At 36.1% G+C, this 63639-nt stretch overlaps 2 protein-coding genes across 2 annotated transcripts; both read right to left on the reverse strand.

Moving 5' to 3' along the window:
• Window positions 1-22352: 22352 nt before the first annotated feature.
• Window positions 22353-24444, reverse strand: LOC149837112 (putative galacturonosyltransferase-like 4). The gene has a single exon (XM_090007968.1). The coding sequence runs from the start codon at window positions 24442-24444 to the stop codon at window positions 23410-23412; it is 1035 nt and encodes a 344-aa protein (XP_089864094.1). The 3' UTR covers window positions 22353-23409.
• A 5423-nt stretch (window positions 24445-29867) lies between these two features.
• GSH2 (glutathione synthetase 2) lies at window positions 29868-54876 on the reverse strand. Its single transcript, XM_090005825.1, has 12 exons — window positions 54555-54876; window positions 53546-53715; window positions 52818-52893; window positions 52506-52636; window positions 32112-32234; window positions 31938-32018; window positions 31737-31817; window positions 31499-31568; window positions 31245-31366; window positions 30786-30925; window positions 30499-30691; window positions 29868-30218 (listed from the first exon to the last, which is right to left on the reverse strand). The coding sequence occupies exons 1-12, from the start codon at window positions 54750-54752 to the stop codon at window positions 30095-30097; spliced, it is 1509 nt and encodes a 502-aa protein (XP_089861951.1). The 5' UTR covers window positions 54753-54876; the 3' UTR covers window positions 29868-30094.
• Between the last annotated feature and the right edge of the window lie 8763 nt (window positions 54877-63639).

Here is a 63639-nt window from a genome sequence, read left to right on the forward strand (position 1 = left end):
GTTAACTTAATTCATACATGTACATGTTTTTGACTTGGTATATAATTGTTATATATATGATTGTGGTATATTTGTTCTATTGTATATGCAATACTTAGATAGAAAGTAAGAATTGAACTTCATGCAGATATGCGTTTATATGTCATGTTATGTTTTATTCTTTGAGATGTAAATTATATTTAGTTTTTTGCTAATAACTCTTTTCATAAAGATACCATAGAGTACATGGGGCGTATGATCAAATTCTATGAACGCATGAAGGAGGTTTTAAAGGATGCCAAAAAAAAAGGTTGATGAGGAGGCAACGAAAAAAAATGAATCACAACATAACATAAATGGTACAAAGACCAATAAAAAGACAAAGGTTGAGCAGACATAAGTTAGTGAGGTGTTAGCTGGTGAGGTCTCAATAGCTAAGCTATGGACAATTATAAGGAATTTAGTTTGAATAGTCAAAGTAAATTTGTATGAATTATCAAACTTTAAGGATAAAAATTATGAGTTTAAATTTTGAGTGTTCTTTAAATATTTTATGATTTGTAAATTATGTTTTTTAAGAGAAGAATGTTCTTTAAACAATTATTGAGGTTCTGCAAATTTTGTATGTTTAACTTCATTTTATATGTGAATTGTGTGAATATTGCTAATTTGAATCATGTAATTATAAATAGGTAAAATGTGCAATTGTAAACAAGTGAAACGGTAAACAAGTAAATTATATAAATGATATAAATAAGTGAATCATATAATTGTAAATAGGTGAATTATGCAAATGCTATTGATTTAAATTGAGCGGTTAAAACTATAAATTTATGAAGATGAGAAAGTTCACAAAAAAATATAGAATTTTTTTTTCAATATTTGCAAGGATAAATAAGTTCGCATAAAATATAGGTAAACAATTATCAATATTTATGAGAATGAGAAAGTCACATAAAATATAGGCAAACAATGACCAATATTTGTGATGATATGAAAGTCCATAAAAAGAATTTGCAAACAGTTGACTAATACATTTGCAAATTCCTCTTATATATATGAGTTATCTCCTACAAAGAGTTGCGATGATAAAAAAAATTGCAACAAAAATATGTGATTTTTCTTCATGTACATGTTTTAGAAGAATTTGCATATTCAAGAAAAAACACAAATTTAAGAGTAAATTCATATATATAGTTGAAGATCTGCATATATAAGAGGAAAAACACATAAAGGCTCAAACATAATCTTATAAAAAGTAGCTAGCTTTCTTGGGTATTTAAAATAAGAGAACTTTTTGGTAAGTGGTTGGAGGGTTTGCTTGGAGGATAAGAAATTCTACTTATAAATATGGGTTAGAAGAAGAGGGGAGACATGCCTTTTGAAGAGGCTTGAAGCATTAGGAAGAGAGAGAGAGAGAGAGAGAGAGAGAGAGAGAGAGAGAGAGAGAGAGAGAGAGAGAGAGAGAGAGAGAGAGAGAGGCTTTAGTCTTTGAGAGTGTGAGTTCTACCGGTTTGGTAGAAGTCCAAGTATCCACTTAATTGTTATGCATCTCCTCTTGTAAATCTCTTGATGTAGTAAAAGTTACTCTTCTTTTGTTGGTTTATGGCCGAACCATATAAATCTTGTGCATCATGTGGTTGGTTTTTGTCATTTTTATTTTTTTTGTGCATATTTGATATTAATCCAATCAAAAGACATAGAACAATAGCTATTTCCTTGCAAAATACTTTAATTGAAATGTTATTGATAATTATCTTGCTTCAATCCATATTATCAATATAAGAAGGGGATCTAATTCCCCCATCTTCTCTTGTCATAAAGAACCGAAAAGTACCAATGCACCATGTAATGACCCTCACTCACTTGACTTGTGGTGCTTTTTAATACCCAGACAATTGCATTCAAATGCCTGTCCATTTGTTTAATTGGATTAGTTGCCTAATTTTCACATTTCATTAACTATTATTTGGCAATTCCTAATCAACAAGCACAACATTTGACAAAAGTGTGATTATTTATAAGATTATTGTTTTTTTTCCTATATGCATAGAAATTGTTGGTTATGAATCATTATCTCTGACTGAGATGCCATTACAGCCTCATTGCTAAGCTCTAATATTGTGAGCACAATGCTAATATCCAGTGTTGTGAGAGACGTAGGCCTTAGTACCTGAAGAGTACGCCTCAGAGGCGAGGCGCACGCTCAAAGTACTGAGGCGTTGCTGTGATGCGCCCCTCATCAACCTCCGACCAGTTGTGACCACCGACCACCGAAGTTGCTGTGCTGCAGCTGCTGCTCAGTCTTCTCTGACCACCGGACGACCGACATATCCCTCGCTTCCGTACCAGCTGGGCGCATGGTCCTTCTCTTACTGCCTCCCCTCCCACCACTTCACTTCCATACCAGTACCTGAGGCGTATGCCTCAGAGGCAAACCGCAGGCTCAACGCCTCGCTTCGCCTCATCGCATTTAACAACCTTGCTAATATCTTCTTAATTAAAGATAAAGAATTATGCACTATACTAACCTTTGATTGGGTAAAGGTCTGAAGAAATGGATAGATGGGTAGGTTGCATTATAAAAAAAGATAGAACAAAAAAGAAATGGGAAGTTTCACTTATGAGCTAACCTTTTTTCCCTAATTTTAAATATGAGCCACAAGTTTCTGAAATTCCAATATGAGCCAAAAAATTTCCAAAAACCATCAAATAAGGGCCTGTATTTATTATTTGTCAACTTATGTTAAATCATAAGTCAAATTACAACAGTGACCTTCATCATTAAAAGTTCACACTGTTTACACTTTTTACGAGGTTAAGTACTTTTCAGTTTCAAAGGACAATGCCAGAAACCAAAAGGACTTACATTTTCTAATATTGTGGTGTTGACCTGGGTCCTTATTTGACTGAAGTAGGTTATATGTTCCCCTCGAAACACGCAGGTGCGTGTTCTCGAGTCTGAATGAGCGTCACGTATATAAGCACGTGGGGCTCGTTTCCCTGTGTGTGTCTGCATCACTTAGCATCGAAGTCTGATGTGTTTGCAAAGACTTAAGTATCCTTTCCTGCCATTAGCGCCATGAAACGACGTTTCGAGTAATATACCAAAATGTCATCTAGCCAGAAAATGGAGGATAACCTTTTGTTTTCGCCCTAAGCAGTAAACACCTCTGCTTGAAGAGTCTCAACCTCAAAATATGTCGCCCTCTCCATTCCAGATCACCCTTACACCTCCGAAGGAGCACCCTTTGCCGTCGTCTGCTGCCGCAGAAGCACCTTTTGCCATCGTCTGTTACCGAAGCATCTTTTATCGTCGCCTGCTGCCGGACCACCTTTTACCGTCGTTTGTTGTCGGACCACCCTTTGTCGTGCAGCTGAGGATCTATCAGATATTAAATCAACAAGAGCACATTCAAAACTATACTCTGCAGCTGGTAGCTCCATGTTCTTCTGCAGAAGTTCTGACAACAATTTTGTATCAGGGGTCAGATCCCACATATCATTTGCAAGCAAACGATTTCATTTGTAATGGTTGTACATACTCATCGAAGAGAAATAATTGAAGATCTTTACAAAGAATGGGTTGACCCTGTCAAAGGAAAGGTGGTTGGAAGTATGACAAAGCATGATAAGGTGGTTGGAAGCATGATAAGGTATCACTCGTGAGGAGTGTAATAAATTGGAGTTTATTAACTTAGTATACAAACTTTGTAAACTTTGTTCAACATTCAATGCCATTCAATTATTTGTAATGATCTTCGAGTTATTATTTACCATGCCAATAAAAGTAACGATTTATAGTATTAGCAAGTTTTGACGTGATTCATACGATAAATATTGTAATAATTGACACTAGCAAACACATAATATTTATTTATAATAATTCATATTTCAAATAATGTGCATCGATTTTAATAAAAATCATTAAATGAGCAACGATTTGAATACACAAATCGATGTATATATCGAATAGTATACTACAAATCGATAGGACAATTCAGCATAATCGCTTATTCATATTACAATATGATAAACGTAAGCATAATAGCTTACAAATCGATATTAGCAAACAAAACAATATCTCTCAAATCGATAGTATATTACTACAACCGCGATTTGCATTATACTATTCCAATATTTTCTATACAAAGGAAAATCGTTGTAGCCGACATAGACGTCATTGCATAAATCTCATAAATTGTCAACCGGAATATTGGTCTCACAAGGAATATCGATTTTTGACAACAAGCGAGATGTGAAACAATGTTTCTTTTATAAATGAATGACACATATTTTGGTAACAAAGCCAAATCGACACGATTTATGATTTATGATTTATGATTTATGGTTTATGATTTATGATTTATGATTTATGATTTATGATTTATGATTTATGATTTATGATTTATGATTTATACATTTAACACAATAACGATTTATGATATATAAAGTTACCAAGATTTGTAAGTTTGCTAAATCGTACAATGAGGTTTACTGTTGAAGCCCAAATGTTACAACGATATGTACTTATGAAGGGTGTGATTTCTACATCGATTTGTAAGTTTGAAGCAGTGATTTGTACGTTTAAAGTAGGAACAATTTATACATTTGATGCAATAGCGATTTATACTAACCCTAAATGAGCAACAATTTGAACATGCAAATGGCCACCTCATGTCGCTACAATTGTTATTCCTCACGCATAGGTTTCAATTACATACTACAAATATCTAACCCTAAACCTAAACCCTATACCCTCATCGTAAACCCTAAACCTAAACACTAAACCCTAAACCCTAAACCCTAAATATCTTACTAAACCCTAATGGCAAACACTAAACCCTTAATATATTACTAAACCCTAAACCCTAAACACTAACCCTAAACCATAACCCCTAAACCCTAAACCCTAAACCCTAAACCCTAAAACCTAAAACCTAAACCTAAACCCTAAACCCTAAACCCTAAACCCCAATCCCTACAACATAAACCCTAAACCCTGAATCCTAAACTCTAAACCCTAAACCCTAAACCCTAAACCTGAAACCCTAGATCCTAAACCCCAAACCCTAAACATCGTGTCGATTTGTTCTTTAGTAAGTCTAAACATCATGTTGATTTGTTTATTGTTTTTCCTTTCCGCCTTTTATGAATCGGTATCAAGTAAATCGCTATACAACATATCATTCACGTAGAAAATGCTCGTAAAAGCAAATCATGATAGTTATAAAGTAATAAATTGATTTGTACTTTACTAAGTCTAAACGTCGTGGCGATTTGTTACTATACCTTAACCTAAACCCTAAACCCTAAACCTAAATCCTAGACCTTAAACCTAAACCCTAAACCTAAACCCTAAACCTAAACCCTAAACCCTTAATATCTTACTAAACACTAACGCTAAACCCTAAACCCTTAATAAATTACTAAACCTTAAAACCTAAACCATAACTCTAAACCTCGAAACCCTAAACCCTAAACATCATGTTGATTTGTTCTTTAGTAAGTCTAAACATTGTGTCGATTTGTTTACAACTATTTTCTTTTCGCCTTTTATGAATTAGTCATTAGGTACATCATGATACGACATATCGTTCACGTAGAAAATGCTCATAAAAGCAAATCACGATAGGATTTCGTTCACATAGACAAAGCTCGTAAACGCAAATTGTGATAGGATAAATCATTTTTTATTTAGGTCTGTTGATGTACAGATCTTGATAGAACACTTCTTCTATAAAACAGTGATAACAATTTTCAACTTTAACTTAATGTTTTTTGTTGTATGATAGAACACTTCTTCTATATAAGAGTGATAGTGATTTGCAACTTTTTAATAGTTATCAAGTTATAAATCGATTTGTACTTTACTAAGTCCAAACGTCATGTCAATTTGTGTACACATGCGTAAAACCCTATTCTATGTAAAACCCTAATATAGATCTGTGTAAAACCCTATTCTATGTAAAACCCGACCTGACCCGACCCATTGACCATGTCTAAAACCCTAATCTATTTATCCGCTTTTCTACGGCAGCGCAACTTCTTTTTATTTTTTCTCCTCCGCCTTCTTCTTCTACTTCTTCTTCTTCTCCGTCTTCTTCTTCTCCCTTGTATTTTTCTTTCTTTTTTGTTCTTCTGTGTTCCTTCTGTCTGTGCTTGATAGATGGTTTTTATACTGATAGCGTAGATGTTTCACGTCGTGAGGAAAGATCTGTATAATCTTCGATGATGATTATGGTTGTTATCTTCTATGTATACATCGATATATTCATGACACATACGACTATGGCGTATTTGTCGTGAAATATATCGAAGCTTATGCAGAATATAATGACCATAATCATCTTCAATTGTTGTCACCATACCGAAGCAAGAACAGATATTCTGCATGATAAACAGGGGGTGATGTTGGTGTTCATCTATTTGATCTATTCCTACTGTCGGACCCTCCATTGTTCGCAAACCGTAATTCGTAGTTAGAAAAATATCTGCCTACCTTCGATATACTTCATGACAAATATATGAGTGCGCTTATTTTCTGCTGCAAAGCGATTCTATGTGTTGATCGAATATATATCTCTCTAGAGCTCTTGCTAGCTGGAATATGAACTATGTGTCAGGCGTGATAACATTGGAGGATCTATGAAAACAAAGAATGTGCAACACTTTGAAAGCAAAGAATGTTCAGCTGAGGATATTTTCATGAGAAGCAAAGAATGTGCAGCACTCATATATTTTGTAATGAATGCGGTTGTAATGTATCGTTGAAGTTAACTCGATTTATAGTTTATTATTCCTAAACATCGTGTTGATTTGTTTATTGTATTTTCCTTTCTGCCTTTTATGAATCAGTCATTGTATAAATCGCGATAGGACATGTTCACATATACAAAGCTCATAAAATTAATTCGCAAAAGGACAATCGGTATCAAGTAAATCGCTATATCAATTATCGTACAGTGATATCGATTAGCTACTAAGTCAGGATTTGTAGTTTACTAAGTATAAACATTATATCGATTTGTTTATTGTTTTTCTTTTCCTTCTTTTATGAGTCAGTCAATGTGTAAATCGTGATAGGACATATCGTTCACATAGACGTTGCTCGTAAAAGCAAATCGAGATTTGTTTAGTTTTCTTTCCGCCATTTATGAATTAAGCATTTTGTAAATTGTGATGGAACGTATCGTTCGCTTAGACAAAACTCATAAAGGCGAATCGCGATAGTTCATAGTCTTTATACATACAAATTGTTTATACATTTAAAGCAATAAAGATTTATATATTTAATGATTTATGATTTATACATTTAAAGTAGCAATGATTTATGATTTATACAATGAGGATTGAGAATGATGAAGAAAGGGATTTACAAATTGTGTCATATCTTACTAAACCCTAACACTAAGCCCTAAACCCTAAACCTAAATCCTAAACATTATACTTAAACCCTAAACCCTAAACGAGGTATAAATTTAAAGGCTAGATGAGACAACGATTTGCCCGTGCAATTGTATCACAATTTGTACTCATGTCAATTGTGATTTCCATCTAGTTGTGCCAGACATAGACGTCATTGTGTAGGTCGCGATAGGACAATACATGGTATAACATCTTAAAAATTGATACTAGAAAATACCTAATATCTTACACATCGATATACATATCACATAATATATTAATCATCGATATGACAATTCAGCATAATATTCTTAATATCAATTTAAGATATTGTTTTGATTCGTAATATTGATTTTTATCATGATTCTGTATATCAATTTAAGATATTGTTTTGATTATTAATATCGATTTAAGATATTGTTTTGATTTTAAATATCGATGTTTAAGATATCAATAGGAATTTTCAAATCGATTTAAGATATTGTTCTGAATCTTAATATTGATTTCTATGCTGATTCTTAGTTTGAATTTAAGATATTGTTTTATTCTTAATATCGATTTATAAGCTATCAACAATAATTTCCATATAGATTTGTATGATATTTGAATATTTGATTACGTTATACTATGACAATATTTTTGCAACAAAGACAGATCTTTGTAGTTGACAACGACATCATTATAAAATCTTTTATTATAAGACGTGAACCACAAAAAATGTGAACCGACAAAAAAATCTTTGGCGGGTCCCATAAACATTAAACTCCTCAGCTATAAAAGGAGTTCTTCGCAATATTTCCCCCTAAACCTTTCACAAAAATTCTAACGCTTCATTTTCTTTCGCCGGAGCACCCTTTGTCGTCTCAGTAAGTTTTTGTGTTATGCAAGTTACCAATGACTTATATTCCTAAGAAAAGAAACGATTCATCGTCAGCGAGGAAAACTCTTGACATAATCGTCCAAGAGTATGCTTTGTATGAGCAAGTAGAAGCATACTACAGAATAATGAAAATTGAGAATGATAAGAAAAATGAGAAATTGTTGGTAAAGTATAGATCAAAGCCTAATCTGTCAGATATTGAAGATGATAAACCAATGATGAAAAAGAAGAAGAAAGATGACAAAGACAAGCAAAATAAAAGGAAGGAGGAAGATATTGAAAAAAAACAAAGGAAACCAAGGCAAAGAAAGGAGGAGGTGGAGGATAGGGGAAAGCAAATAAATAATAAGAAGAAGGAGAAAGAGAAGCGAAGGCAAAAAGAGGAGGAGGAGGAGAAAAAAAAGCAAATAAAGAATAAGGAGGAGGAGAAGCGAAGGCAAAAGAAGGAGGAGGATGAGAAGAGGGAAAGGCAGTTGAAGAAGAAGAAAGAGGAGGAAATGAAACTGATGAAGCAGGATTTTTTTGAAAAGCAAAGGAGGATAAGGCAAATGAAGGAGGCAGAGGAGTGGGAAAGGCAAAAAAAGAATAAGGAGGAAAGGGAAAGGCAAATAAAGAATAAGGAGGAGTGGGAATGACAATTGAAGAAGAAGAAAGAGGAGGAAGAGATGAAAAGCCAAATGATGAAGATGAAAGAAGAAAGGCAAAGGAAGAAGCATCAAGATGAGGAAGAGAAAGAAAGGCAAAGGAAGAAGAAGGAGAAGGCGGACGAAGAAGAGAAGGAAAGACAAAGGAAAGAGAAGGAGGACGAGGAAGAGAGGGAAAGACAAAGGAAGGAGAAAGAGAACGAGGAAGAGAAGGAAAGACAAAGAAAGGAGAAGGAAGATGAGAAAGAGAAGAAAAGACAAAGGAAGGAGAAGGACGATGAGGAAGAGAATAAAAAAGAAAGGAAAAAGCATACGATGGTCGCGAAGGACAAAAGGAAAGAAGAAGTACAAAAGCAAAGGAAGAAAGGGGATAAAGAGGAGAAAAGTGTAACTAAGGTACATTAATCGCTACTGTATGTCGCGGTGTACTGTTGTAGGTATTACTATATATAGCGATTACTCTATATAGCGATTACTATGTATAGCGATTATTATGTATAGCGATTACTTTGTATAGCGATTACTTTGTATAGTGATTATTATGTATAGCAATTACTCTGTATAGCGATTACTGCGATAGCGATTAATGTGATAGTGATTACTATGTATAGCGATTAACTGTGATTTGATATTTTGTGTTACAGGCAGGTCAGAAGAGAAGCAGAGCAGCAGGTGAAAAGCTGAGAGGGCGTTGTCAGTGGCCTGTATTCTACCATGGTTCAGAAAGCTGAGTGAATATCAGAAGGACCAATTACGAAAGATGTACTTCGACGGCCTTTTGAACCAACATTATTTTGAAAATTGCTGGAACACCATGACCCACTTGGTCAATAAGTGAAACCATAAGACGAACATGTTCCAATTTGGGGGTTTTGAGATGACCATGACCCTAGAAGATATGGCACGGATTACGGGTCTTAAGTGTCATAGAAGTGCTGTCCTAACATGGGATTCAAACTATAACCCAAGGGACAATTGCACGGCCCTTCTCGAAATGTCGATAGAGGAATGTCGTGAGTGTATTTCTGGTGGAGGCGATTCCTCATCGATGAAAGTTTATTTTTTTTTCGTAATAAATGAGAAGGTCGGTCCGCTGCATGTGCATCTAAAGCAGCTCACTAAGAGTTGTGTGGCTTCCTTCTTTATTTTTTTGGACTTACTTTATTTTTTTATTGTTCTCGTTCGAGGGTGAGTTACTTGTGGTTGCAGTTCCTTGGAGACTTAGATGAAGTTGGAAACTGGGCATGGGGTGCTGCTATGCTCGCACACTTGTACAATCAACTTTACCGTGCGAGTAGGGGTACGAAAACCATTGGGGGGTTTTGGCCATTTGTTCAAGTATTTGTTTATTACATATTTAGTACTTGTGGACTAAGCTCGTTGAAGGTTGTAGTCTTACTAATATATTATTTTTTGTAGGCCTGGACTTGGAAGCATATTGTTGCCTTGCATCCTCAATGTGGCTCTGCGGTTTGTGGTTTTCCTATGATCGGCGAGTGGGCTTCAATAAATGTCAAGTGCGAAAATGCTTAATTCATTTTAGATGGGCTAAAATTAAATAAGGTAAATTGGTTAAAATCGTTGTAATGTTTAGCATTCTTAAGTAATCATCGCTTTATGATTTTGTCTTCCTTAGTATAAATCAGTATCTCCTTTGCATCTAACTTTCATTAGCATAAATCGTTATATGGTTTAGCATTCTTAAGTAATCACCGCTTTAGGATTTTATCTTCCTTATTAAAAATTGTTATCGCATTTGCATCTAACTTTCATTAGTGTAAATTGTTATATGGTTTAGCATTCTTAAGTAATCACCGCTTTAGGATTTTGTTTTCCTTATTAAAAACCGTTATCACATTTGCATTTAACTTTCATTAGCGTAAATCATTGTAATGTTTAGCATTCTTAAGTAATCATCGCTTTAAGATTTTGTCTTCTTTAGTACAAATCATCATCGCCTTTGCATCTAATTTTCATTACCGTAAATCATTGTAATGTTTAGCATTCTCAAGTAATCATCGCATTCAGCATTTCATTTTCTTTAGTATAAATCGTTATCGCATTTGTATCTAACTTTCATTACCGTAAATCGTTGTAATGTTTAGCATTCTTAAGTAATCATCGCTTTATGATTTTGTTTTCCTTAGTACAAATCGTTATCTCCTTTGCATCTAACTTTCATTAGCGTAAATTGTTATATGGTTTAACATTCTTAAGTAATCACTGCTTTAGGATTTTGTTTTTCTTATTAAAAATCGTTATCACATTTGCATCTAACTTTCATTTACGTAAATCGTTGTAATGTTTAGCATTCTTAAGTAATCATTGCTTTAGGATTTTGTCTTCCTTAGTATAAATTGTCATCACCTTTGCATCTAATTTTCATTACCGTAAATCATTGTAATGTTTAGCATTCTCAAGTAATCATTGCATTCAGTATTTTATTTTCCTTATCGCATTTGCTCAAGCGGCACAGGTTGCCTTGGCAGCTGCACAGGCAGCCGCACAAGCAACAACTCGCGACCCACCTGTCAATGTTGTTCCAAACGTGGGCGGCGCTTTCTTCGAAAGGTTCCTGAAGTTGGATCCGCCAACTTTTTCAGGAAAGACAGACCCAGAGGCAGCGGAGAACTGGGTTGAGGAGGTGGAGCGGGCGTTCGACGTCCTATCTGTCCCTGAGGACAGAAAGACATCTTTTGGCACGTACCGTTTGAAGGGCGATGCCAAGAAGTGGTGGGACACCCTGCGAAGGGTGAAGTTCGCTGACTGGGACGAGATTCCCTGGGAGACGTTCAGAGAGGAGTTTCTGGATGCATACTTTCCCTCCTATGCCGAGGAACAGATGCAACGAGAGTTCCTCGATTTGACTCAGGGGACCATGAGTCTAGCGGACTACACTACAAGGTTCCGGAACCTCGAGAGGTACTGTCCGAACCTCTTCAAGAGTGAGAAAGCAAGGGCGGGGAAGTATGTGCACGGATTGAAGGATGGGTTGCGGACCCGCGTCTTGACGAGTCGACCTACTACTTTGGCCGATGCGATTGAGTCGGCTACCGTTCTGACTAAAGATTGGGAGAAGTCCAGGGCTACAATTAAGAAAGGGGGTGGCAATGGAGATGGTTTTTCGGGCACGGCAAGGAAGAATCCACCAACAGGCGGAAGGGTTCAAGGTGGCAAGAAACAACGGACCCATGATGGGCGACAACACAATCGATTCCAGCAGCAGAGGCAACAGGGAAGGGCCCTGCCAGTGTGTCGCAAGTGCGGCAAGAACCATCAACCTGGCTTTTGCCCTATGTTCAAGGGGGTCTGTTTTCAGTGTCAGCAACCTGGGCACATCGCTCCTTTCTGTCCGAACAAGCCTGCGGTTCCGGGAGGACAGCAACCACCACAACAGCGACAACAGAGGCAACAACAACAACAAGATCAGCGCAGAACCAATGGGCGAGTCTACGCGGCTACAACAGCTACTCAGGGCCATCAGTCTGATCTGATCGAAGGTATATTCTTAGTTGCTGAACACTTTGCACGTGTGATGTTTGATTCTGGTGCAACACACAGCTTTATTTTTTCTTCGTTTGCAAAGTTGCTTGATTTGGTACCTTCTAGCCTCGAAAGGGCTCTGGATGTGGTCACCCATGGGTGCATCCTCCTCCTGCGGGAAATATTTCCCAGCAGTTTGTGTGGTTATAGAAGGCCATGGTAGTCAAGTACTCCTACAAGCTGGCTTGGGACAGTCGATACCAAAATTGCATGAGACATTGAAAAAGAAGATGAATAGTGGTGGGGATATAAACGTGAATTGACACAAACGCTTCAGGAAACAATTGGATAGCTGAAACAAAGGAGGTGTTTGTGTCATAACATATGATTATAAAGAACGACAATATGACCCCAACTATTTCAAACAATATTGGCAACTCATGTGTGAAAATCGACAGATTGAGGAGAAGCAATCTGAAAGTGAGATCACTCTTGTCCCCAAGCGTGTCGTCCTCCAGCATAGACGTAATGTCCATCGTGTCCATTTGGCGGATACTACGATTCTATTTATTGCAGTACACGATAAGGAGCAAACATAGCTCCCAAAGGAGAAGATATCGTCTGACCAAAGATTAGCAATGCTGGAGAGTGAGAATAAGGAGTTACTGAAGGACGTGCAGAATTTGAGTAAACAAGTTGGGTCACTGGTTGAGATGATTACTAGTGGGTTTTATAAGATCAAGGGAACGAAGAGGCCACAGAATAAAAAGACTCCACCAAGTCTAAGAAAGAGACAAGTTCTATGTCCATCTGAGTCATTAAGCGCAAGTGAATAAACATATGTGATTTGTGTATCCCGATAATTCTATGTTGTAATTCTCACATTCTTTGTTGTAATTATATAATTCTTTTCTTAATAAGTGTAACACAGAAGTGCCACTGAAAATTCGATAAGACTACATAAACTTAGGTTTGTAATTATATAACTCTTTCATAATTTGTACTTACGTATAGCGATTACTGGCTTAGGATTTATTATATATCGGGATTCTTGTGATAGCGATTACTCTGTATAGCGCTTAATATGTATAGTGTTTAGGAAGTTACCACGATTTGTACTTATATTTGCTAAATCATATAGCGATTACTAGCATAAGGTTTATTACATTTAGCGTTTCTTTTGATAGTGATTACTTTATATGTCGATTACTCAATATAGCGATTATGAAGATACCATCATTTGTACTTACGTTTGCTAAATCGTATAGTGATTACTGGTTTAAGGTTTATTATTTATAGTGTTTCTTGTGATAGTGATTACTTAGTTTAGTGATTAATAGGTATAGCGATTATGCAGTTATCACGATTTGTACTTACGTTTGCTAAATCGTATAGCGATTACTAGTTTTGAGTTTATTATGTATACCAATTTCTTTAGTTGCAAGAAATATCACATAACATTAGTATAGAGTTTAGGATCTGACACGCTACTGATGTTATGCTATTAGTCATTCATTTACACGTACTAACATCATGTCGATCATACTAGCAAATGAAATGACGCCTTTTAATTAATGTGCAATGTAATTTATTTTTTGTTAATATTCTTTTTGCATGATTTTTGAAAACTGGCAGGATGTGAAACAACATGAACAATAAATGAATGAATCATTGCATTCCGCAAGGCACACAAGATGTTTCCTTTAATAGCATGGAACAAGCGACGTTTTATTTAAAGAAGAAAATGATCATTTCCTATAACTTGCTTCGTGAGCAACAAATAAAAAAACCGATGTTTCCTCTAACCTCCTTCGTTGCAAAAGTTGTATCGATGTTGAAGAAGGACGGTACGATTCAGTCGAATGTCCACAAATAAGGGTACCTTCGATTTCTATAACTTGTTTCATCTTTTTTACGTCATTTACAGATCGTTTACTGAATATAATGCTACAGTTATTTTACTGAATATTCAGCTAATTTCAGTGCAGTATCTACAAAACAAGGTGCTAGAAAACTCAACAAAGTGCTCGAAGAGAACATCGATCGGATGCGAGATGAATTTGCAGAAGGACACACTATCAATAATTTTATACATATGAAACCACTATCAGTTATACATTAACGTATGTCATGGGTATGTATATTAACAAATGCACATTTGTTGTAATCAAACTATACATGATTTCATCATATATATTCAAAGCAAGGGAAGAACCATGTCGGTCCCCATCGTCACCCCTTATTTTATGGTATATCGGTTATCTTATATGTTTATTTTGTCATTTTATTTACTAATGTACCTTTGTGTTTTAAACTTACTATTATTATTGTTTCATTCAACAGAGTATTGTTTGTTGAATGCCATATGCGGTTGAATTTCTAGACGAAATACAATACTGGAGTGACGATGACCAAATGACAGACTTTTGTTGAAGTGGAAATGTTTGTGACCATATCGATTTGTAAGATGTTAAATTTATTTAAGATCTTGTTTTGATTCTTAATATCGATTTTTAAGCTATCAATAGGAATTTGCATAGCGATTTAAGATATTGTTTTGATTCTTAATATCAATTTCTATGTTGATTCTAAATATTAATTTTTAAGATATTATTTAGATTAATAATATTGATTTAAGATATTGTTTTGATTCTTAATATTGATTTCTATGCTGATTCTAAATATCGATTTAAGATATTGTTCTGATTCTTAATATTGATTTCTATGCTAATTCTTAATATCAATTTAGGATATTGTTTTGATTCTCAATATCGATTTTTAAGATATCAATACGAATTTCTAAATCGATTTAAGATATTGCTCTAAATCTTAATATCAATTTTTATGCTGATTCTTAATATTGATTTAAGATATTGTTTTGATTCTTAATATCGATTTCTATGCTGATTCTTAATATCTATTTTTAAGCTATCAATAGGAATTTTCATATCGATTTAAGATGTTGTTTTGATTCTATGTTGATTCTAATATCGATTTAAGATATTGGTTTGAATATTAATATCGATTTATATGTTGATTATTAACATCAATTTTTATGGTATCAGTACGCATTTCTATATCCATTTTTTAAGATATTTTATAATCGATTTGCAGATATTGATTCCTACATTATGGCAATCAGAAAAGCATTGGGTCTTATACGTGTTTGATGTATGAGAACAAAAAATATGGTTATACAACTCCTTTGACTATGACATTGGTGTAAACCGTGACATTGTGCATTTGGTAAGTTTCTATCTTTAAGATTACCATATCTTGTACCATGGTCCGGAATTTACTTGCTTTTGCATAAACCACATGTTGGACTTTTCAAAGACATGTTGGGTGTTGACATTGGCCCGTGGAGGCTTCACGTTGCAGAGGATGCTCCTTTACAAAATAATGACGTCGATTATGACATCTTTGTAATGAAGTATATTGAAGCAATATACTATGGACGAGCACCAGAATTCACCGTTGTATGTTGTACACTTAAACATGTTTTATTAACCTATATTATTGATGACTACATTTTTATATTGGTCTTATTTTTTGTTTTTATTTTTTTTAGGATGATATACCTGGATTCTACAAAGAACTATGCAAAAAATTGAAGGATTTTTTAATTGAGGAAGATACAAAAACCCAGACTGCAAGATTATCTAGAAAGTTACGAAGGACGTGAGGCCCTCAGGAGTAAGAGGAAGTCATTTTAAATGTCTACCTATTCTCGTGGATAACGTGAAGAGGGTTACATTCTACTATTGAGAGAGAGATAGCAATTTTTGGTTCAACTTTAAATTTCCAATTTTTTTTGTACAGACATTTGTAACAAATTTTGTAAGACTGTGTACAAAATTCATATTGATCCATAAACCAAAATTATGAAACTGGCACACGTGTGTTGAATACGCAAATCGCCAGCTCAAGCGCCCAAATCGCAACAATATAAATTTTGCAACAATTTAAGATATTATATCGTTTTTTGTGAGATATTGTTTTGTTAATATTGATTTGTAATATATTATGTTGAATTGTCGTATATAGATTTATAAGATATTATGTGTTTTCTAGTGTCGATTTGTGAGATATTGTTTTGGTTGTTAATATCGATTTGTAATAAATTATGTTGAATTTTCGTATATCGATTTGTAAGATATTATGCTGAAATGTCATATACTGATTTATAATATATTATGTTGAATTATCGTATATCGATTTGTAAGATTATATGTGTTTTCTAGTATCGATTTGTGAGATATGATGTTTTTGTTAACATCAATTTATGTATAAGTGTAGCACACAAATGCTACTAAACAAATCGTTGTAATGATAGACGTTTGAAAATAAAAATCAAACAAGCATTTAACGTTATGTAGCATGAAAATGCCACTCATTTGCTTTTACGAGTTGTGTTCCTATCGTGATTTACATAATGATTGATAAAAGTCTAAAACGATTTGCACAAACATAGACTGTGCAATTTTACCGCGATTTGTACTCAAGCACAGTGTGATTTTTATTCAGATGTGGCTGACATAGACGTCATTGTGTAAATTGTTATATCATTGTGATTTACACAATGACATCTATCTTTTAGACAATGGGTTTTGTCTAATTGAATGGCACGTACCATCGCAATTTACACAATGACGTATGATGGCTACGTGCTATCGCAATTTGCTTTTACAGGCTATGTCTATGTCAACGATATTTCTTAATCGCTTTTACGGGTGATTGGGTTTAGGTTTAAGGGTTTTGGGTTTTACTTCAATGATACAAATCGCTAATCCCTTTTGCGATTTTCATCTTTAATCCCTTAACAACCTTTGTACATCGCATACATTGCTAATCCCTTTTGCAATTTTCATCACTAATCTCTTTACAAGCCTTTGTACACCGCATACATCGCTAATCTCTTTTGCGATTTTCATTCATGTAGGGTGAGCATCACAACGATTTTTTAATAGTACACATATCTAATTGCTTATTGAATTTTCATTTACGAAGGGCGAACATTACAAACCTTTGTTCACCGCATACATTGCTAATCCCTTTTGTGATTTTCATCCACGTAGGGTGAGCATCACAACAATTTATGAATAGTACATGTCTCTAATCGCTTATTGGATTTTCATTGACGAAGGGCAAACATTACAAACCTTTGTACACCACATACATTGCTAATCCCTTTTGTGATTTGTAAGATACTATGTGTTTTTTAGTATTGATTTATGACATATGGTTTTGTTTGTTAATATCGATTTGTAAGCTATTATGTTGAATTTTCGTATATCGATTTGTAATATATTATGCTCAATTATTGTATATCAATGTGTAAGATATTATATGTTTTCTAGTGTCAATTTTTATGATATTTGTAGTATGATTTCTATTGTAGAATTAAAACAAAGAATTATAGATTTACAACAAAGAATTATCGATTCACAACAAAGAATTATAGAATGCTAAACATTACAACGATTTGTAAGATATGAAAGTTAAATGCTACAACTATTTTGAAGCTGACGAATCCACACGTGATTCCTGTGTTGCGTTGCTCACTTTTGAATTGAACAGAGTCTGTCATGAAACAGAATATCAGATATTACATTAAGTTCAACAAAAAATGCTAACATCTTCCCAAAATTGTTACATACCAAAAGACTTGTCATACTCATGTCATCGCTCCACTCAAACAGGTCGGGTGGATTGCAGGTTCCAACATTATAGTGCGCGTCTGTATGATATTATTGCATGTTGAAAATTACACAAGTAAGATATTGATAGGTTGTACGTAATACAATTTACATGAAAAGCAATATATTGTATTACATACATGTTCATGCGAAGGGCTTGGTTGCTTAGGAGTTGGTTGTTTCTTAGACATTTTCTTGCCAACCAAATCCAGTGTACCCTTTGTCCTCCGATGACTGCGATCAAAGATAGGTTTCCTTTTGATACCCTTCGCTAGGTGGATATTTTTATCATAATCTACAACGTTTACTCCTGACTTGTCGAAGATGATGTTTACGCTTCGACGCAACTTCTCACAAGGGTCAGGGGAAGCGTGATTTTCACCTACATTGTTTGATCCCATTTTCTTAGATTGGTCTTCACGAGCTGCAACGGACTCATGGTAAATTAATTATACTTTTTCAAGTAATTTCATTGACATATTTCTCATGCATGCATAGGCTTCTTCGCTTTTTGATGCCAAATCCGCAACATGCATAAGTAACCTACATAGTTGTTGGTAACAAGAGGCTATCTGGCACTTCTTATCAACAATAGATGGACTCACATTATTTGTCTCTAGCAGTTCAATCTTTGCTTCTCTCGTCCATCTTCGCATTATATATGACTCAGGTATTTCTTGTATCTTCTCTTGATTAAGTGCCTTTAATGCATGACGATATAAAATGCCTTTGAATTCAAACATTTTACATGTACATTTATCTGTTCTGTTGTCAACATTATATGTAACATGTGCTTCTTGCCTTTTTGGATACTCTTCGTCATCCCATACAATATGGTCTTTGTGCATATTTTCACATTGCATACATCCTTCTATGTTGCAATTCATGACCTGTATAACCTCCTTATTAGTCCATTCAAATACAATTAGTGTATACAGATCTGCAGGTTGCGTCAATATTTTCATGCCCAAAGTTACAGGGCGGGTGTTGAAGCATTTCACATCTTGCTTAAGCTCATTCTGTCTAAGACCGTCTATAAATAATTCATACTGTTTCATGAAACAAAATATTGTTAAACATGAATATAATGTTTTTTTCAGTGTGGCATGCATAGATTCAGCTCTTTATGTGCTTATCATACCTGCACAAAAGTACTGTCTTCCATATGTCAATGCCCACTTCTCTTTGTCTGCATATAAATGTTGTAACCACACAGTCTTCAAGGTCGTACATATGATTTATTTGCTCTCAATCGAACGTAAAGGTGACCTCGTCTATGCTCTCAATTACACATTGTCTAAACTTTTTATCAAACCCTGTCTTCTGATTAAAAATGTTTCCTATGTTCTTTGCTGCATTTTGAAAGATATGCCACAAACATAGGCAATGATATGCATATGGCCATACATGAGACACTGCAACTGCAATTGCATGATCACCATCTATAAGTACAGCTCCAGGGTGTTTCCTATTCATTGCCTGTATAAATACTCTGAACAACCACTCAAAGGTTTTCTTGGTCTGGTCATACAAAAAAACGCCACCTAATATGCAACTCCATGAGTGATGGTTCACTCTGACAAACTGCGCAAATGGCCACTGTTCTGTATTAATCTTCATTGTCGTATAAAAAATAAGCACATCATTGAAGCATTCAAAATCCACTTCTGACTTTGAATCTACCCAAAACATATTCACAACATACCCATCTTCATCAAGTTGCATTGCACTAAAGAAACCAGGGTCAATGTTTGATTTTTTCTATAGGTAATCAACCAAAGAACATATTCCTTCATTTTTCATGTTTTCTGACCTCTTCCTTCTTAAGTGGTTTCTTAGATCCATAGGTGTGAATGGTACATTCTCGCGACTACTATCTACGTGCACGCAAAAATTGCATGTCTTCCTTGGTGCAATGCCAACGATATCAGCTATTTCAGCAATTGTAGCATGCACTTCAGTTACTTTACGATGTGACCTTAACATAGGAGTCATAAATGAAGCGGCTAATTCATGGTTATGATCATTGATTAAAGTACGAACTACATGTTTTCTATTAAAAAATCTTCTTAACACCATTCTCGTTGGACAACCGCATCTTGAATTTGGCTTGCTCCTTGTTGGATTTCCACTTGACTTCTTCCAACCTTGCTTAGAACAAACATATGCCTTTTTCACCATGACACTCTGTGCATTTTTTGCCCAAGAATACCTTCTAACACTGAAACCAAGTTTTAAGGCATAATCATTATAAAATTTGTATGCATCTTCCTCATTATTAAACTGCATTCCCTCTACGGGAACAAAGTCAAGTGTACTATCATGTAGACTTGAGGTGCATGAACCTTTGTCAAGTGCATTGTCATGATCGTCTACCTCATTATCGATTTGCATTTCGTCTGCTGGAATATTCAAGTCAAGAGTGAATCTAATGCCTGCACCCTTCTTATCATGTGCATCATTAGTGCACATATTCAATTCTTCAGGTGCATCGATAGTATGGATGTTCGTTGCTCCATGACTTCCAAAGATTGAGATACATCATCTTCACTGCAACTAGCTAATATGCTCAACACTGTCATGTGCAAAATATCAATTTATGTTAGCCAGCGCATATGTTTACTATAATTTATTCAAGATGCATATAACAACGACTACTGATTAGTTAAGCATAATAGCTTACAAATCGATATTAACAAGCAATATCATATCTAACAAATCGATACTCGAAAATACATAATATCTTACAAATCGATATACGATAATTCAGCATAATATATTACAAATTGATAGTAACAAACAAAACAATATCTCACAAATCGACAGTAGAAAATACATAATATCTTACAAATCGATATGCGACAATTCAGCATAATATATTACAAATCGATATTAACAAACAAAACAATATCTCATAAATCGATAATAGAAAACACATAATATCTTACAAATCGATATATGGCAATTCAATATAATATATTACAAATCGATATTAACAAACAAAACAATATCTCATAAATCGACAATAGAAAACACATAATATCTTACAAATCGATATATGGCAATTCAACATAATATATTACAAATCGATATTAACAAACAAAACAATATCTTACAAATCGTCATTATAAAACACATAATAGCTTACAAATTGATATACGGGAATTCAGCATAATATATTACAAATGAAACAATATCTCACAAATCGATATACAATTTACTACAATCGCAATTTGTGTTACATTGCATATACTAAGTGAATGGACGATACCAGATGGGGTAGAGGCCCTTGCTCGCATCTGTAACCAAGCATTCTTGTCAATAGGTCTCAGTGTCTTACAAATGTCTTCAAGTTTCTAACCGTTAAAACGATAAAATCTACCTGAAATAACAAAACAACGCCTTAGTGACACTCACGACAACATACGTTATTCAACAATAGCACGATGACATGGAAAGGTACTCACGACGCTTTAATGGCACTTGTTGAAATGTTAGTGCTTTATTGCTTTTTTTCATACTGCCTAACGAAAATGAAGAAGAGAAGACTGTAAAAAGAGATGGCCGACAAATCCCCTTTTGACGCCCACCAATGATTGAACCAATTGTTCGATTTATAGTTTTCTCCATGAGGTAGGAACGAACTAGGAAAAGTTTTCTATCTAACACAAGGCAGGAACGAGAAGGCGGCCATGTGTTGTAGCACAAGCTAAAAACAAAGGCGGAACATGCAAACCTATATACGAGGAGCGGGAGGACATTTTCGTACAATACATACGGGAGGACATTTCCGTCAAAAGCATATCTACCTTTTTTATATGTTATTTTATTATAAAGTCATCATGAGCAACATTGGCATATGAATTATCACGGGTCCCAAGATATTCTTCCGTACACACAGGAACACGCGAATTTGTGTTTGGGGGAGAACACACAACACCCTAAGTCTGCAGGAAAAGTTTGGCCCATATTTGAGAGAAAAGTAGAAAAGAAAAAAAAATAAGTGTACCAAAATGTATATATATATATATATATATATATATATATATATATATATATATTCTCTCATTAAAAATCAAACATATGACAATCACATCTCACACATTAAGATAAGATATTCTTTTTTTCTTCTCATGAAAGCCACTGCTTACTGCAACTGCAAAGTGCTGAAGCTGACAAACGTGTAACGCTTGTTCCAATCACGTAGGCGGCCATTTCTTGAACAAGGTAGATGACTGAAGACTTTCTCCAATCTACCCCTCCCCAGCACAGCATAATAGAGAGCACTATTTTTCTTTTATATTTTTTTATTTATTCTTCTTTTCACGTACAGACCAAGAAGTGATAATAGGTCTGTACATTTGGTAAAAATTTGAATAATGGTCACGTTGATGATATTTAAACTTAAGAAGTCTAGCATCGTCTTAACTAGCTGGTACAAATGTTGATGCTCATGGACTTTGGATGGGGTTCATATGATTCTCAAAAGTACCATTAATATCAAAATAATGTTGCATATATATGAAATAACATGTAGAAGCCACGGAGTGGCATAAATACCACCATTCATAAGTAGCAAGGAGAATGAAATGACTAATTGTGAATTTTGAGTTTCAGAATTCAGAAAGCTCATTGAAAGCTTGAGAATATTTGGAGGCTCATTATTTCTCATGCCAAGCAAGAAAGAGCACTAGAAGCAACAAACATAACAAAAGAATGACGCGGAGAGGAATATTATTTCATTTATTTTAGCTTTATTTACCAAGGAAAATAGGATATTATTATTTATTAATTAGGAGTTCAGAAAGTTTTGAATAGATATAACATACTCCAAACATGCAATCCAAAGAAATGAAAAGTTAGTAGCACCTTTATTATAATGAACAAGGGCTGGAGTAGTAGGCATGAGCAACCAATAAAGGAAAAAAAATATCATGGATTCTGTTGTATGATGCCGGTATATGTAAACACCAGTGTCACACTTCCAATACCATTTTCCCGAGAAATATATGCTTCACTTTTTGTTTTTCATACTTTTTTTTAACCTCTAATGGACTTAGGAAAAAACAACCAAACCAAACCCCAGCCTACATCATGTCCTTGATGTCAGCCATGGTTTTTGTCTATCATGTGCCATTCTCTATCTTCCCCTATGACGTTAACTTAAAGTTGGCCTCATCGTCTGATCTCCAAGAGCTGGAAGCCTCCCATTTTGCTCTTCATCCAATCATCATTGCTACTATCATCATCATCACCACCACCATCATCTGGTTGCTGTATCACATATGGATTGCCACGTTGATGACATGGTTTTCGATCATTCGTCGAACAGCAGCGATGAAGATCGAAAAAGATCATATGGTGCCCAGAGGCTGTCAACTGGACATGGCTTTCTAGAATCGAGCCTTAGCCATGGTTTTCCCTTGCCACTCCAGTGTAACAAGCTGACAGGGCCAGGATGGAAGTTCCTACAGTTCCCCCTAAAGTTATCCCCTCCAAGGCCATGTTGGTTCCATCTGTGCTCAACCCTTTGAACATCCCCAGCAAACACTATCAAGAAAGGAGGCAATGAGCCCAGCAGGTATATCCTTGTGTGCCTTTGAATCATCATCCAGTTCTCAATCTTCCTTGTGTAGGCACCTTCCCTCCACTTTTGAACATCAATGATCATCACCCCGGTGTTGAAATAACACGGCTTTCTGCCTTCAAACGTCCTAGCAAACCTTTGGTCTGACCAAAAGATGTCTGTGAAGTACTCGGTAAAATTTGCATGGCAATACTCTGGTGCACCCAGCACCTTGTCTCCTAGATCTACCTCCCATAGCTTGGCAATGTCATCCACCACAACAAGGTCGGAGTCCAAGTAGATAACCCGGAGAATATCGGGCCCCAACAAATCGGCAAGGTAGATGCGCGCGTAGTTGAGAGGTTGGTCTAGAGCCTGGCGGATCGAGGTCGAGATCTTTCCCCGGACTAGGCCCGGGTTGAAGCGGTAAAGTTTGAAATTCAAATATGGAAAGGTTGTCCTCATGCTTTGGTGCAACTCCTGCTCACGACGCGAAGAGAGGAAATGGAACACCAGGTTCTCGGGGCACGATGCATGCTGAAGCATGGAGAGCACGGCGGCAACAGAGCCTCTCAAGTAATTGGCATCAAGGGTCATGGCAATGTGGATCCTCTCCGACGAGCAATTGTTGCCATTCCGGAAGATTGGCGCCTCACGGAAGGCGGGGAGGGTGGCAATGACAGGCTTTAGGCGGGTGGCCTCGACCAAGGTGGTGGCACTGGAACTGAGCAAGAACAATGACAGGAGGCCTACAAGGGGCACAGAGGGATGGCTCCAAGGGACCATCCTGCCTTTGGAGGGTGCAATTAGAATCAGAAAGAATGTGGGAAAGCCATTGAAACAAAGTTAAAAGAGGGAATAGGATGGCTAGCAGATTGATATTGGTGGCAGCCTGTGAGGTTGGTGAGATTGTGAGGGACAGAGCAAAAAACGGAGGGCATACAATGAGAGGAAGGGTGTGTTTACTTATTTTGCCTTTTGGTTGAATTTTTGAGGAATGGGTCTTAGGGAGGCCAGGGGGGGAGGACTCCCCCAATAGAAGGGAAAGTCAGTTATTGTGGTGAAGGATTTTTGTGTAGCACAGTTACCCTCGCTTCATAACCATCATAACTACCTAAATCCTAGCCAGTCCATTCGGACAAAGGATCAATAATCCAAGAAGTGAGCCCCCCCACCCACAACAAGCTGGGGTTGGCCTTCCCAGGGGGCAGAATAATAGGTAGCATGCCTTTTTTTTTTTTGGTTTAGGTGGACTGCACCTAAATGGTGCTTTGATCAACATCAATAGACTTGGGTCCAGTTTGGATCAGAACCCTGGAACAGAGCCGAAACAGCTGAACTGAGTGCATCCAATCGAGTCCTAAGTTATCCGTAGTAGGCTCAGGGTAACAAGGATGACACCATGGTTCTTGTGGACTTGGTCTAACCCATTGATATTAGACTGAGCAGTGTGCATTTTGAACGCCCATATATAATAAGCATTCAGAAAAGGTTTGAGGGTAAATGTGATAATCTGTGAGGGGGCTGCTTATTAGGGTTTGGTGGGGCTTGGTGCTTCTTCCCCTGTTGGAGGAGCTCATTGAAATACTGTTGAAAGTGGGGGTCCTTATTTCTTCCTTCCCCTTTAAAAGGGCTGTCAAGAAATTTAAAATAAGGGTTTCTGCAAATTAGTTCCTGCCTTGTGGTGGATTCACAAAATCGTTCCTGCCTTATGAAATTGATCCCTCTTTTGCTTCACTTTTGCAAGGTGAGGCTTGGGGTCAAGTGTCCCACGTTTTAATGACAGCAGTTGAATATTAATAAAATGACCATTTTGCTTTCATTAAAGGACTTTTTTGCAAAACATTAATAAGTGATTCATTTTAGCTTATGGGGACAGAATAAACATTTTACATAACCCTCAAACCATGATTACTGTTTGTCTAAGCATAGTTTAACCGACACCCTTTCAACAGAAGGACCTCTTTGCACCAACATCAGATAAGTCTGGGACCATTTCGCATAATTGGATAAGGCAGGAATGTTTTTGCTGCTAATCTCCTAGACACCCTTCAGATTGCACCCATGGCAGAAGTGAGATGTACTCTTCTATTATGAGCAGTGAACAACTGCTTTGGAAAGGCCTCAACATCAGGCTGCCTGCCGGCAGACCGCATTTGTCCTGGCCCCTAATGTTTTCGAACACCGAACTGGCCCAAACAGGGCTTAGGCCTAGCCCAGCCTGTTGCCATGTCTATGGACGGCCAAGCTTGAGTGAAAAGATCAGGTGCAATATGATTGCACAAATATTTGTGCATTAAGCACCTGATCACCCTCCATCTTGGGGACAGGGCCTGTCAGGTGTGGAACCCAATACCTGATGGAGGGCGATGGAGTGATTAATGCACAAAATTTTGTGCAATCATATTGCACCCGATCAGGACTTCAAGCTTGACCAGGTGCAAACCGATCCAGTCAGCCCATTCAAAACCAGGCTGGTCTGCTCGTTTCCAGCATCCACTTTTGAAATCTTGTAAAAAGGCTTTTTTTCATATCCCTTATGTGGCTTTTCATTGACTGCTCAACAGGAGGTCCCTACTCAACTCATGAGCACAATCTAGGAGTAAAAATGGCAGAAAACGACCTTATTGTACAATAAAAATGATATGTTTTTTTAAAAACTTCACAATTTTGCTAAATCTATCAAATGACTAAAACTACAAATAGCCGACTTCATTATGACCTTTTTACCTTTCTCATATGCAAAACTTACGAAGTTCGTGTAATATATCGCTCCGCTCGTCAGGTATTGCAAACTCTCACTTAAAAAGAAGTTTACACATTTTTTTTTGCAAACCTCATAAAGCATGCAAAAAAATTGGTTATTTATATGGTCTTCTCTGTTAACCGTAAATCTTAAATAACTTAGTAAAATTGCATATTTCATACAAAAGTAGAAAAACCATGTGAACCACCTTTCTCTTTTCTTTAACCCTCACTTAAATATATGTTTGCATATTTTTTTGTGGTCTTCATGAATCACACAAAAATAAGTTTTGTAAACCTTCTTATGATAGTAAATTTGCAAATACCTAAGCAAAATCACATATATCAGGTACTTATAGAATGTAATTATCATGAAAAAAATGCATATTTTATGTTGCAAACATAAAAAATTTTGGGACATGGCATATTTGCATCTCTCTGCATAATTAGATATGCAATTTTATAAAATATGCAAATTTTTATACGAGCATAGTATAAAAGCAACACTAAGGTTTCACAAAATCTAGGTTTTGTGGTCTCTAACCAGTGAAAACTTATTGTCATTTTTCCAAGGTCAATCATCAGTGGTGAGAAGATCGATGATACTTTATCGGTGAAAAATCATTGACGATGAGTTTTTTCGGTAAAGACATCTTATGGTATGGGTGACATAGAAAATAAAATCCGCAACCCATTCTCATCATAGAGAACGTGGACCATGATGATGTAGAATCGACAATATAATGTATTTTCTCTCCATCAACACTGAGTTGAAGTATCTCACAATCAACGTTTGTTCACGTAGTATGGGTGAAAAAGGAAGCGGTGATATGCAACATTATTGAGGCCCAAAAGATAGAGGTACCTCTACATATACTATGTTTTCTCCTCATCAAAGAGGCAGTCATGAAAAGCAACATTCTTATAAAAGAATGAAATGAATGCAATGCATGGGCTACTTCATTTTGTGAAAGAATTGAATGGAGTCAATGTATTATTATTCATTCATTTTGTGAAAGAATAATATGAATGCGAGCACATTTATTTTGTGGAAGAATAAAATGAATTCAATATATGAGCATGCAATATATAAACAACCTTCATTTTGTGAAAGAATTGAATGATTGCAAAGTATGAGCAACTTCATTTTGTAAAAGAATAGAATGGATGTTATATATGAGCAGCTTCATTTTGTGAAAGAATAAAATAAATGCAAAATATGAAAGCCTATGTTTTCTAAAAAAATAATAAATAATAAAATAAAGTTCACATATATTTTATGCAAGGATGAGGAAGTCCATATAAAATATAGACAAAAAATGACTAATATTTGTGAGGATGAGGAAGTACGCATAAAATATTGGTCATCCTCACATATATTTTATATGGACTTATTTATCTCTTGCATATATTTTTTGCGGACTTTCTCATCCTCACAAATATTGATCATTTTTGCCTATATGTTATGCGAACTTCGTGAGCTTCATAAAAATAATCATGTGAATATATCTTTTAGTCAGAGGGTGTTATACAACTTCATTCAATTCATTCAAACTAAATATGGTCATACATATATTCATTTTATTCATTTCAGTCATTCAAAAATGAACCTACACATACATATATTCATTTATTAAAAAATGAATATGTTACAAACAATCACACTACATAGCTCATCATTAGAAGGTTTGACGGACTACGTCACACAAGGTCATTAATTGATGAAATAGGGAATGACTCAATATCAGGGGATTCATTCTTTGGCTTCTTATTGTCAATCGGATTACTAATTTTGCTCTCAAACCCTCTCTTCTCTTGAACAAATGATTTAGGTGAAAGCCCTTCCTCTGCAAGGACTCATTTCCAATCATGAATAACTCAAGTTTTAAGGTCTGACTGGCATTAAAAAGCCAAAAATCAAACCTCTGATGTGAAACTATATCTAATTGGAAATAAGCCTTTAGAGAAAGTGGTTTTGCCTCAATCATTTGCTTGAGAGAAGAGAGGGTTTGCGGACAAAATTATTAACCAAACTGACATTAAGAAGCCAAAGAATGAACCATATTATCTAAAATATTGTCCACCTTAGCCATGGCATCCTCCTCTTGTTGTTCCAAAATCTTCTCCACCGTTGCTTTTTAAAAGGCAAAAATAAACACTAAAATATGAATTATTGTTTTTTACTATTGAAGCGTCGTCATAAAATTGAAACATCATCATTAATGTTGGTAGGGACTTTCGCAAAAATATGAAGAAGTTTGCATTTAAGTCTTCAATAAATTTGCAAAGTTTCAACATGTTTCAGTTACAGAAAGTTTACAAATATATTTGTGCAAACTTCATTCTATATATGCGAATTTTGTCAAAATATATACAAATTAATCTGAATCACGTAACATCGTAAATAATGGACAAAGTTCGCATATGCTTTATGCAAATACTGGACTAAGTTTGCATATACCTCACAGACTTCATCATCATCACAAATATTGGTCATTATTTGCTTATATTTTATGCAAACTTTCTCATCCTTACAAGTTTACAGTTTAACTATTTAACATCCTTAAAGTTCGACAATTCATACATTTATATTTACATTGCATTCATTTCATTCATTCAAATAAATAAATTTGCTCATTGCATTCATTCAAAACTTAATATATTCATACATTACATTCATTCAAAAAATGAACTTGCTTATACATTGCGTTCATTCTATTCATTTAAAATTAAAAAATTTTATTCATTTCATTCATCAAAAAAAGAAACATGCTAATACATTGCATTCATTTCATTCATTCAAAAAAAATAAACCTACTCATACATTGCATTCATTCTATTGATTCAAAACTAAATATGCACATACATTGCATTTACTTAAAAAAATGAATGAGTTCATACATTGCATTCATTCTATTCATTAATAAAAAGAACATGTTTATACATTGCATTCATTTTATTCATTCAGAAAAATGAGCATGCTTATACATTGCATTTATTCAAAAAAATGAACATGCTCATATATTTCATTCATTTCACTCATTTAAAAAAATAAATATGCTCAAATATTACATTCATTCTATTTATTCTAAAAAATAAATTTGTTCATACATTGCATTAATTTCATTCATTCAAAAAAATGAACATACTCGCATTCATTCAGAAAAATAAACATCATCACACATTGCATTCATTAGATTCATTCGGAAAAATGAGATTGCTTATACATTACATTCATTCATAAAAATGGTCATGCTTATACATTGCATTCATTTTATTCATTCAAAATTGAATATGCTCATACATTGCATTCATTCAAAAAAATACTTGCTCATACATTGCATTTATTCCATTCATTAAAAAAATGAGTATTATATGAGTATCCATGTGACTTAGGCATATAATTGTTGATTCTAATGAAATAAATGATACATTGTGCACTTATGCATGTGTGGAGAGAGAGGGAGAGAGAGAGCAACCATATCACATTTATTCACGGGTGCAAAATAACATCCAATAGTCAAGCATTCAAATACTAATCATCAGCTATGTGGAAACGGGCGCAATAATTTAATGAACAGTTACAGGATGGGAAGTAGGATACTTTTGACCCACAAAATCATTATCAGACAACAATTTAAGGCAGTTGAGGCCCCACTGCCATTTTTTTTATCGGACTTCAGGGTCTCAATCAGGTCAAGTAAATGCTGTCGAGGACAGCAAAACCGGCCGCTACCCCGCCCTCGTCTGATGAGGAGACCTTTGTCCGCATCAGATAACCACAATGGTCGTTCAGAATCACCTTCTCTTTGTTCCTATAAACGCAGAGAACAAAATACTTGTTTATGGAACAATCATGCAGTCAGTATTTTGTAAATGCAGATATACTTGTTGTATGTAAGTTTTGAATGGAGATGCAAGACATATATTTGCATGCATATTTTTATGTATTTGCATAAATGGCGTAAATGTGCATGAAGATGCATGGTAGGCTCACCAAGCTTTTCAAGTGAAACCAACTATAAATCTCAAAAAGAAAATTGCATGATCAAGCGCGCACACACAGGAGGGCAAGGATGCTGAAAAAGAATGAACCTTAAATAAGCACCAAATATCCCAAGTTCTGATATTGCTCCAGCTTGATGACAAATGCCATTCCGAACTAAAAATGACATGTAACTCGTTGGGAAAATTCTTTGCATGAGAATGAAAGCAGCTAGCACTTCGCTTCCACCTTTCTGTAATTCAACCAAATTTTCCCTCACCATATCTCCGTATATGTTGTTTCCTGATGTTTGAAGCCAGGTTAGAAACTTAGAGAATAGGAAAAAAGGAACCAATGGCGTTTCAATAAGTCAAACTAGTACAATGAAAAACTTAACCTCCTCCCTCTCTTTGAGGTTTGAGAACAAACTGTTCGGGTCGTGCAATGGCATCTTTAATAACATTTGAATCATCCAAACTCCACAGACCTGCGAAGCATTTTCGCAGTTTTAATATGTCATCTTTGTTATCCAGGAACCTGAATGCAACCAACAAGAAGCATATTAGATGATCAATTGAGAATCTGTAAGGCACTCATAATTTAATATAGAATACTAAATGTTCAAATTATTAGCCAACAATAAAATATTCAAAGAGCTTCCACTTAAGAAACTTTTAGCTAGTTGTTGGGATAACTTATTTCATGAAACCACTCCCTACCAAAGCAAAGTCACAACAGAGCTGCGGATTTTGCCTATCACAATATTTAATTAATATCTAATTTCACTAAATTCAGAAAATGGAGAGGTGAGAGCAAAAGTTAAATTCAGAACACTAGCACAAAATAGTTTGCCAACCTTTCAAGGACATCAGGCTTTGCCAGCTCTTGCTGGATCTTCTTAGTGCCAACCAAGTGGTATGAAATGGATGGGCACTTGATAGCACAGGATTGTTCCATAAGCAGCCTTGCTCTCCACTCCTACCAGGTTAGATGCCCAAGAAGTTGCTATAAACAAATTAGACTTCTAGAAAAGAGATGTATAACTCCATCGACTGAGGAGATAAAATATTGCGCTTGGGAATAATGAATTTGATAGAATATAAGCCTTACTGATTCAGAAGGATAGTCATTCGGAGAATACCCAGCTCTGAAATAAACAACTGCAACTGTCTGGTGCCCTCTATAGAGGTAAAAACTCAATCATACCAAGAAGTTGAACTCATGGGCACAATTGAAACATGGCAACATTATTTGTAGAACTTCCTTAGAAGCAGTATTTTATAAGAAAGAGTTACATTCAAGGCCAAAATATATAGTTTCAGTTAAGACGCAAAAGATAGTGTCATACACACGGAGGGTCCCATCAGGTGAAAGCTCTCCCTCTGCATCTACTTCAGCCAGTGTTTTCCTGATGGTCATGATATTATGCGTTTTCCAAAGTTAAGACATGACAAAAGAGCAAGGGTAGTTATTGCAGTTCATAGCAGGCATCATAGCAGTTTTTTTTTAATGAAATATTTCAATGGGTTCGATGAATCATAAAGGATATTGTTCCTTCAGAACAGTGCTTAGCCAATGTTGGTCATACATATTCCGCTCTTCAGTTTGCACAACAATCATGATTACTGCACTGCAAAAATATCAGCAATGGTATAATGCACTTTTAGAATAGGTTCCAGAAACATAAACATGTATTAGAAAAACAATCTTCCAACTAGAATACCTGCAATTATTATACTCACTCCAGGCTTGAGCTAAAGCATCAGCATATCTATTAACTGCAGTATTCCCAGGCACTCTTCTGGAATCCAACCCAAGTTGCTTTCCGTGGTGATTAAGCAAATACCTGGAAAATGATTTTACCATGTATTTTAAGTGGTGGTACCGCTTCATATCATCCATTTGCATTTGCAAGGCAAACAAAACTACAGTCAACAATTATCCTAAGGTGTACATATAAATAAAATAATATATTATGTTCAAGCTCATAAGCAATTGCATGTTGAAATCTTTTTATTTTAAGGAACGTCATTAGTAATATATAGTATTCAAATATTCATTTTTTATTCCATGCAACGTGATGTTTTCAGCCAACCCCTGCAACCTCCAATTAACAAACCAAAAGTGCAAGGTAGAGCACTCACTCTTATCATCCAAGTTCCACAGGGATGATAATGTTTTCCACCATAAAGGTAGATAAAGGTACTAGCGAAGGTGCCTGCCAGTAGGTAGGGTATGTGTTGGGTGCTCATAGCCTCATACTATATCTTTTCTTTTGTTTTTACAAATGATGAATAACTTTTAATTATTACAACATAATCACATTTGATTGTATAAAGTTGTAAGTATCCTATTGTTACCCTATTGGTCAGCCCCAAAATAAGATACATATTGTATCATATCGGTAAAAAATTGTAATTTTTAATAAAAAAATTAAAATTCTAAAAAATCATGAAAAATAAGAAAAAACTAGCAAAAATTCTAAAAAGATCATAACACATGAAATAATGACGAATTAAACAAAATACAACTAGAAAATTATATATGAAGCATTTATGTATCTATGAGTTGCATAAGACATCATCAAACAATAAGTACCTCACAAGAACAATATAAAATATTAAATATCTTGCAATTAAGAACATTCCACAAGACTCATACTTTCATATTATATAAACAAAAATATTATGGCAATAGTTGCACTCGATTTTCGATTGGTTTTCACTAATCACTTGAGTGCCCCATTGCCATATAGATAATCTGATGTCATCTTTGTTGAAGTGTCGAGCTTGATTTCTAACATGATATAAAGCTCTAATTTCTGTGAATCCAACTTAACAGTAAGTTGATGGGTGGTTGCAGAGGGGCAACGCCCCCCGAGGGCTGCCTCCCTCGAGGTGGAAATTTTTTGGAGGGTAGCTTTGTAATTTTACTCATAATAAAGATTTTTTAACTACCCACTTTCTTGAGTAAAAAAATAGTGAAAATGCACTTTTACTTTAGCAAACTACAAAAGTCATCTCCCTTGCGCAAGGATCAACCCCCAAATCATTCTCATGAGTCATAGGGTACATGTATACCTCTCTAATGGCTTCTATACAAATGAGGGAGTCGGCCATCAAGAGGTCCTTAAAACCCAACAACAACAACAACAACAACTACGCCTTCATCCCAAAACAATTGGGGTCGGCGATATGAACCAAAAAAGAAAATCATTCTGGGTCTTCCACATGAATCCTTCTCCTCCAATCATTTTTATCCAATGTCATGTCCTCGGTGAGGTTCAAAGCATTCATATCCTTTCCTATCACCTCCATCCATGTCTTCCTAGGCCTACCCCGACCTCTTTTAACTAATATATTTTCTCATTTCTCCATCCTTCTAACAGGAGCATCATTAGGCCTTCACCGAATATGTCCAAACCACCGTAAACAATTCTCTCTCATCTTATTTTCAATGGGTGCAACGCCTACCTTCTTACGTATCTCCTCGTTCCGAATCTTATCTTTTATTGTATTTCCACACATCCATCTCAGCATACGCATCTCAGCTACACTCATTTTTTGAATATGATGTCTCTTGGCAGCCCAACATTCCGTACCATATAGTAAAGTGGGCCTAATAGTCGTCCTATAAAACTTTCCCTTCTACTGCAATGGCATTCTACGATCGCACAACACTCCAGTTGCACTTTTCCATTTCATCCACCCAACCTTTATCCTATGATTTACATCTCCATCAATTTATCCATACTTTTTAATGATAGATCCCAAATATTTGAAACAATCATCCACCGGTATCTCTTGCTCACCAAGCTTCACTACACTCCCATCACTACTTCGTTGCTTACTAAACTGACATTCCATGTATTTTGTCTTACTCTTACTCAACTTAAAACCTCTTGCTTCCAATGTTTGTCTCCATAATTCTAACTTAGCATTAACCCCAGCTCTAGACTCATCAATCAAAACAATATCATCAGAAAACAACATACACCACGACACATTTTCTTGAATTGATCTCGTAAGCTCATCCATCACTATAACAAATAGGAAAGGGCTTAAAGCAGATCCTTGATGTAACCCAACCGTTATAGGAAAATTGGTTGTCACCCCTCCACAAGTGAGGACATTGGTTACTACTCCTTCATACATATCCTTAATTATACTAATGTACTTGAGAGAAACACCTAAAAACCCAAAACTAAAAAATTATGATTCAACTATTTTTTAAGCACGTTGACCCAGTATCGTACGAGACACCTTGTATCATACCATACAATACAATCTTAGTTGTCATAGGCACTAGGCGGAGCCTAGGTGGTGAGTCCCTAAAAAGCCTAGGCAGGGCTTAGGCGGTCTAGGTGGTACCCCAAATAAAAAAAACATACAATTATGTAAAAAAAAACTAATAAAATTAATAACAAACATGTATACAACATAAAATCAATCAACAATAAGCAATAGACAAAACAAAATATGTCGTCGAACACTAATAAGACAATTATATTAAATACCCTGCTCAATACATTGTCCAACACAAAACATTTAACATTTAACAACACTAATTTCCATGAAATGCTTAGTTACTAGTTCAAGGTATTTATTTTGACTAGAAAATTTATATGATGAAGTTTAATTATGTCCATCAGTGGTTTCATAGGTGCTCATATTTGTAAGCAAAATAATAGCAGTATTTAGAGCCACAGACCCATCCATCTCTCTCTCTCAAATTATTTCTGATCTTTATATATTGGATTATATTCTTTCTATCTGGTTTTCAAGCAAAACAACACCTTTCGTTACTGTGTCTAGGAGAAATTGGAAGGAGGAGAGATCTTAGCTCACATGCAAACATTGAGAACATTGTTATAGAGTCATTTCAATCGCTTTTTGAAGAGATTAAATCTACAACTTCTTATGCATCGGGGAACACTGTTGTAAGGAATCGGTCAAAGCACCTACCATTTATTCAGGATCAAATTGATAATCAATAGAAGAAACAATACCTTTTGCTACACTCTTTGAAAGAGGTAGTTGAAAGAAATCACCACACTTAGCATTCAGCTGAAGGAGGAGGAGAGAGTGAGAGATGTTAAAAAACGGCAGCCACTTTAGAGATGGCTGGCCCTAATGCTATATTATGTAACATATAATACAAAAGGTTTAAAATATATACAAATAACAGAATTGCCATTACATAAAGAAAATAATATAAACATGATTAGGTGCACGGATCTGGATCGAATCCAGATCCAATGATGTCAAATCACATTTCATCACCCTCCTTCAAGTTGTGCATGGTCATGAACCATGAACAACTTGTTCTTTAAGAACCAAAATTGATGCTTTGTTAGGCCTTTGGTGAACAAATCTGCAACTTGGCTTTCTGTACGAATGTGACGAGGCTCAATCTCCTTGTCTTCAACCTTCTGCCTGATAAAATGTAGATCTATCTCAATATGCTTTGTGCGACCATGTTGTATAGGATTATAAGCAATGTTAATAGTACTCTGATTATCACACAACAGAAATGAGTGTGAGATTCCTTCTCCAAGATCTGCAAGAAGATGTCTGACCCACATAGCTTCAGTTGTCTCAGCTACCATAGACCTATATTCAGCTTTAGTACTGGACCTAGCAATAGCCCTTTGTTTTCTGCTACTCCATGACACCAATTTTTTTCCAATGAATATACAATACCCAGAAATAGATCGCCTTTCATCCGGATCTCCAGCCCAATCCGCATCTGTATAAGTGATGATCTCATGTCCCTTATTGTCAATCAAATTTCTTTGAAAAAGAAAACCGTCACCAATAGTTCCTTTCAAAAATCTTAAAATTCTTTTCATGACTTCAACATGACCAATTCTTGGTTCATGCATGAATTGAGAAACCTGATTAACAGAATATACGATGTCTGGCCTGGTAAAAGTGAGATACTGAAGCATTCCAACGATACTCCAATTTTGGTTTGATCACTATATAAGTCTCCATCATTAGAGCTCGGTTTTTTATACAGAATACAAGATGTGCTTAGGAGCTTACAATCTGACATCACTGCCCTGCTCAAAAGATCAAGAGTATATTTATGTTGAGTAAGAGTTAAAACATCATCTCTTCTATCCACCTCAACCTCAAAAAAATACCTAAAGTCACCAAGATCTTTCATCTTGAAGTTTTGCATCAATAATTCCTTCATAATTTGTATATGATTGTTAGAATTGCCGTAAGAATTATGTTATCAACCTATATAAGTAATAACGTAGTAACATCCTTATCCTTGAAAATGAAGAGAGAAGGATCAAGAGAGCATCTTTGCTATGCGAAAACCATAGTTTTGAATTTTGAGAGAAAAACTCTCAAACCAAGAATGAGAGGGTTGCTTCAATCCATAAAGAGCGCTTTTCAGTTTACAAACATAATCCTTGGGTTCTCCTTCAGCATATTTAGGAGGTTTCTCCATAAAAACTTCCTCCTTCAAATCTACATGTAAGAAGTCATTTTTTACATCAAGCTGACTTAACTTCTAACCATAATCAACAGCCAAAGATATAACAACCCGAATTGTTCCCATCTTGATAACAGGACTAAAAGTTTCGTCATAGTATTGCCCATATTCTTGTGTAAAACCACAAGTCTTGCTTTATACCTTCCAATACATCCATTAGGTTTATACTTAATCTTATAAACCCATTTGCACCCAACAACATTATTCTTCTCAGGTCTAGGAACAATTTTGCAGGTTTGACATTCATGAAGAGCTTTCATTTCCTCATTCATAGCCTCTATTCATTTATGTGATTTAATAGCTTGATGAAAGTTAGCAGGTTCATCATGCTTCTCTACTTGAGACATGAATAACTGAAAATCCATGAAAAAGATATCATAGTTGACCCATCTTTGAATAGGATGACGTATCCTTTCCGATCTTCTCAAAAAAGGTTGAATCATATCCTGCTCAACATTGTTCGTAACATGATCTCTTGCCCTTCCGACATAAACTTGACTAGAAAATCATTTAAAATCTCTAGGCATTTTGTTTTCCGAAGAACATGAAGGTTCGAGATATTGTTCATTTGAATTCAATTCTTCACAAAATGGTTGACAAAATTTCTTTTCACTCTCAAACAATTTAGCACTTAACCAGGGATCATAAACTTCAACATTTCAAGATGAGTTTTGTCCTTGGAATAATGACATGCTCTCAAAATTTTATTCGTCAAAAATGACATTTCTGGAAATCTTGATACGCATGGATATCATATCATAACATTTGTATCCCTTATAATCATCCATATATAAAACAAATCTACACTTTACAGCTTTATCCTTAAATTTATTCCTCAGAGATTTGTCAATAAGAACATATAAAACACAACCAAAGGTGTGCAAGTTATTATAATCAAGATGCTTTCCAAGAAGGGTAAAATATGAGGACTTTGTTAAAATGTATCTCCAAAATCCTTTGTTGTAAGTATAAATATATATACTTATATACATAGAGATACATATACATATGATATATTATATGTATATGTATCTCTATATATATAAATATATATATTTATATACATATTTTATTTTATTTTATTTTCTTACCCGAAAAGGGTATTATTGTAATTTCCTATCTTGCGCATATTCCATTTGGAATATGTTGTAATTTTTCATCTTTATTTTTGTAATTCTTTTTTTATTTTTTATTTTTTCTTTCTTTTCATAAAAAGTGCATTGGGGGTCCCCCAATAGAGTCGTTGGGGGGCCAACGGTCATAAATGTGACCGTTGGGGGCTCCCCAACAACTCCTTTGGGAGCCCCCCCTGCACCTCTTTACTCTTGTATAAATAGGGGTGTTCCCCCTTGTTTCTCCTAAGCTTGAGAGTCTCAAGCATTTGCTCTTTTTTATGAAATACATGCACTATTGCATGTTTGTTATTTTTACGCTTTTTGCGTATTTTGTTCAAGTGTTGTGAGAGTGTCTTTGTGCACTTCTTTTATAAAGTATTTATGCTTGTATGCATATTGTTTTATCATAGACATTTTCACATGGTATCAAAGCTCGGTTGGTGATAGAGGATCGTGGGATTCCTTTCTTTTCGAGTGCCTCGAAAAGCGTGCCTTCGGTTTTTTTGGAGGTCGAAGTGGTGGATCTTGCTTCTCAAATATTTTAGAAGAATCTTGCGCAAGCTAGAATTTGAAATATTGTGTTGGTACGCCCTTTCTCCCTTCCTCTTTACTTCATAATGGGCAAAAAAGAGTCTCATTTTACTCTTGGCTTCAAATTAAATGGGTCCAACTATCATGTTTGGGCCGGAAACATGGAGGCTCACATAAAAGAGAAGGGGCTATGGGGTTATGTGCAAGGCTCAATTTCGGAACCGGAACCCAAAATAACTATGGTAAACGGAAGTGAAATCAAGATTCTTGAAGGAGAAGAAAGGGTCAAAGCTCTTGAAGAGTATTCTAAGAAGCACGATGAATGGGAAATGAAGAACTTCAAGATTCTTTCTTGGTTCTTTTCATCCGTTGAAACTAAGATTAATGCCAACATTATTAAGTTCAAAAAGACATTGAAAGCTTGGCACTATCTTGAGAAAATGTATACATCGAGGGATCTATCTCATAAGTATTATCTTCAAAAGAAGGCTCTCTCTTTTACTCAAGATGAAATGACTATTAGGGAATATTTTGCCGATCTTTCCTTCATATGGGATGAGTTTGCCATGCTTGAACAAAAATGGAGTGGAGAGGCAATTGAACTTCGTCACAAGCAACTTGAAGAAGATCGGTTCTTCAATTTTTTGAATGGGCTAAGGCCCGAATTTGAGCAAATAAGGTCTTCTCTCCTATCCTCATTTACTCCTCCCTCTCTTGAAGATGTACTCACCAAATTGAGTGGTGAGGAGACTCGTATGAGTTTATGTAAACAAGGATCAAGTGTTCTTGTGGTTCCTTGTAATTATGAAGAAAACAATGAGGTCAATGTCGTATCAAGACCCGGGAACCATGTAAAAACCTATCGTCCCCCTCATTTTAAACCACAAAATCAAGGTGAAAATGGTGGGGAAAGAGGAAAAAAGGACTATAGCAAAATTATTTGTCATTTTTGTAAAGAACCCAGACATATCAAACCCATATGTCCCAAATGGAAAAAGCTTCTCGCAATGGCTACCACCGGTGTACCACAAAAGGAGGAGGCATCATCAAGTAGGTCACTCTCTATAAATCAAATAGTGGAAGCCCTTCAACCTCTCCTCAAGGGAGCTACCTCTGGTGCCGCCGTGTCTACTTCATCCTTTCCAGGTAAAGTCTCTTGGCTTTTGGACTCCGGTGCATCTTTTCATATGTCTCCAAACATGTTTTCGCTTTCCGATTACTCAAAAAATGTCTCTCCCTCTTTTGTTTCCACTGCGGATGGAACCTCTCTTGAAATTAAATGAATAGGTAATTTTGAAACTCAAGATTTTTTTATTCCAAAAATTAGATTTATACCTAAACTAAACTTAAATCTTCTCTCTGTTTCTCAACTCTCGGACCATGGTTGCGAGTTGTGATAAATGTTTTATACAGGATCGTCGGTCCGGGATATTGATTGGGGAAGACTGTAGAAAAGGAGACTTATACTATATGGAATATCTTCAAGTTCCAAAATTTTTTTGTAATGTTGCCCAAAACAAAGATATAAATGTGTGGCACAAAAGACTTGGTCATCCTAATATCACCAAGTTGTCTTATTTATATTTTGCAAAAGACCCATGTAAAAGTACATTTGCTTGTAATGATTATATTCTCGGAAAAATGCAAAGTTTACCTTTTGAGCAAAGAACTATGTTCTCTTCTAAAATTTTCGAAATTGTTCATTCGGATGTTTGGGGACCCGCACCTGTTGCTTCAAAAGGAGGTTTTTCTTATTATGTTATTTTTGTGGATGATCTTTCCAGATATTCGTGGATATATTTTCTTAAGTTCAAACATGAAGTTTTTTCGTGTTTTAAAACCTTTTATTCAATGATCAAGAATCAATTCAAAAGTAACATAAAGATATTTAAAAGTAATTCTGGAGGAGAATATCTCTTCAGTCAATTTAAAGTATATCTTGAAGATCACGGAATTATCCACCAAAGGTCTTGCCCTAAAACTCCTCAACAGAATGGATTGGCCGAAAGAAAACATAGGCACATCATTGAGACCACTAGGACTCTTCTTATTTTCCAAAACATTCCTAAAAACTTTTGGGCAGAAGCAGCTCTTGCTTCTGTTTATCTGATAAATCGTTTACCATCTAGGATATTAGAGAAAATATCCTATTTTGAGATATTATATAAGATTGAACCTGACTATAATAGGTTACGAGTTTTTTTGTGTAACTCTCCCAAGGCTATCCCTTGCGCCTTTCTTGGATATTCTGAAACTCAAAAAGGGTTTCGTTGTTATGATCTTCGAGATGATAAGTTATATGTCTCTAGAAATGTAACATTTTTAGAAAATGAAAGTGGTTTTGAAAAAAATGTTTCTCAACAAGAAAATTTTGATTATTCCTTCCTATTTGACTTATTGTCTAGTAATGATGATGTATCTAGTGATGATGATGTATCATCAAACTATGATGAGGAAAATTATGGTGATGTTGGTAAACATAACTCACTCAATGAACAAGAAAGTAGAATTTCAAGTGATCCCATAACCTACTCTCGTAGAAACCAAGACACCATTAGAAGTGCTATTGACCAATATAGTGAGCTTGTTCCTACTCTTGATCACCAAAGACCTGAAAGGAATAGGAGACCTCCTGTTAGAAGGGGAGCCCTCGTTCTCCTGCCATCGAGCGAAAAAGAGAGAGGGGAGAGAGAGAGAGAGAGAGGAAAGAGGGGTTTCAGAGAAAGGTCGTGCGTCCCTCGTGACTGCACCTTTCATTATATTTAAAGTTAAGTGAATACAACTAGGGTACAAAAATACCCCTTAACAATATGCTAATTTACATTAAAACACTAATTGGATCTGGACCCGATCCATTATATAAGTGGATCGGGTCAGCCATATACACAGCGACTTCTTTTCACCCTCCCTCAAGTTGTGCATGGTGCTGAACCATGAACAACTTGTTTTTCAGAAACCAAAATCTATCATTTGTCAACCCTTTAGTGAGGATGTCAGCAACTTGTTCTTCAGTTGGCACATACATGGGCTCAATCTCTTTGTCTTCAACCTTTTTTCTAATAAAATGTTGATCTATTTCAATGTGCTTTGCTCGACTATGGTGGATGGGATTGAAGGACATGTTGATGGCACTTTGATTGTCACACAACAACAGTGATCGAGCAATCGGTTCTCCCATTTCTGTCAGGAGATGTCTTATCCATGTAGCTTCGGTCGTGGCAGTGGCCATCGATCTGTATTCAGCCTCAGTGCTTGATCTAGCAACCGCCTTTTGTTTTCTACTGCTCCAGGATACCAAGTTTGGCCCAATGAAGTTGCAATAACTAGATATTGATCGTCGTTCGTCTGGATCACCCGCCCAATCAGCATCAGCATAAGTGACGATCTCATGGCCCTCACGGTCCCCGCCTGGATCTAAGTCACTTTTCTTATATACCAACCCATCACCAATTGTGCCCTTCAGGTAACGAAGTATACGTTTGACTGCCTCCATATGTGACATACGAGGTTCATGCATAAACTGGGATACCTGATTAACCGAATATACTATGTCAGGTCTAGTAAAAGTCAGGTATTGCAACATGCCAACTAAGCTGCGATACTTAGTGGGATCTCCATATATATCCCCTTCCTGTGAACTCAGTTTCTGATGAATGACACTTGGAGTTGTTAACGGCTTGCAATCTGTCATGCCTGCTCTGCTGAGAATGTCCAACGTGTATTTGTGTTGAGTAAGGGTGAGTGTATCATTTCTTTTATCAACTTCTACCCCAAGAAAATATCGCAGCTCTCCCAAATCTTTCATCTTAAATCTCTGATTTAATAACTTCTTTACTTGCTCAATGTAACTTTTACAGTTTCCTGTGATGATGATGTCATCTACATATATTAATAGAAGAGTAGCGACTCCTTGCTCATTGTGAATAAATAATGAGTGATCCAGAAGGGACCGAGAGAAGCCATGTCGTTGTATTTCTAAAGAAAAGCTATCGAACCAGGAACGAGAAGCTTGTTTCAAACCATAGAGGGCTCTCTTTAACTTGCATACATATTTTTTGGCGTCTCGTTCGGCATATCCAGTGGGTTGTTCCATGTAGACCTCTTCTTTTAAAACCCCGTGCAGAAACGCATTCTTTACATCCAGCTGGCTCAATGTCCATCCATGTTTAATGGCTAGACTCAACACAATGCGAATGGTCCCCATTTTAACTACAGGGCTGAAAGTTTCATCAAAGTCTTGGCCTTCCTCTTGGGTGAATCCCTTGGCTACAAGTCTAGCCTTATACCTTTCGATGCTCCCGTCTGGTTTATACTTTATCTTGTACACCCATTTTGACCCAACAACATTTCTGTTCAGTGGTCTAGGTACAATCTCCCATGTCCCACATTCATGTAAGGCCTCCATTTCTTCATTCATTGCTTCTACCCATCTTCTAGAGCTCGCAGCTTGATAGAACATGAGGGGCTCATCCTCTTTACTTATGGATGTCAAGAACAACTGAAAATCCAGTGAAAAGTTTTTATAACTCACCCACCTGTCAAGCGGATGTCGAATCCGTGAGGATCTTCTGACATCCATCGTCTGCGAAGCGGATGATCCAGATGGATCTGTACTCGTGCAAGAAATGAATGAGGGCTCTTTCTCTCGCCGGGTGTACACAATACCCTTATACCTTGTTGGCTCAAAGTCATGTGTAACAGTCTTCTCCGTTTGAGTTTCATTGGCTGATTCCTCATGGGTCTCCTTCTGACTGCAATTTTCTGGACAGCCCACTTTACCATTGGAAAAGAGTTCTGAATTTAACCATGGGTAGTAGACCTCAATGCTAGGGCTCGAGTTATCAGCATGAAAGGTTGAATTAGCATCCTGATCATCAAGTTCATTTCATCGAAAATTACATTCCTTGATATTTTGACACGCCTACTCAAGGGATCATAGCACCTGTACCCTTTGTAGTCTTCTGCATATCCTATAAATCTGCATTTTAAGGCTTTATCTTGGAACTTGTGCCTGAGTGAGCTGTCAATGTGAACATAGCAAACAGACCCAAACACACGTAATTCATGATAATCAGGTTGTATGCCAAAAAGAGAGAAATATGGTGACTTGTTTTCTAAGATACTCATGGGCAATCGATTTATCACATGAACTGTGGAGTGAAAGGCCTCAGTCCATAATGATACAGGGAGGTTACTCCCATGCATCATGCTCATAGCAGTCTCAACAATGTGTCGATGTTTCCTCTCAGCAATCCCATTTTGTTGAGGTGTATGCGGGCAAGACACTCTTCTCTTTATCCCATTATGTTGAAGGAAACTAACAAAGTCACTCGAGGAAAATTCACCTCCTCCATCACACTGGAAATTGAGAATATTGGTAGAGAAATGATTTTGAACAAAAGAATAAAATCTCTGGAACAATCCAAAGACTTCTGATTTGTGCTTCATAAAAAATATCCAAGTATAACGTGAGTAACTATCAATGAAGATAAGATAGTATTTACTGCCAGAAAGAGAGGTAAGTGGGGCAGGACCCCAGACATCTGAACAAATGACCTCAAATGGCCTTGAAGCTCTTTTATTAATGGAAGTAAATGGTAAAACATGACTCTTACATAAATGACAGCTAGAACACTTTGTATCAACGACTTCTGAACTCAGACTGGACTTAGGGATGAGATTATTTGAGACAAGTTTTTCAATAAAATGGTGACCACAATGGCCAAGACGACTATGCCAAAGTCTTGGCTTATTACATTCAGAAATAGTAAATATAAAATCAGGATCAAAAGATTGACGTTGGTGAGGCTTCAAGAATGAATAGTTGGAATGAATGAAGGAAGGATCTTCTTGAAAGATGTACATATTGCCCCATCGTTTTCCTTCAGCGAATGTCTTTCTCGTGCGAAGATCCTTAACATAAACAGAAGAGGGAGTAAATTCAACTGAAGCATTAGCATCATCAACAAGTTTTGAGACAGAAACAATGTTCTTTTGAATATTAGGTGCATGGATGACACTTGGAAGTTTAAGAGAGGACTTTGACATGTGTATAATGGCATTTTCAGTATGTGAGATTGTGTGATGAGATCCATCTCCTGTGACTATGCTATTCTTACCAACATAAGGAGTGAGAGTCAAGAGTTTACCTACATCACCCGTGACATGAGTAGCTGCTCCAGAGTCGACATACCAAATTCCTTTGTCATTTTGCTTCATATTCAATCCTGCCAAGGCTGCCAGCAGCAATTCTTTTACTTCTCCATCCTTCCTAGCTTCTGCTTGTGGAGCTTTCCCTTTGTTTTGAGGGTTAAACCAACAATTCGCTTTAATGTGCCCTTTCTTGTTGCATAGGAAACATGTGGGAGTGGGTCTTTGTCCTTGTATATTGGGTGTTGGAAGTATGCCACGACCTCCATAGGTATTTCTCCCTTGGCCTCCTTTTCCTCGAAAAGAACTTCCTCGTCCTCGACCATAACTCATTCCCATAGCCAGCACATCCTGTGTTCCTGAATGCCCATGAGTATCTTCAGAAGATCCTTTCAGAGTCATTTCATATTGTAATAATTTCGCACGAAGATCTTCAAACTTTGGAAGTTCTGGTAAACATAGTAAGGTTGTCGTCATAACATGATAATCTGGCCCCAATCCACTCAAGGTTTGCTGAACTTTATCCTTTTCACTGACAAGACACCCAACAACAGCCAGTTGGTCTGTGATGCTTTTCATTTTATTCAGGTATTCCATGATAGACATGGAATCTTTCTTCAGCATTTGAAACTCTCGCTTAAGAAACATAATTCTTGCCTCAGAAATTTGAGAATATGTTTGAACTAGCGTATCCCACAGTTCTTTGGCCGAACAATCGTCAGGAAGAGCAATAAGGACCTCTTGTGAGAGAGTTGAAGTGATGTATGCCACTAGCGATTGATCCCTTTTCATCCAAGCAACATATTCTGGATTCTTGTGAAGAACAACAGATTGTTCTCCTTTATCATCCGCTTTTTCCTGCGAAAGGAATTCTGGAGGAGCTGGAACCGATCCATCCAGATGACCAGAGAGATCCTGACTCTTTATAAATGGGATGATCTGTCTTTTCCAGGTTAAGAAATTGAGGTTATTCAGTTTTTCAGAAACTAGTTGACCGAGGAAACTTGAGGACAGACATGATTGCCCATGAGTAAAATCCATTGGAGGGAAAATTTGAACTCACACTTAGGTATATAAAAAGAAACAAAGCAAAACAGAAGGTTTGGCTAACAGGACACTCGGTTGACAGGTGAACTGGAAGACAAGTTCACGTGATTTCTAGGTGCTGCTGAGAGCTCGGCTAAGAGGCTGATGTACCAGATGATACTCGGCAGTCAGGAAACGACAGAATTTCAGAATTTCAGAATGAAAACAGCAGAATTTCAGAAAACAGCAGAATTTCAGAATTTCAGAGACAATGAAAACAGCAGAGATTAACAGAGGAATCACAGATTAACAGAAATTTCAGAAGTGCAGATTCTTTATCCTTGTAGAAAATCAAAGGAATCATAGTGATTCTGAAATAAAAAGAGATTTACGTCACCACAGATGTTGAGTTTTCTCACAGCGAGAACGAACGAGGGCTAAGAAAGCTGCACTTTGCGTTTCCAGATGTACTCGGCTGAAGGATGGTGATCAGACTCAGCAGATCGTGGCCTGGTTGACAGGCGTGATGAAGAAAACAGACGTCGATCGTGGCGTAACTCAGCAGTTCGTCGATCGTGGTTGGAGAAGACTCGATCGTGGTTGAAGAAACAGGCGTCGATCGTGGCTGAAGAAGCAGGCGTAATGGAGAAGACTCGATCAGCGATCGTGGCTGGAGAAGACTCGATCGTGGCTGAAGGAACAGCAGATCGTGATTGGCAGATCGTGGGTGGAGAAGACTCGATCAGACTCAGCAGATCATGGTCTTCTAAACAGGCTCTGATACCATGTTAGAAGGGGAGCCCTCGTTCTCCTGCCATCGAGCGAAAAAGAGAGAGGGGAGAGAGAGAGAGAGAGAGAGGAAAGAGGGGTTTCAGAGAAAGGTCGTGCGTCCCTCGTGACTGCACCTTTCATTATATTTAAAGTTAAGTGAATACAACTAGGGTACAGAACTCCAACTCATTTTGTTTCCTTTGATTCTTTCTCACCCTGATATAGGGCTTGTCTCAGTGCCATCCACTCTTATTTTGAGCTAAGGAATTTTGAAGAAGCTAAAAAATGTATAGAATGACAAGAAGCTATGCAAAATGAACTTAATGCCCTTAAAAAGGCTGAAACTTGGGATTTCCAAACTCTACCCATAGGAAAAAAAACTATAGGTTGTCGATGGGTTTTTAAGGTTAAAACTAAAAGCGACGGATCTCTGGAAAGGTATAAAGTTCGCTTAGTTGCAAAAGGGTATGGGCAAGAGTATGGAATTTATTATGAAGAAACCTTTGCTCCTATAGCCCGAATGGTTACAGTTAGATGTCTTATTATCATTGCATCTATTAAAAATTGAAACATTTTTCAAATGGATGTGAAAAATGCTTTTTTAAATGGTGATCTTAACGAAGAAGTGTATATGGATGCCCCACCAGGCACAAAGATTCCTAAAGATAAAGTTCTTCGTCTTCGAAAGGCCCTCTATGGTTTGAAACAGGCCCCCAAAGCCTGATATGACAGGTTTACCAGTGTAATGCCGGAAAATGGTTTTTCTCATGTTATACTGACACTGCTTTATTTACTAGAAAATCTAATGCAGGGATTGTGATACTATTACTCTATGTTGATGACATGCTAATTACAGGTGATGATGTTCAAGGAGTCAAGGGTATTAAGTCCGTCTTGACTTCAAAATTTGAGATGTCAGACTTGGGTTTTCTGACATATTTTCTTGGAATTGAGGTTGCTTATTCGCAACGTGGTTATTTCCTATCTCAGTCTAAACTTGCTTGTGAGATTATTGACAGATCAGGAATTTCTGATGACAAAGTATGCGAAACTCCTGAAGTCGTGGGATCAAAAATAAAGATTGACGACGGTGTTCCTCTAACCGATCCTACTCCTTACAGGCAGTTGGTAGGTTCTTTAATGTACCTTAGCATTACTCGACCTGATTTGTCACATGCTGTACACATCGCCAGTCAGTTTCATCACGCTCCTACAACCGTTCATATGAGTGTTGTCCTTCGCATCATCAAATATTTGAAGGGAACAATGAATAAGGGAGTATTTCTATTCTGAATTAAAATTACTTGCTTATACTGACTCTGATTGGGGAGGTGACCCTAGTAACCGTCACTCCACCACTGACTTTTGTGTTTTCTTAGGTGAGTCTTTGATCTCATGACGATGTAAGAAGCAACAAAAGGTCTCTCTGTCATCCACTGAAGCCGAATATAGAGCCATGACATCTACCACCATGAAAATTGTATGAATTCGACGCCTTTTGGAAGATATGGGAGTGTTTATCAGAGAACCAACAAAGTTGTGCTGTAACAATAAAAGTGCAATTTATATTGCCAAGAATCACACCTTTCACGAGCGAACAAAGCATATAGAGATGGACTGCCATTATGTCAGAGAAGAATACTTGAAGAAGGTCATTGATCTACCATACGTGACGTCTGAGTATCAACTTGCAGACTTCTTCACAAAAGCACTATGTTCGCCCAGATTTCATTTCCTTCTTGGCAAACTTGCGGTTATCGCACCATAAGTTTGAGGGGGGTGTTAAAATGTATCTCCAAAATCCTTAATTGTAAGTATAAATATATATACTTATATACATAGAGATACATATACATATGATATATTATATGTATATGTATCTCTATATATATAAATATATATATATATATATATATTTATATACATATTTTCTTTTCTTTTCTTTTCTTATCCGAAAAGGGTATTATTGTAATTTCCTATTTTGCGCATATTCCATTTGGAATATGTTGTAATTTTTCATCTTTATTTTTTGTAATTCCTTTTTTATTTTTTAATTTTTATTTTTTATTTTTTATTTTTTATTTTTTATTTTTTATTTTTTCTTTCTTTTCATAAAAGGTGCATTGGGGGTCCCCCAATAGAGTCGTTGGGGGCTCCCCAACGACTCCTTTGGGAGCCCCCCCTTTGCACCTCTTTACTCTTGTATAAATAGGGGTGTTCCCCCTTGTTTCTCCTAAGCTTGAGAGTCTCGAGCATTTGCTTTTTTTTATGAAATACATGCACTATTGCATGTTTGCTATTTTTACGCTTTTTGCGTATTTTGTTCAAGTGTTGTGAGAGTGTCTTCGTGCACTTCTTTTATAAACTATTTATGCTTGTATGCATATTGTCTTATCATAGACATTTTCACAGACTTGTCTTCTAAAATTCCCATGGGCAAACGGTTAATCACATGTACTGCGGTATGAAAAACTTTTGTCCAAAGATTTATAGAAATGTTACTATCATGAAGCATACGCATGACACTTTCAACAATATATCGGTGTTTTCGTTCAGCAATTCCATTGTGTTGAGGAAAATGTAGACGGGACACATGCCTACTTATCCCATTATTTCGAAGAAATTCTATAAAGTCATTCGAAGAATACTTACCTCCACTATCACATTGAAAATGCACAACATTGAAAGAGAAACAATTCTTAACAAGAGCACAAAAAACTTGAAACAATCTAAAAACTTCAGACTTGTGTTTCATGAAGTATATCCAAGTGAAACGAGAATAATTGTCTATGAATAGAACATAATATTGACTTCCAGATGAAGAACATACAGGAGTTAACCCCATACATCAGAATACACAATTTTAAAAGCTTTTCAGGCTCTTTCATTAACAAGATTAAAAGGAAGAACGTGACTTACATAACTAACAACTTGAACATTTTTTAACATCTAGAACAAAATGTAAACAAGACCCTGCAATCAAATTTTCTGACACAAGTTTCTTAATGAAACCGTGACTACAATGACCCAACCAACTGTGCCACAAATTTGGCTTATTACATTAAGAAAGACTAAAAACATCTCTATGACAAGACTTAAGACTCTGAGATGTCGGTTTCAAAAAAGGGTACTTCAAGGTAGAAGAAGAATAAGAAGTTGGATCCTCTTTGAAGATATACATGCTTCCTCATCGCTCTCCCTCAACGAATGTCTCTTTCGTTTGAAGATCCTTAACATACACAGAAGGAGTAAATTCGACAGAAGAATATGTATCATCAACAAGTTTAGATACATAAACAATATTCTTTTTAATATTAGGAGCAAAAAGAACATTGGACAGGTTAAGAGAGGTATTAGACAAAGGAACTTGCGCACTTCCAACATGAGAAATGTGACGATGTGTTCCATCTCTAATGACTATACTCCCTCTTCCGAAATAAGGGGATAAATTCGAGAGCTTACCAGCATTTCCTGTGACATGAGTTGCCACTCTAGAATCCACACACCATTCACCTTGTTCATTTTGCTTAATACTCTTCTGAGATAAAGCTGCCAACAAAAGTTGTTGCATATATCCAGAAGATCTTTGACCATCAACTTCTCTTTTGTTTCCTGATTTATTATTCTTTCCTTTGTTTTGAGGGTTAAACCAACGGTCAGCTTTCACATGTCCTTTCTTATTATACTGAAAACATGTAGGTACTCTTTTCTGATTTCCTGTATTGGAAAATCCTGGTATGCTCAAAGTAAGAAGAATACCATGACCTCCTTGACCAAAACGACCTTGATCTCTACCATTTTGAAAACTGTTACCTCCACACCCAAAACTATGAGATATATTTGATGCCAAGGCATTACGAGAATTTGCATGTTCACTGCCTTCTGTCAAGTGTTTTATGCTCATTTCATATTGAAGAAGTCTAGTTTGAAGATCCTCGAAGCTATGAAGCACAGATAGAACTGATAAATAAGTAGAGAGAACATGATATTTTGGACCCAATCCATTGAGAGTTTGCAGCACTTTTTCCTTGTCAGAGACAACACTTCCAACAATAGCAAGTTGATCTCTAACTGATTTCACCTTGTTTAAAAATTTCATGACTGACATTGAGCCTTTTTAAGAGTCTGAAACTCCCTTTTTAGAAATAAAACTCTTGCCTCTGAAATCTGAGAATATGTTTGCGCAAGCCTATTCCATAATTGACTAGCAGTATAATCATCAGGAACTGAAATCAATACTTTCTGAGACAGGGTGGAAGTAATATATGCAACCAATGATTGATCACGCTTCATCCATGTTGTGAATTCAGGATTTGAAACATAGGTAATCGGAGCATCTCCTTTATCATCCTTTCATTCCTGTGGAATGAACTGTAGTGAAACTGGAATTGATCCATCCAGATGCCCAAACAGATCTTGGCTCCTTATGAAATGAACAATTTGTCTCTTTCAGGTCAAAACATTTGAGTGATTAAGTTTTTCAGAGACAAGCTGACTCAAAAAGTTCGAAGAGAGGCCAACATAGGAAGATGAATCTATTTAAAATAGATGAAACGATAAAAGAAGAAAGCAAAAGAAAGAAGAGAATAAAATTTCAGTCAAGAGCAAATATGCAGCAACACAACAAAACAGATTATGTAAGATGCAGGATATAATATAAAACGTGCCTTTTACCTTTTTTTTTAAATTAGGGCACTATTCTGGACTCAGTCCAATTCCTGCAACAGACTGAAAACGTATGAAGCAATGGAGAGAAATATCGGAACCGAAAAGAAATAATAATAATAAATCAAGATTCCAGAAAAATGAAATCTGGACAAATAACGAGAACAGAAACCCTTCCTTTTTTTTAGATTAGGAATATTGGAACTAGAGTTCAGATTGGGATATTCGAAGCAAACAACCTCTATTTTGAGGTCAAAAACATTTTCCCTTTTTTTTTGTTTAAGAATTGACGTCAAGAATAAAAACACAATATTGAATGAATAAAACCAAGGAATAATCTGCTGTAAAAGAAAAGTAACAGTAGAGAAAAAGAGGAGAAAGAAGAAAGATTAAAAGAGAAAAGAAGAGAAGAGGGGATTTTAACCCTACTTGAAGGTCATGTATCTTGGCTTGTCTAAGTCTTGAGTGGGAGTATGTGCCATACTTGTCATTGTTTAGCTTGTTGGTTTTCAGGTTTCTGACATATTTTTTAATATGAAGATGTCTCTGTTTTTTAGTTTGTCAAGTGCTTTCAAGTTTTAATGTTAATGTTCATCTTTCTGTTACTTCTTTATCTGTCCAGGTGTGAACAACCAGCCCAACTGCCTTTACTAGAGAGAGAGAGAGAGAGCAAGAGTGAGAGCGAGAAAGAGCGAGAAACAGAGAGAGAAAGCAAGAAAAAGAGAGAGAAGAGAGCGAGAGAGAGAAACAAAGAGAGGAGAGAGAGCAAAAACGAGAGAGTGAGGCATACCTTTTTTCTTTTTCTTCTTGTTGCAGCAAACCAAGAGGGAGAGAACGAAAGGGCGAGAGAGAGAAAAGGGGAAAGGGCACCGCCCTTCCCTTTTTTATATCACCTTTTTGGAAAAAGGTTGACCAAATGGTCAACCAAATTAAAAAAAATAGACAAAAAAAGCTTTTCAGCCTAGGCAGTCCCCACCTAGGCAGCGCCTAGGCGGTAAAAGAGGGCCATCTGTTATATTTTTGGGTTAAGGAAAATGCAGCATCCCATAACCATACTGTCTGTCTTTCTTTTTTCTTTTTCCTTTTCTTTTGGATGGATAACCCATCTGTTATATTTTTCATAGAATCATGTCATATGAAGATCAAAACATGCATAAGGAAAATAGACCAGAGTTATGAAATGTAGATTTTGAAGCTCATATGATGCTAGAAATTATGAAGTCCACAAATAGCTATTTTCAGAGCTAATGATTAATTACAGGATAATGATCAGGGAAATAACACTTTTTCTCCCACTTTTGTAAGGAGTGATCTCAAGAATCATCATCATAATAATAATAAACAATAACCTGTGAAGTTCACTAACAAGACAACTAAGACCAGCAAATGATGATGAAATTGTGTTGAGTTCCACTTGAAGTAGGTCTTTAGTTTCAGCATCAAGCATGTAATCTGAACGATGTAAACCCAGACGTATTTCCTGTTATCACAGTTAAAGCATCATTAGTACTTCTACTATTTTTAATTCTCCATTATGCATTATAAATACATATTAAAATAGCATGAAAGCAATAAATCATTTATTTGTTCAACAATAATCTAATTGTTATCTACACTTGGATAGTCAACATAAATATCACATTATTAATCTTAAGACTCACCTCCTTTTTATTGCTTTCCAGCATTTTTGAATGAATATCTAATAGCCGCCCAGTAAAAGCATCTACTTTCTTGGTTCTACAATCATGAAGAGAAGCACATAGAATCAAAAGATATTCTTGAATCAGACATTGAAATCTAAGTGGGAAAAAAGAAACACTTCATGTTGGACAAAATAATACAATTACGAAATCATGAAAGGTATGGAATTAAGTAACTAGCACAGTAAAAGATGTAATATATATAGTTGATTTTAGACCAATTTGATTTTACCTTTGCAGCATGAGAAAAATTTTGAAACCAAACTCAATTACAAAGCTAGATATAAAAGAAACTATGATTGTGATGTGTGGGCAAAATTAACAAAATATTTGTTTATTAGCAGCACAATCTACAATGAGGTGCAAATTTTTTTTTGTCTGGTTTTGAAGCATGGAAGTGCAATAACACCAAATACCACCAAAATATTAAGAAAATATTAGTAAAAAAGTTTCCATCATGGTATAGTACTAGATTTCATTTTCTCTTTTTGGTAGAAACCAACCGCAGATAGAGAGTATGATGGGAATTATCATACTGGTCATGAACCATTCAACAACCCAGACTAAATAACGTTTAGTAGAATATCCAACAACTTTCCAGCAATGGGAACCCATGAAATAAAATGAACATTAAACCATTAATAAACGATAAGTGATATCTTTGCCAGACAAAAAATTAGAAAGAGAACCTGGACAGTGATTCCTGCAGAAAAGCACCATCCAGACTAACACGATCCACAAGCTCATTGAAAATGGGTGCCAAGTCACAAGCTTGTCTCCAGTGATGAAGTGGAAATGACGTTGGCAAAAGAGAGAATGGAGCATGAACTAAACCTACGCCTGGAACTGTTCCAGACCTCTGCAGACAAAAGCAACTACAAATATAAGAATAGGGATATCCATATAACATCGTCTTCAAACTGAAAGGATAAAATTGGAAGCACAGATGGCATACTGCACATTATAGAAGAGTTTAGCATCATGTTAAGATTATGCCTGACCTCACACATCAACGTATGCAACCTCAAGCTACTACACAAAGCTTGGAGATACAATGCATCATACAGAACTATTCTTGGTATCTTCTTTTCCAGTTTATGCAATTTTGCACATTCGCCGATTGTTATTATCATTGTTTCAAGTCCCCACAATTTCGGGCTATAAAACATTAAAGCACAAGAAAGATAGGGACTAAGTACAGAAGATGAATCCTTGGTTCAGAACAGTGCAAAACAGAAAACATTAATCCACATCAGTCAAGGAACATCACTGTTCTTCATCACAAATTCTCATCCGTATCGCCATTCTTCCTTTTCACACTCTGAACGATGATTTTTTACTTTCCCATGATAAGCATAAGCTTAAAAGCCTCAATTTCAGAAACCAATTTGAAGAAAACTTAAAACATTTCCAACAAGTTCAATCCAAGCCTGCACCACGCAATCAAATACATTGCCAGAGATACAATTCTAGTAATGGGCATACAAAGAAAAAACTCATAGCTCAATCAAAGTTCATCAAAAACCAACAACCACCCACAAGTCGCTCTTCCCCACAAGATCACCCATTGGTACACCCGACCCAAAAAAAAACAAAAATCACAACAACCCATCAATCATAAGGAACGCAGTTCTTTCTTCCAAATCCTTGGTATATAAAAATTTAGACGTTCCACAGTAATGAGGATCACAATAATACCTCAACAACCTTGTCTCCTACAACCAGCCCATGGAGAGAGCTCCACACCAAGGCTTCGTGCACCAACTGCTGGAGAAGTTCTGGAGAGATATCCTGCGAACCAAGCGCTGAATCAGCGGCGCCCTTTTCACCATCTTGGTTGGCTGCCCTGGCACCCTTCAAGGGCGAGATCGAAGAGGAAGCAGACATTTTGCTCATCGTTTTGGTGGTTCTCTGCAAATGGGTGGTCGAAACTTGGGTTCTGGGGGTGAAAAGGGAGGGATCGGGATGGTTAAGAAGACAGAGAGTGAGAGAGGGAGAGAATTTTAGCCAAGGAGAAGATAGGGAGGAAGTTGTCTGACCCATCTGCAGTCCAAGGAAGAGGCAAAACGCGCCTAGGTTGGCGGCTTTACGAAAAAGGCAATAGGCAAATCATCAGCAACAAAATGCTGGATCAAGCACCATCGTGGTTTGCCCCAATTGGGGTTGGCTTAGTGGGGTGGAGCCTTAGGTAGACGCAGTAAGGTTTGATTCTCATGAGCCCCGGGACAGGGTCCTAGCATAGGAGTTTTAAGCTGCCAGCATAACGACCATAGGTATGGCAGGCTGAGTCAGCACGACCATCTGTCCGTGTCAAGTGTCTGTGTCAAGTATGGTTTCTTCATGTTATAAATAATAAAAAAAAAAACACCATCATGATAAAAAACCCAGCTCCAGCTAGGAGTTGACATTTGACCCAACTCAAACTCCAAATTTGTCAACCCCAATAATATTCAGTTTAACCTGTATTGGATCCGAGCAATATGCAGGTTGGATTGGGGTTCTGAATTTTGCAGAGTACCCAACTCCATTCGACTTTTTTGCCAATACCCGACCCAACTTGAGTACTTTTAGTAAATAAACTTTTGAAATTATGCTAATCAAAGTTTGAGTTTGTAGCCTGATAAAAGTTGAACCTGACAATTTGTTATTTGAGTTACACCTTAATGTGTTAGGTACCCAACTCGCCAACAACTCTATTGAGCCAGGGCATTGGCTCAGCCTCAAGCAGATAGCCTACAAATATGGCTTTTCTATTTTCCTCAAAGGGGTGTTGTTTGTCTAGCAAGAGCAGTTAGTGCATGTCACCTTGTATTAGAACATTGCAAGTTCGAATCCCAATGGTATATAGTTGTATAACTGGTAGGGTTTGCTTAACCTCAGAAAAGAAAAGAAAAGAAAAGAAGAAGCAAAAATGGTTCCAAAATGCCTTTGTTAGGGTTGAAATAATAACTATAAACTATGTAAGAATGGTTTGTGTATTGTATTTTTTGCATGATTTTAATTATTAATGTTAAAGTTATAGAAGGTTGAAGAAAGAAATATAGTAATGTGTGTATGAATGCTTTGCATGTTGTTTTTCAATTGTAAATGTCAGATTTATGAAAAATGTAGTTATGAAGGGTTGAAGAAAGAAATATAGTAATGTATATATGAATGAATGAATGATTGGATAAATGAAGGTATAAGCAAACTTTATAATCAATGAATGATCAGGTTCATGAATAAATGAATGTATAACCTGTTTTTTGTATTCAATTATTGAATCTATAAGTAAGTTCATAAATGAATGAATAAGTACATAATATATATTAAATGCATAAGCATATTCATGAATGAATATATATATATAATATTAAATATATAAGCATTTTCATAAATGAATGAATAGATGAACAATTATATAATATTAAATATATAAACTGATTCACAAATGAATGAACAAGTATATAGTATTTAATATATAAGCAAGTTCATGAATGAATAAATGAGCATGGATATATATATATATATATATATATATATATATATATATATATATATATATATATATATATATATATATATATATATATGAAAAGGTTATGAATGAATGAACTAATGAATGTACGAAAAGATTGATAAAAGAAATATCATATGTTAAAAATGCATCAAAAAAGAGATCTTTATCGACACAAAAAATGTTTGCACCAGTAAAGATGATATTTTTTAAAATAAAAAATGTGAGAAAATCTCTTTACTGGCACCATATTAGTGTCAATAAATAGATCTTTACTGGTATAAAAAATTTTGTGCTAATAAAAAAATATATTTTTTAATTAAAGATATAAAAAAATATTTTTACGGGCATCATATTAGTGCCAGTAAAAATGATATTTTTAATTAAAAATATGAAAAGATCTCTTTACTGGCACCATATTGACGCCAATAAAGAGTTTTTATTGGCACAAATTTTGCACCAATAAAAACAATGTTTACTAGAATGAACATTTCGCATTAGTAAAAGTTATACTGACAAGACCAACTATGGCACGTTTATTGGCATAACGCTACCATGGCATTTTTCCTGTCTTTATTAGTGTGATTTTTGCACTAGTAAAGATAGACTTTTTTGTAGTGCATGCACCAGCTAAGTGGAAGATGAGTTATAAAGGTCACTCATGCTTGTTTTTATGTGATTAAATATTAAATAGAAAAGACTATATGTATATTTCAACGATGTTGGAGATGGATGGAGTGGAGACATCCTTACAAATAGGGGAACAATATTTGACTGCAAAATTTTTAGGATAAATTAAACAATTTTTTTACTTTCATAAGAAAAAATTAGATGTACAAATTTTAAAATATGTAAAAAATGATAAAAATAAGAATACATAAAAACATACCTTGTATTAGAAATAAGTGATATGAGCATAAACATCACTATAAAATCATGATATTTTTGTTCAAATATTTGATAATATCACAAATATTTGAAAATATCATCATACTTTGATAAAATATCATTTTTATGATATTTTCAAAATATTATCAATATTTGTCACATGGCATGAAGTAGCCTCGTTTTAGTACTAGAAGTTTCAATTGACTACCCGGGCACTTTGCAATTGCACCAAGAAATGACCCTCAAATACTCCAATAGCAATTATGGGTGTCAACGGGTTTGGTTTGGACCCAGGTGAAACCAGACTTGGACCCAATTTTTGGGTATGGTATTGGGTCTAGACCTGGGTCTAATCAGATCCACTATAAGAAAAACCATACCCGGACCTGATAAGAACTACATGAACCAAACAAGGTAAAATAATATTTTTTATCATCTTTACATTGAAAGTTGTGGGTCTCCAAACAAGGGTCAGTCTGGGTCTGATATAATATTTTACAAACTATACCCTTATTCATGTATTAATCAGGTCTTCTTATTTATCACATACCCGGACCCTATAGGGTTTGGTTCGGGTCTGGGTAAACCCGACCCGTTGACACCCCTAATAGCAATCAACTAATGGTTGATCTTAAATATAAGATCATGCTGGATCCAGCACGCTAACATGTTTCACTTTCACCATGTGTTCGTCGACCATGAAATGATGTCAGCCAGTACCACCGAAAATGACATTTCAATAAAACGTGGAACATGCGAAGGATATGCCATTTGATGAAACGAGGGGACTGCAAGAACACCTACGTGACCTTGTGAAACCTTACAAGGTAGCATCCCCGTCCGTAACCCTCATCTAATCCAAGTTGACATAGGGTTGGATATGACTTCAAAATGTACCCTCAAAACTCCTGGTCAGATTGGTTTAAGTAACCCTAACTCTACCACCACATGGGCTCGCTCATCCGGTAGGGGTGACTTGTGAACGTTGACGGAACGTCACAGGATTGAAACCCATAGGTGGCATCACTTGCTGCAATATTAAAGCTGAGTGTACTTCTCGGTGGACAGGGTATAAACCAGTGGCGAGCCAATGTGCAGTCGGTGATTGTGGGTGGGTGGGGAGCGGAGTTTCTCTTAGCATACTTTAAACAAAAAGGACATAACCGTGGCAAACCCAGAAACTAATCCAACCCATATATATTAGGGTGTATCATCAAACACATAACATGAAGTGTATGATGATAGGTCGGACACAAAGCTTGCCGCTGTTCACACACCCGTGATCAGCTGGACCACTGCTAAGGAAGCAGATCAGGTCATGCTGAAAATGAGCGTTTTTGATCATGCGGACATCGTGGCCGTCTGTTTGCATTTTGGATGAATGCCACGTGGTTTTGTTGACTTTTGAGCTTTTTAAAATGCAAATCGGATGGCCACGATGTCAACATGAGCAAAAACGCTCATTTTCAGCATGACCTGATCTGCTTCCCACCGCTAAAGGGTCCCAAGAGTAAAAAAAAATAAAAATTAAACGGATGCCTCTGCCGCATCCGACCTGGTTTGATGCCAGAGGTGCCAACCTTAGGCTGTTTATATACAACAACTACGCCTTCATCCCAAAATAATTGGGGTCAGCGATATGAACCAAGAAAGAAAATCATTATGGGTCTTCCACATGAATCCTTCTCCTTCAATCATTTCTATCCAATGCCATGTCCTTGGTGAGGTTCAAAGCATTTATATCCTTTCCTATCACCTTCATCCATGTCTTCCTAGGCCTACCCCGACCTCTTTTAACTAATATATTTTTCCATTTCTCCATCCTTCTAACTGGAGCATCATTAGGCCTTCGCCGAATATGTCCAAACCACCGTAAACGATTCTCTCTCATCTTATTTTCAATGGGTGCAACGCCTAACTTCTTACGTATCTCCTTGTTCCGAATCTTATCTTTTATTGTATTTCCACACATCCATCTCAGCATACGCATCTCAGCTACACTCATTTTTTGAATATGATGTCTCTTGGCAGCCCAACATTCCGTATCATATAGTAAAGCAGGCCTAATAGTCGTCCTATAAAACTTTTCCTTCAACCGCAATGGCATTCTACGATTGCACAACACTCCAGTTGCGCTTTTCCATTTCATCCACCCAACCTTTATCCTATGATTTACATCTCCATCAATTTCTCCATACTTTTGAATGATAGATCCCAAATATTTGAAACAATCATCCACCGGTATTTCTTGCTCACCAAGCTTCACTACACTCTCATCATTACTTCGTTGCTTACTAAACCGACATTCCATGTATTCTGTCTTACTCTTACTCAACTTAAAACCTCTTGCTTCCAATGTCTGTCTCCATAATTCTAACTTAGCATTAACCCCAGCTCTAGACTCATCAATCAAAACAATATCATCAGCAAACAACATACACCACAACACATTTTTTTGAATTGATCTCGTAAGCTCATCCATCACTATAGCAAATAGGAAAGGGCTTAAAGAAGATCCTTGATGTAACTCAACCGTTATAGGAAAATTGGTTGTCACCCCTCCACAAGTGCGGACATTGGTTACTACTCCTTCATACATATCTTAGGTTGTTTATATATATATATATATATATATATATATATATATATATATATATATATATATATATATATATATATATATAGAGAGAGAGAGAGAGAGAGAGAGAGAGAGAGAGGGAAGGGGGGCGTACCAACACTCATCAAACTCTATAACTCTATGGCCAGAATAACATGTATATAAACGATACAAAAAATTGACCCTAGAACACTGCCCGAACCACCCCCCCCCCCTCCCTTCGTTCTCTCTCTTTGCTTCACACGCCCTCAGTTCACCATGGAGGATCCCGGCCGCCAACGAAGTGCAGCTGCTGCCCGACCCCTTCCCATCCCTCTCTCTTCTTCTTTCGCTGGCTTCTTCTCTCTGCTTCCCATGCCCCCGAGCCCGACCGTGGTGGAGCCCACCTGTCGGACGGAGCCCGGCTGTTGATAGAGCATGGCAACTGACAAAGTTCCTTCTCCTTTTCGCTAGTTCACTCGCTTCTCCTCTCCATTGTCTTCTGTCGTGCGACAAGTGGGTGCCCTATTTGTTTTTTTTTTCATTTTATTGAACATGAATGCTTGAATTTTGTTTCATTTTTTAATTCTACATATCCACTGTGTTATGGTTTTTTCATTTTTGATTTTTTTATTATACATATCCAATGTATTCTGTTTTTTTTTTCTAATTTTTTCATTCAAGGCTGCACTTGTATCCCAATGCCACAACTTGCTTCTGGTTTTCTAATGATGCTATCTGTGGTGTTGGGATCAACATACCTCTGAGGCTGTTAAATTCACTGAAGGCTGGTTTGTGTGGAATGATCCATTTTGAAAATGGCCAAGATTGTAATGACCCAGCATTTTAACTCGAAAATATGAGATTTTTTTTAATTCATAGCAAAAAAATGATTATTTGATTTTGGTTAGAAATTTTGAGCAGGTTACATATAGGACAAGTCAACAAGGGAGCTGGATCAAATTTTTCGATTGGGCTTGGGTCCAACTCCAACTCAGGAATTCGATATCCAATTAAGAAAATCATTCATGTATTTAATAAAATTAAACAGAAACCATAGACTACTTAATTAAGTTTTTAAACAATAAATTGTTCTAAAAAATTTTCAAGAATCTAAAATCTAAGAATGGTCATTGGCAACATCCACAACACTCTGTCATCGATCTAGCTTCCTACTCGTTACCTGAGCAACGATAAAGTAGGGTCAGACTCATCAAGTTTGAGTAAACAACACACTAAATATGTATGCATATATGAACTAAGTAACATGATTAAATCATCATTAAAGCATACACAAAGCAGTATAACAATATCATTTACATGGATAACAGTTAAACTCATGTAATTTAAAACCATATTACATCAACATCATCAAGTTGCATGCATTCACACAAATATAACAAATGCATATTTTGAAAGATGAACATAGTCTACTAATGCATTGTTTCTTTTGCTTAAAATCTCCATTGAGTACTTGAAGGCATACCACATACACACACAGACCACTTTAATATTTATTATGCTATGTATTTTAGATTTTTCTGAGTGATTGATTGGTCAGATCTCCCTAGAAGTAGTCCATAACAGAAAGAACCTCCTTGATGGACAAGAAACATGATCGATCCTACCAACTTTACAAAATACTTGGATATACCACCTAGGCCACACGGTAGTCCCGACTTCCTAACTCTAAAGACTTGAGACCAAATGAGACATCATTGTTTTCCAAAACATCATAAGGTCCAACAGAGTTTTATATCACCTACGCTCTCCAAGGTATATCAAAAAACACTTATAACATACACCTTCAAGGTGTACCCAAGTCTAGGATATTCAGTAACATATACCCTGAAAGTGTACCCAAAATTTGTAGATTTATTCGGTAACATACACTCTCTAAGTGTACCCAAATATGCTAACAAGGTTATCTTTATTAAGGTCATAGATCAATGCAACTTATTCACAATTTGGTACATTGTTAACACCTTATAGGTTTTCAACAACCCCTTACTCACAATTGGGAAATCCAATGTGCATACACGCCTTATAACACAAGAATATCACATGGCCTTATTTACATATTCGTGCACACATGACACCATATTGGTTTCTTGAACTATACATCATTAAACAATATGTGTATGCATGTCTCTCAATGTCTTACTGTACATCTGTATAAGCATATACAACATCATAAACATGTGCTCTCATAGCACTGATCGGTTCCTTGAATTAAAAGCTCATTCGAGAGCACATATGTGCAACATGCAACTCATGTATCAGGACACATAACAACAAAAAATTTCATCATGGTGCATACCATAACATCATAAACACATGCTAAATATCATATTATATTCTTACATATCAATCTCATTCAAGCATATAAACACATCATGCAATCTATTTAGCCTTGTAACAAAAAATTACAACATTTGCATAATCACATGTTCATAATCAAATACAAGCACATTTAACATCATTAGAACCACACATTGTACTCAAACAAGTAGTGTCTGTCTTCCCATAGTAGTAATAGATACCAACGTTACGAGGGCACGACTGGCCAATGTGGGCACGACCACACTTAAGGCACTCCTGATTCTGCCTCTTTTGTAGCCTGGCTCCTCTATGCCGCTTCTGCCTCTTGGAAAGAGGTGCGAACTTCTTTCATCGAAGTTTTTCTTAGCTGTTTGTCTTTGATCACCAGATCACTGCACGAATCGGTTCTGTTGGGCTTTTTGTGGCTTCGCCCAATCATCATCTAGTAGTATGACCACCTCAATGGCCTCGTCAAGAGTCTTCGAACCTCGAGTGTACACCTTGGTTCTCAGGGCGAGTCTCAGTCAACAGGCAAACTTCATAGCCTGTTCCTCCTCCATCGTGTAGATGTTAGGACAATAACGTTCTAAGCCACAAAATGTGGTGATGTACTCAGAAAGAGTAGATCTTTTCTGTTGCAGGTCTAGAAACTCTTGTATCTTTTTGGTCGTCTCGTGCTTAGAAAAATAGGTATCATTGAAGACTTCTATCAACTGGGCCCAAATCATGGGTTCGTTTTAGAACCTGACCTCATGTATGGTCTCCCACCACTTCTTTGCATGATCCTTTAACCTATATGTTCCAAAGTTGACATTGAGGTCCTTTAAAACCTTCAATAATTAGAGGATTCACTCGATCTCTCATACTAAATTTTTGGTGCCTCAGGATTCGTCTTCTTTGTGAACGCAAGTGGATCCATATCCCATCATCTATAGCGTGTCGGTCCTGGGCAATCTATTGCAGATTATTTCTCATCATTTGCATAATAGTCGACTGTTGCATAACAAACCTAGCTAGGTTGTTCAAGATGTCCATGATGTCGTTGCAACTGTTTGCCATGCCATCTATGCAAACAAGATTTAACATAAGTCTTAGGTCTTACAGTGAAGACCGATATGTGATGTCCCTAGCATACATTTCTAGGTTCTTGAGTTTAAAACATGCATGTAAAAATTTGAACAACTACTGAAACATACTTACTTGCCATACTAAATGGTGGATGTGCCATGAACCAATTTTTTTTAACTTAGGTTGAAATACAAAAGTTATTTTTCCCAAATACAGATTGTTATCCGAAAGTATCTTATCCCTTGACTCTGATACCAAAGTTGTAACACCCAAAAAATTTAACCCGAAAATACAAGATTTTTTTAAAAATCTATAGCGAAAAACAATTATTTGATTTTAATTAAAAATTTTAAGCAGATTATCGATAGGACAACTCAAAAAAAGACCTGGATCTAATTTTCATATTGAACTTG

This window comes from Nuphar pumila, chromosome 5 (assembly GCF_984573655.1).
Source record: "Nuphar pumila chromosome 5, dmNupPumi1.hap1.1, whole genome shotgun sequence".
In the NCBI taxonomy this organism is placed as follows: Eukaryota; Viridiplantae; Streptophyta; class Magnoliopsida; order Nymphaeales; family Nymphaeaceae; genus Nuphar; species Nuphar pumila.

Excerpts from the sequence above, each read along its gene's own strand:
- LOC149837112 (XM_090007968.1), bottom strand. The coding sequence starts at position 24,444 with ATGGTCCCTTGGAGCCATCCCTCTGTGCCCCTTGTAGGCCTCCTGTCA.
- GSH2 (XM_090005825.1), bottom strand. The coding sequence starts at position 54,752 with ATGAGCAAAATGTCTGCTTCCTCTTCGATCTCGCCCTTGAAGGGTGCC. Across the intron at positions 30,926-31,244 it reads AAGCCTGATGTCCTTGAAAG|GTTCCTGGATAACAAAGATG; the intron begins GTTGGCAAACTA and ends GGTTGCATTCAG. Across the intron at positions 30,219-30,498 it reads ATATTTGGTGCTTATTTAAG|GAACAAAGAGAAGGTGATTC; the intron begins GTTCATTCTTTT and ends CTGCGTTTATAG.